At 41.5% G+C, this 60,251-nt stretch overlaps 2 protein-coding genes and 1 long non-coding RNA gene across 10 annotated transcripts; 2 read left to right on the forward strand and 1 right to left on the reverse strand.

Annotated features, from left to right (window-relative positions):
• Positions 1-3,621: 3,621 nt before the first annotated feature.
• Positions 3,622-37,952, forward strand: LOC128416145 (membrane cofactor protein-like). Of its 8 annotated transcripts, XM_053393426.1 has the most exons (13): positions 4,062-4,593; positions 5,361-5,549; positions 7,281-7,377; positions 8,859-8,944; positions 10,794-10,991; positions 13,811-13,993; positions 14,746-14,811; positions 17,295-17,462; positions 17,826-17,864; positions 19,304-19,333; positions 20,495-20,570; positions 21,489-21,546; positions 22,050-22,154. In XM_053393426.1, the coding sequence occupies exons 1-12, from the start codon at positions 4,449-4,451 to the stop codon at positions 21,532-21,534; spliced, it is 1,323 nt and encodes a 440-aa protein (XP_053249401.1). In that variant the 5' UTR covers positions 4,062-4,448; the 3' UTR covers positions 21,535-21,546; positions 22,050-22,154. The 8 variants fall into 8 exon arrangements, with proteins under 8 accessions (XP_053249399.1, XP_053249401.1, XP_053249398.1 ...); XM_053393424.1 differs by lacking the exons at positions 4,062-4,593; positions 21,489-21,546 and adding an exon at positions 3,622-4,022 and having other exon boundaries at positions 22,050-22,691; XM_053393423.1 differs by lacking the exons at positions 19,304-19,333; positions 20,495-20,570; positions 21,489-21,546; positions 22,050-22,154 and adding exons at positions 34,332-34,358; positions 35,224-35,299; positions 37,337-37,952.
• Positions 14,817-24,296, reverse strand: LOC128416150 (uncharacterized). Its single transcript, XR_008331151.1, has 2 exons — positions 23,937-24,296; positions 14,817-15,444 (listed from the first exon to the last, which is right to left on the reverse strand). It is a non-coding gene; the product is annotated as an uncharacterized LOC128416150 (long non-coding RNA).
• A 4,322-nt stretch (positions 37,953-42,274) lies between the features above and the next one.
• Positions 42,275-59,991, forward strand: LOC128416149 (membrane cofactor protein-like). Its single transcript, XM_053393441.1, has 12 exons — positions 42,275-42,567; positions 43,575-43,795; positions 44,688-44,784; positions 46,398-46,483; positions 46,958-47,155; positions 49,866-50,048; positions 53,553-53,609; positions 55,833-55,871; positions 56,150-56,191; positions 56,881-56,910; positions 57,810-57,885; positions 59,157-59,991. The coding sequence occupies exons 3-12, from the start codon at positions 44,744-44,746 to the stop codon at positions 59,263-59,265; spliced, it is 861 nt and encodes a 286-aa protein (XP_053249416.1). The 5' UTR covers positions 42,275-42,567; positions 43,575-43,795; positions 44,688-44,743; the 3' UTR covers positions 59,266-59,991.
• Positions 59,992-60,251: the final 260 nt, after the last annotated feature.

Consider the following 60,251-nt stretch of genomic DNA (forward strand, 5'->3'; position numbering starts at 1 on the left):
TTTTAAAAGCACAGCCATTAGCAGGTAATCTTTCAAGTGCAATCCTATGCTGATTTTGGTTCATTACAATGGTACCCATGCTCCGTGCCTCAATAATAAAACAAATCGTTATGACATCTGATAATCATTCAGTAGATACATACTGCAGACCCTCCAAGTGTCCGTATTTTCCAGGGACAGTTCCAGATTTACAGAGGCCGTCCCAGTTTCTGATTTGATCCTGGAATGTCCCGCTTTTCCTTAGAACATCTCTATTTTCATCAGAGAAATGTTGGAGGGTATGGAGTTATATGACCCCCCCCCCAAGACATGCAGATAAGTAACTATGCAAGCTTTAGAAGACATCTGAAGGCAGCCTTGTATAGGGAGGTTTGTTACTATTTTATTATGTTTTGATATATGTTGGAAGCCACCCAGCATGGCTGGGGCAACCCGGTCAGATGAGGGGGGTTTAAACAATAAAATTATTATTATCATGGAATAGGGTGTCCCTATTTTCATCGGAGAAATATTGGAGGGTATGATACTGTCACCCCATTGCATGACTTACCAAAGCTGTTGTTGTCTTTGTGCCCTTAACTGTACAACTAGGCTGTAGTCTAGTACACATGCTCACGAAAACATCCCATTTTATCTTAGTTAAACAGTAGCTTCTAAGATAGGTTGGATAATGAGCATAGCTCAATCAGAGAACTTGGCACCACCCCAGGCTTCTTGATTGATTCACTTTTTCAGATAGAGAAGGTTCTTTTCTGTCAGAAAAGACCAGTTGATTGAGCACATGGAAAACTTAACTCTTCCAGTGCAGGAATAGATCCTTCCTTTCAGGTAGGAGCCCAGTTATCATCTAGTAGAGTCTCTGGTTATCTAGCACCTCCGGCCAGCTTTAAAGTGGGCCTACTACTACTATAATACTACTACTATTTATAATAATAATAAATTTATTATTTATACCCCATCTATCTGGCTGGGTTTCCCCGGCCACTTGGGCCTTTCTCCCAACAGAATATTAAAAAACCGATAAAGCATCAAACATTAAAAACTTCCCTAAACAGGACTGCCTTCAGATGTCTTCTAAATGTCAGATAGTTGTTTATTTCCTTGACATCTGATGGGAGGGCTTTCCACAGGGCAGGCGCCAGTACCAAGAAGGCCCGCTGCCTGGTTCCCTGTAACCTCACTTTTTGCAGTAAGGGAACCGCCAGAAGGCCCTTGGTGCTCAACCTCAGTGTCCAGGCTGAACGATGGGGGTAGAGACGCTCCTTCAGGTATACTGGGCCGAGGCCGCTTAGGACTTTAAAGATCAGCACCACGACTTTGAACTGTGCTTGGAAACATACTGGGAGCCAATGTCAGAGCAGTGTGCCCTGACCTAGCAGGGGTTTTGTTTCACAGCAGCCTGTAGCAGATGTAACAACATAGCTTTCTATGTGAGAATTCAATGCATTGGGGCTTACTGCCTTCAGCTTGGACTGTTTTAATGCCACTGTGTAGGCAATGCAATCCAAATTCAGGTTTGTAACTGAAATGTTCAGTTTCATCTTCAGACAGATCACCATTGACTACAACAGAATATAAAGCATTCGATCACACAAATACGCACTGGAATGAATGTAACAGTTTGAGTGTTAGGAGTTTGCCACACAGCATTCCATAGATTGCACACCAAATATTATACAATATACTAGTTCCAAACAGACATGAAAGCACAGATGTTGGAGCTGTAGTATATGGGAATGATAAAGTATAGAAAGTAATTGTCAATGGCCCAAAGAGAGTGAGGAGTTGGTTATACATACCGCAGTTTTGTCCATATTAGATTCGTGACTAAATGTGACTTATCTTCTCTTTTTATTACCCAAAGCTCTGCACATAGCAATAATTTTAAAAATGAAATATGATTGAACTATATGCTTTATGAAAGAATAATTATTGCACTGTTATGCACTTTAGTAAGTAAATGGAAGCATGCCTTGTCTTTGCATGTTCCTATTAGTAGAACATAGATATGTTTTGTTTTTTAAATACATCTTCAGTTAAGCAGGTCAGGATTAGTTCAGACCCTGAAAAAGGACATGCATGAGTGTGTGAAATAGGCTAATCTGGTAGGTTTAAGTGAAGAACTGGCAAACAACACATTTGCCTTCAAATTCTATATTTGAGGGGGAAATGCCTAGAATTTCTTTCATGTTGCTGTCCAGGTTAAATAGTACAATGCTGGAATCTTGTGTTCCAAGGTATTTGCACAATGTTTTTTGATTTGTGAAATATAATAAAAGCATTCCACTAATGTAACCTTGTTTCTCCCCGTTACTTTCCTTCAATTGTTTATCAAACTGATCTGTTAGAAGGATTCAAGAGCTGCTGCTTTGTTTGCCTTCCATGCCACACCTCCCCAAACTTGCTCAAATGGAAACACAGGTAGTGGCAGCAGCTGTGAAACACTGCTTAAATGCCTACAGCAGCTCCATGAAAAGCAGGATGCTGAAGGGAAAGTAGCAGGGAACTAATAAGTGAAAGGGAACAGAGGATGAAGGAATCAAAAGAAGAAAAATTTAACAGGAGGAGGAAAAATGAAAGTGAAGGTAGGAGAAAAACCGGATTAGCTGCAAGCAGAACTAGAGGGAAGAGCAATTCTGGATTGTTAAACCCTGTGGGTGAGCCAGAAAGAGGCATTATAGGATAGCGTAGGTGGGTGAAAGGAACTACACTATCGGAAAGGCATTATGACGGGTCTAAGTAGTATGTAACTACACTGCAGAATATAAGACAGAAAAGGGGTCCTGTGATGAAAAAAATAAATGTCCAAGCCCCAAGGCCGGATTTAGGTTTGATGAGGCCCTAAGCTACAGAAGGTAATGGGGCCCTTTATATGTCCAGCTGTCTTTTGTCAACAACAAATTGTCACTTTTGTGTGTGTGTTGAATACTGTATATGCTATATGGTAATTTATGGACGTAATAGGTATCTAAAACCATTTTTTATTTGTGCATAACAAATAGGAGCCTACACAACACAAGACACTGTTGCTGTATGTAGGTTTTATTTCATTGTTTTTGTCTCATATTTTGGAAATGTACATCCAGGTTTTTCCCCTTAAAAAAATTTTGGGGGCCCCCAAAAGAGTGGGGCCCTAAGCTATAGCTTGCTTAGCTTATACGTAAATCCGGAACTGCCAAGCCCTAGTATTGTGTATGGAACTAAGCGTAGGTCCTGGGTGCCTGAGCATCCACAAAATTCCCCATGAAGGGGCCGGGCACCCACGAATTTTGGCTCCAGGGCCATTCACGCTGCATGGCACCCACGGCCCCTGGCACCCACGGTTGCCGGGCCAAGCTGGCACTCCTGCAACTAAGGCTGCCATTCCATGTTCGCCTACGGTGGGGCGAATTCAGCGTACGATCCATCGCATTCCCTGAGCACATCCAGGACACCAGAGCGCAAGGCAAGTTGGTTGTTGCAACTGCTAGGAGAGCTCCTGTGAGCAACTTGCTCTGATGCGGGCTAGAAGTTTAAGCGGAAAACCGTCGGTCAGCGCTGCTCCTCCCCACACCACCCGCGGATGACCGCGTCCCAGCGGGGGCTCGCGATCTCCTCCCACGCGCGATACCGAGCGCACTACGCGGCTCTTCTACCTACGTTTCCCACCCGCCAATCCCGAACGCGCGCCTTTGCCGCCGCCTCCAACCGGCATGCGCGCGGTTCTGGGGCGGTAAGGCCGGGAACCGATAACGGCGGAGACGGCTCCCTCTCTTCGCCCTCCTCCTGGAGTACCTTACCTGAAACCACGCTAGTGCTCACGCCCCTTGGCTGAAAAAAGCGCCGCCGCTCCCTTCCCCTCGAGTTCCTTCCGGGGCCCGCCACGTCGCCTTGCTTTTCCGTTGTGGTGCTTTCTGTTTTTCTGACTCTGGGTTCTCCTTGTTGTGCTGCTGCGATGGCGCCTCTTACAAGTTACTCCAGCGGGCCTTTGTTGTTGGCGTCGCCGCCGCTGCTGCTGTTTCTCTCGTTTTCCAGAGTTCGAGGTGGGGTGGGGTGTGAGGTAGGGTGAGGGGGTTCAATGCATTTCGGTAGCCTTGTTCAGACTGTTGGCATATCTGCCAGATGAGCTGCCGGCCTCTTGTGTTGTTTTGGAAAGCTAAGCGCAAGAAGGCCACTTTCTGTGTATGGACTGAGAGGCCAGTTACTTCAAAACCTGTAAATTTAGGGCATTAAATTTCGCTAAAAGTTAAGGGTGTCCTTTTCTTGTTGCCTTCAAAACTTCCTAAAACAGCAAACTGTCAAACGCTGAGGGTAAATGTGGTTGTTGCATATAACCTATCTTCAGATAAGAGGATTATACTTTAATTCTTGAAAAACTGAAGGTCATGGTATGGCAATAATAAATAGTTGTTGGGACCAACCAAAAGGTTACCGGCAAGGTTTCAAATGAGCTAGGATATTTGTTGGGGATGTGCCATGAATGCAACCCAGATTGGAGGAAGACAACATGGACTTTGTATGAATCTGCAAAATTATTTATTAGTTTCATCTACTCAAGATCCCTCAAGAATACAACACATTCACACAGTCTCTGCAGGGATATAATAATAAAAGGTAGTTGCTCTAACTAGGTGGCCAGTCTGCTCACACAAAGGAATGGATAGAGCTGGCCAATGATGGAAGATTCACATTGCTCCTTGGCCTTCTGAACTTTTTGCCCCCAAATGGCCCTACGATTTTTATACTTTAAGAATATTGCCTCTTGGTAACATGCCATATTGGTTCATCTTCCAGCCTTACTTTAAGTAAATAGACATAACTGTCCTAAAATATGGTATTATTCCAAGGAAAGTTCAGCAGTGTCATCTTTCTGGGAATGCTCCTTAATCTGCTATTTTAAGTCCTGTTTATTTAAAATAGCCACCATTAATTGGACCTGTTCCCTCTTTGCATCCTTTGCACAGAGCTCCCTCTGTCTCCTGTTAGTCATTAGATGGTGGTAGCAGGTGTGCCACCCATATGGTTCTCACAAGTCTGTTTAGATGAAAAGGCAACCACTTGCGGTATTTTCCATGTGAGTAGCAGGTGGTAAATAAGACTTCCATCTGAACCTCACTTACCTACAAGCAAGCCCCTTAAAATTCGAGAGAGCTTACATCTGAAGAGACATAGTTATGATTACTCTATAAGTCTTAATGGTGCCAGTCTTCTTCCAGCTGTCCTCTGCACATGAACTCCCAGAATCAATTGGAACATGGTCCTATAGATCCCAGTAGAGGAAAATGTCATAAAGATTTATGAATTATCCAGAGTTCTGCACTACAATGAACCTTGTTTTCTCTCCCATAGCTTCAGAACTTCCTCTGAATTTTTATTTCCAGGTGATTGCTCCTATCTGCATGTAACCAATGCTAGCCTAAGGACTGGGAGTCCAAGAGACAGCTATCCTACTGGGACTGTTTTGCAGTACCGTTGTATCCCAGGTTATGAGCCTATTCCTGGAGAGACTCTTTCTATTACATGTCTTGCCAATTCAAAATGGTCAGTAGAAAATCCTAGGTTTTGTCAAGGTAAGTTTCACTTAATTTTCTGAATATCTAAAACTGTTGAACAGCCACCTTAGATCAGACCAGTTATGTCAGTAACTTGCTTATGAACTGGAGGAGGTCCAAACATTGCAGAAAGTTAGGAAATAATAAAGGAGGCTTTTCTTTTGTAGAACATTGGAGACTTAAATCAGGGAAATGGAATATTCTGAGCATCACTCCTCCTAATGATGAACTCAAGTGGTGAATGCCCTTGGGTCTGTAGATACAAGGTGCTTCTAAGAAACGAGAAAGAGCAATAGCATGTTTGAATGAACCCCAAAATTTGCAGAAGTACCAGATATTTAAAAGGGAACTAAGGGGGCAAAAACAGCCCAGTGAAGCTTCGCTGCCTTAAACCTTAGGCAGGAGCTCCAGCTGGTCTTGCTGCACCCCCACACACAGGCATGACGTGGCAGCTCCCATAACCTCTTGGGCAAGAGTGGCGTCCAGCACACTTCCCTGTGCCTCTGAGCCTTCAGACTTCTTCCTGGCTCCAAGCAGAGTATCGCAGCAGTGGTGTGTGCCTTGTGTAGGTGCAATAAATCACTGTACATACGCAAGCTTTTTTCTAATCTTAAGAGGCTTTAATGAACAGCATAGCTGGGAGATTGAGCAGCCATCCTCCTGGTTCATCAGCCAAGCCACACCTTAGTAGGCTAGACAATACACAGAACTGTTTAACCCTGTAAGTTCTGATTCTCCTCACAGAACATAGCTGGTGCTGTCCTTCCTGGGAGGTTTTTAAGCAGAGGTTGGATGGCCATCTGTCATGTATGATATAGTTGAGATTCCTGCATTTTAGGGTGTTGGACTTGATGACCCTTAAGTCACACTATACACTATAATATTGTGAAGGTGAGAGGCACCAACACTGTCAGCTCTTCTCCAAAAGTAGGTGAGGAGGATGTATTGGAGGTTCTCACCTTAAATAATGACTAGAAGCTGCCCCGGCCTGATTTTTCTCCACCATGGCAGATGAATAGTATGCTTACAAAACTACTGTACTTAAAAGTATAACTGTCTTAAAATTATTTGAACAAATATACCTTTGTTTTACCTATTGTCATAAATACAGGTGTGTGGGAGTACTATTACAACTTTATAGTAAACAAAATAGAGTTTTTAATGATCTCAGATGTCAACTTTTTGATACTGGATAGTGTCAGCAGCAACAGTCCAAAAACTTTGAACATCTATATGCCAGAGGTAACAAAGAAATAAGTGTACATAAAGCAAGAAATGGTCTCTCAACTGCTTTCAACTCGTGAAGGAAAAAAGAAAGAACACTTAATGTCTGCATCCATCCCTAAAGATCACATTATTGTGAACCACCAGTAAAACTGGATATTGAATTATCCTTTAATGAATATATTATTTCCAAGGACACTTTCAGACTGTCTCTATATTGTAGGAGGGATTCAATTAAATACCAACAAATTCAGGTAGCACAGTTGACATGTATTTGGTTCTCTTGTGCACCAAATTTGATTTTTTTAAAAAAATAAAAAATTGGACATTTTGCAGTAAAGAATGTGACAGGAAATTGCACTGGAGATACTGAGATAATTTTTTTGGACACAATGCCGTATAACCTCTCCCCAAACAAACAGATCATCTGGAAGTGGCCTTGGTGTCTGTAGTGTACCCTTTTTATTTTATTTTTAAAGAAATCAAGGCTGCATGTGCTAATGCTTGTTTTGATTTTCCTGTTAGGAAGGCGATGTCCTACTATAAATTTAGAGAATGGCAGAATAGTAAAATCAAAAGACTTGCGGCTAGGTGATGAAATAACTCTAGGCTGTAATGAGGGGTGAGTTGTAGGTTGCCTTGTACCTACTTTGCTTTGTTTAGAACTCCTGGGAAGGGCTCGTGACAGACATATATTAATTGTTAAAATATTAGGCTAGATTTTTGACATTAATTCTTATCTAGTTTTGTTGTTATTATACTCTAAATAAATTAATAAACACAAATAAGCAGCACCTAAGAACAGGTCTACCATTTCTGGTTGATTTGGTAACTGAGCAACGGCAAGCTCTGGCTTCTGAGAAATGTGTATTCAGGTCTTTCATTTGGTTATTTCTCAGTGTGTAGAACTGTCTTTCAATGCTGGCATCTGGATGTGTTTCCACTCACTGATGAAACCCCCAGTTCTTTCCCTGGCTCCTTTTACTCCTTGCAGCCCTTAATTAAGTGCACTGCTGCTTCAAGCAAGTCCACGGTTCTCTGTTCATTTCTCTAAAAATAAAATAAAATAAATATGCTAGAATAACTATATTAGAGGGTTTTCATATGCCCCTCTAACTTCCCGTTCTCTCCAGCAAAATAGACATAATAATATTTTGCAGAGTTCATGTGATCCACACTTTCTCAACCACAGCTCTGCCCCCTATGATATGGTGTGATATGGATTTTATCTACAATTGTGTTCTACAATCCCTTCTCTCCAGCAAAGTAGACACAATAATATTTTGTGTAATCCACACTCTCTCAGCCAGACACCCTGCGATATGGTGTAATAATAGTGGATTTTGTTTATAATCGCTTTGGGAAAGTAATTTTCTTAATGGCAATAAACTCAAGTGGGGTGGGATGGCATTTTTAATGACATAAGGTCTGTTGGGAAGATCATGAATTCCTACCTTTACTGTTCCCCTTTGTTTTTGAGGTCACACACTACTCCCCATCATAGCTGAATGTCAATCCTGGATTAGATACTTGAATTGTGTTTCAAGTACTTCACCTTGAATTGAGGAAGTCCACTATGATGAAATTTGAAAGCCTAGGTTGCTGCTTACAAAGGCACTATGTCCAAGCTACTGGCGTTTTTATGTTGGTATCACTTTTTCTGGGCACTCTTTAACAAAGAGATAATTCCTGTATCTGGAATTAAATTAAATTGCTAGCTTGTCTCAACCTCGACTGAGAGCACCCAGAGAAAGGGCTTTTTCAGTTGCCCCGCCTTTAGAATCCTCTCCTCAGGAAGTTTCCCCTGGTCTCATTTTCACATTGTTTTAGCAGCAAGTGAGACCTTTACCAGGTCTCATTCAGTGTTGTTTGAACTGGCTTCAATCCTACTGTTATTATATTCTTGCTGCTGTGTTGTTTGTAACTGCTTTTGAACTGGTGGTGGTTGATTTTATTTTTTTCTGTTTATGTCAACTAGCACAGTGGTGACTCTGTAGAATGGGATATAGTCTAAATAAAGCAAGTGTACTAGATAAGAAATATGCTCTATCTGCACACTTTATGTCCTGTGCATTAAAATACAAGATTTGTCTTTCTCTTTAGGTACAGAATAGTAGGCGTAAATACTCTTCAATGTAGGCTTATAAACAACAACGTTAATTGGAATAGAGACCTTCCACTTTGCCAACGTAAGATGAGCTAGTTTGAATTTATTAAGTGTGAGCTCAATGTGTTACTGTGTTACTTTGTTTATTGCAAAAGTGTAATCAATATACAGAGTTCAAGATATTTTCTGATCATGTACCATATACACACCGTCATGGTTGTTGCCAACTAGCTGACTTCACCTACAGCTTTCCCCAGAGCAGGAAATTGGTGTTCTGAAATAACCCATTTGTTTGCAAAATCACACATAAATGGGAACTGGTGGAATTGGTATTAGATCAAGGAGAAGTCGTGTGCATAAGGAATTGCTGAAGTCATTCAAACCATTGCCATTCCCTACAAATGGATATATTGTTAATCAGGAACCCTAAAGAGCCTGTCCACTAAGCCACTTTTCAATGTTTCTTGGAACAGAAACGATTTCTTCCGTTTAATTTAGCATTTAAGTTTTAGTGGAAGCATCTTTGCTTCATTGTTCTTATTCAGACAAGAGAATCTAAGGGAGTAAAGCAGTGCAAATAGAACATGTGCATTGCACTAATCCCACATTGTGCTCACTGAGCCACTGGTGAAAGGGGTTAGTCTGGGGAGCACCAGAAGGTCCTCATCTCTGTGGTTTTTCATATGGGAGCAGGGGAGAGAATCATGTATACCACCTTGAACTCATTGGAGGAAAGGTGAGACAAAAATATAATATGAAATGAAATGAATTAAAAAAGTAAAAATTAATTTGGCTACAGCAGATTCCATAATGCTTCAACATTTTTTACCTATTTTTTTGGGCTCACCTTTTGGCCTGAGTGCTTAACACCTAACAATGGCCTCTGAGGAGCCTGAATTTGAATCATCCATTGGTTGCCCTATATAACTTGTGGGGACTTACATACTCTTGGAATTAGAGTTTCACCTGTGGGTGGATTGGGGAGCAATTGGGTCAGATCCCCCTGAATTACTGGAAACCTCCTGGAACATTATTTGCCTTTTCATCTAAAGCAGTCTCTTCTGGGCCTCTTTACATACCTTTCAAGTGGTTTTCTGCATGCGGAGGTTCTCTCCCCGCTCCCAGTGGTTTTCAGGGGTTCATCCTTTATTACATCATTTAAAAATACTTTTTATTAATTAAAAAAACTATGGAATTCAGCAAATTTATTTGACCTACAAGCAAATATGGTTGATAAAGTGACTTAGGGCATTCACATACTCTCATTGCTTTCCCTTGGTATAATAGGGTCCTTGTTTTTGTAACCTTTCCTTGTCTGACCATTCTGTCTATGGTATATACAGTTTTAGTCACTTCCTTTCATGCATTCACATACCTGTGGTTTATCTATTTTGGTTTTATGTCATGTATGAATTTGTTCGACAGCGATATGAAATTGTATATGGACTATGTATATTGTCATTAAATCCCATTTGATACCCTGCATTTTGGGGTCAGCCTTTATTATTTTTCTGTGCACAGCTGTGAAGGCAGCCCTGTCTCCATAGGCATGCATGAAGGGAAATAAAGGCTAATAGTAAGGAAGCTGAGGCCACAGCCCCCGCCCCCGAGCATTCCTTGCTCTGGCACTGGGTGGCACTGGGGCTTTGACAGCTCCCTCTGTGAAGCTTCAAGGCTAGCTTGCTTCACAGAAGATCTAGTTTGCTTTTGAGGAGGTTGCAATACCTACACACCTAATACCTAAAGTCCACTTTAGTTCAGTGTTTGGGTGACAGCTAAAATGGATGCTCAGGCCTTGAATTATGAGAAGATTACTTCATAAAGTGGAAGATCTTTTCCATGAAAATAACTTTAGTCCAAATACAATGCTAACAGAGATGCTTTTACAGTTGTCGTCCTACTGAACGGTTAATGTTGCTTTTGATCCCCAGGAATCCCCTGTTTCCCCCCTCCTAAGATTGCCAATGGTCAACACAGTGAGTCAATCGATGGACATTATGACTATGGCACAACAGTGACGTACACTTGTAATGCTTATTACTCACTTATTGGAAGCCCTACTATTACATGTTTAGTGGCTGCAGATGGTGTAAACGGAGAGTGGCGTCCAGCAGCACCTGAATGTAAAGGTGATGGAAACTAATGTTTGGTACCTTTCCTGTACTATGTTAATGTCCTTTGTGAACAGTGGCAGGAAAAAGTAAATCCTTCTTGGAATTTGCTAACTTTGCAGTCTGCTAAGCACTGTGCTGCTGCTGTTCACTGTGTGAGGTTTTCAGTGGGATTGCAAGTGATTCAGTGTGGGAGATGCCAATAATAATAATAATAATAATAATAATAATAATAATAATAATAATAATTTATTATTTGTACCCCGCCCATCTGGCTGGGTTTCCCCAGCCACTCTGGGCGGCTTCCAACAAAGATGAAAGATACACTAAAATGTCACATATTGAAAACTTCCCTGAACACTCCACTGCCCCCTCAATGAGTTGCTTGTTTTAACCTGAGTCATTTTCAGAGGAGCTTATGGTCTGGTCCAATTAAAATAATCACTATTATGTCCCACTGAGAACAAAGGAACCTAGATTTGGTTGTGAGCTATGTATTTGATTAATTTCATTTGGACTTAATCATTGCCTTTAGGTTGTTTTGCTCAGGTTGCTAGGAAGAATAAAAACAATATAAATATAATGTTTCCTGCAATAAATGGAGGAGTATTAAATAGTAATTGTTATGCCTTATAGATTTAGATTTGTTTGGCTTTCTACATTCTAAGAGCTATCTGCGCAGGAACTTTGATAATGCCTGTCTCTGAAGTAGTTTATAGACCTGTAGAAATTTAGTTGGATTGAAATTATATATTTTAATCGGCTTAATTAGTTATTTGAAGTCACCAGAAGTTTGTCCACCTATCCATAAAATAAAATAAAATAAAATAAATCCCAAACAGGTGTGCTAAGAATTTACTTCCAAACCACCCCTTAATGGTTCATGCCTAGGTGAAGAAATAACACCTTAAAGCAAAATGCAATACAAGCTCAGCATCTGGTAGGGACCCAGTTTATTAGAGGACCCATTGCAGTAGGGAAGCCTCTCTAAACCAGAACCACCAGTTAGGAGAACTGCTTCAAAGGCACATTCTGCCAAAGCTTTTACAAGATTTTCCAAATACAATACATTATTAGCCAATAACACTCATACGTAAAGAGAGGTCACAGGTGTTGCTCCTCTATATTATCTTCTTTCATTATCTTGAGTACCCCCATACTCTGGAGCTTCAGGAATCATATTTCATCCACTTATCGTCCATCTTCCATGACAACCAGACCATTAAAATGTCCTTAACATACCATTCATGTAGCTTTCCATGTTTTGGAAGACTCAAGGTAAGAGCAGTCTATATTCTAAACATCCTAAACATTTGTGCTGATAAACTATGCAAACAATTTTTGAGAAAGAAATATATAGGAAATTTGTAGTTCAGAGGTTCACATAAGGTATCAAGAATACAGGAATTGAACCATTCATTGATACATAGCTTTTACATAGAGAATAAATGCAAAATAAACATACAGTGGTACCTTGGTTCTCAAACTTAATCCGTTCTGGAAGTCTGTTCCAAAACCAAGGCACGCTTTCCCATAGAAAGTAATGCAAAATGGATTAATCCGTTCCAGACTTTTAAAAACAACCCCTAAAACAGCAATTTAACATGAATTTTACTATCTAACGAAACCATTGATCCATAAAATGAAAGCAATAATCAACGTACTGTACTATAAAATAAATAAGGCAGTACAGTGGTACCTCGGGTTACATACGCTTCAGGTTATATACGCTTCAGGTTACAGACTCCCCTAACCCAGAAATAGTGCTTCAGGTTAAGACCTTTGCTTAAGGATGAGAACAGAAATCGTGCTCCGGCGGAAGCGGGAGGCCCCATTAGCTAAAGTGGTGCTTCAGGTTAAGAACAGTTTCAAGTTAAGTACGGACCTCCGGAACGAATTAAGTACTTAACCTGAGGTACCACTGTATTGTAGATGATAAAAAAAATGTTTTTTAAAAAAATTCTGACCTGCACTGATGATAGCCATTGTTTGGATGGGGGGGTGTTATCCATTTCCACAGTCACACAATCAATCAGTAGCTAAACTGGGTTCCACACAATCACAAAAACAAATTAACCGAAAAAGCCACAACAACAACAACAACAAAATAGCAAAAACAAAAGTGCCTAATTTAATCCGTTTTGGAAGTCCATTTGACTTCCAAAATGGTCCATTTGAATTCCAAAATTTCCATTTGACTTCCAAAATGTTCGAAAACCAAAGCGCAGCTTCTGATTAGTACAGGGGCCCTGGAAACAATAGCTGACAGCCACATCGGACGTTTGGCTTCCGAAAAACGTTCGACAACCAGAACACTTCTGGGTTTTCGGTGTTTGAGAACCAAGGCGTTTGAGAACCAAGGTGTTTGAGAACCAAGGTACCACTGCAATTATAACAAGTGGCTAAAGAAAAAAAATCTATCACCGGCATGACTAATTATATTCCCTTTTTGCCAGAGTTGGGAGGTTTACAAGTTTAAAGTCCCTGCTGCTTCTTTGGTGGAACATTGGTCTGGTTTGCATAGAACACTAGCCCATGATACAACAAACCACAAGTAAAATTCGAATTTTTCCACAGACAAATAAGCAAACCTTTGTTTTGTTTTCCGGGCGCTCTTCCTTCCTATCTTTGCAGTTTGGCGACTGTCTGAGGTGGGATGGCTAAACAAGCCACAGTTAAGAAAAGGGTGCTGGGTGCACCTGTAATGCAAATCCACAATTTAAATTTTATATGCTAACATCAGACTGTAGTTTATTGGCAATAGTTAAGTCCTTGTGCAAGCTTTAGCAAGCCATAGTTTAAATAACAAGTATATTTCTAAATGCTGTTCTTTTCAGCGGTCGTATGCCGTAGACCTGACATAAAAAATGGAAGAATAACAACTGCGTATAAGCCTGCGTACACCTATGGAGATCGTATAATATCTGCATGTAATCGTGGATACACTCTGGTGGGGAATGACAGTAGTATATGTGGGGCTAACAATGCCTGGCAACCTCCTATTCCAACATGTGTTAGGCGTAAGTATCTTCCTACACTTAAATGGGTTCCTTGGGAGGAATCACAGGGTATAAATTCAATAAATAAATGTCCATAGAAAACGGGAGATACGTAGCCGCTCCAGCAACATATCTCTATTTCCTCACATCCAGAAACGCAAGAAGGGCTTTTACTCTTGCTAGAAGCTCGGTCTTGCCCTCACCAGTTCTGGAAGGCTTCTATAGAAGAATCCTGTACGCACAGAGACTTTGCGCCTGCCCATTAGGGGAAATAGGAAGCCCTGAACATATATTTTTTTAGATGTCCTTTTTATGTTGAGATCTGTAGAGACACCATTGATCCATTGCTGAAGAGGCTCGCCGATCTTTCAAACAAGTCTAAACTTAATTCTCTCCTCTTAGGCAAAGATCACAAGACAACCTGGCTCGTAGCCAGATTCTGTGCCCAGATTTGTAGGCACAGATCATCCTCTAGAATAAAATAGCTCACTAGGGAAATGCTGAAGTTGCCCTTTGGGTCAATTTTTTTATGGTAGACCAAATCTCAGTTGTATGGGTGTATGTATATATCTCAATTTTAACTCATGAGTTATTGCTGCAATCTGCTCCGATTGTATATTTTATCTTTATGAACACTGTTTTTATTGTGTTATGTTACGGGAGCTGGTCTTTGACTGTAATAAAATCTAATCCAATAAATAAATGTCAGAGCTGTTGTGTTGCACTTTAAAGCAGATCAGCCTTATTTCTTTGCCCCCTCTCTTTTCTGCTAGAATCCACCACCACTGTTGCCACCATCCGTCCAAGTGGAAGTACCAAAAAAACAACTTCTAGCAGACGTGAGTTAGAAAAATGTGACTTAAATATGAGATATTAAAGTCAGGATTATCTTACTCCATGTATGCTAATAGGATATATAAGATTTCATAATTAAACCTCTTGGTGGCAGCATGGATGGGGCACTGTTGTTTTCCTGACTTTTTGGGTCACAGCCACTTTCCAAGATGGGGGAGGAGTGAGGAGAGGGGATTACTGCATCTGGTGGACCTCACACCTCCTCATCCAGTAACAATCCATGATATTGGTTAGTGATTTCGCCCTTTCACCACCTGCTCCACCTGCCTGGGCCAGTGACTCACTCGTTGTTCCTGCTGGGGCCGCCTGCCACCAGGGGGCAGGAAGACCAAGGGGCAGAAGGAGTTTTCTCCTTCATCCCCACCCCCTGCCATATTGACCCACAAAAGAAAGCCTGCAGTTTTGAAGTGCAGTCTTCCTTCTTTTGGTGGTGGCAGCAATGTGGGCATGGCAGTGACTTCTTCCTGGGCCACTTGCTTGCTTAGCTCACTTCACCAGCCTACTCAGACATTTCTCTCTTTTGTTCTGTCCTGTCTTCCGCATCAGTGGTAGCATCAGTAATGGTAATCCTTGACTGCCCACGTGCACTCTGTTACCTGCCCAATGATGGACAAGTACTAGAGGAAAAATGCAGATAAAATGAGATGTTGAAGAAAAGTTGGCCTATAAAAAATTCAAATTTGCAGCCAAGAAGGTCAACTCTCTAATTTCATTAGAACAACAAAGGGAGTTAAACAAGGATGCATTTTGGCCCCCTTTTTGTTCAACATCTATATAAACTCCCTAATAGACCACCTACAAGGAGCGGATACACACGCCCCAAAATTAGCAGACAAAAAACTGCCTATCCTACTCTATGCAGACGATGCGGTTATATTGTCCCAGACTCAGATGGGCCTCAAAAGAGCTCTTAACAGCTTATCCCAATATTGTAGAGAAGAGAAACTAGTAGTGAACTACCAAAAAACAAAAATCATGGTTTTCTCTAACAAAAGGAAAATATACAGATGGAATTTAGACAATCAGGAGATTGAACAAGTGACATGCTTTAAATATCTAGGAGTTATATTCCAAGCATCAAGGAAGAAGACTGCCCACATAAATTACAGCTCCTCCACAGCACAAAAAAGTACAACAGCAATCCTAAGATTCCATCGTACAACGGGAGGAAATTTCATTCCTGCTACAATTAAACTATTCGTTGCAAAACCAACAGCACAAATACTATACGGCGCACCACTCGTCTCCCTCTCTAATCTAGACCCATATGAAAAGATACAATCAGGTTTCCTTAGATCACTCCTGCAAACACCTAAATGCGTCCCAAACGCCACCCTACGACTGGAAGCGGGCTTATACAGCATTAAAGCCAAAGTATGGATAAGAACCTTATGCACTTGGCTAAGACTTAACAACTCGCCGGTTGGACTACTTTCCCTGATGCTTCTTGACAAATTCCAATCTAGTTGGTTGAAGGGCACTCTCAGAAAACTGGCCACATATGGTCTCTCCCCAAAGTATTTATTAAGTTTAGAAAGGGGAAGGGCCAAGAACATAATCAAAGAAAGACTCAGGGACATTGAAGCCCAAAATGACTTTAATCAACTTCCGATAACTTATAAACTTCTATACAACCCCCAAAGGCCCCATCTAGCAAACTATCTCAAAGTTCTAGACAACACTAAACACCGATGGGCATTTTCCAGGGCCCGCTTTAATGCTCTCCCTTCAGCTCTTCTAGAGGGAAGATACAATAAAATACCGATCGAACAAAGATTATGTCCCTGTAACAGCAATGAAATCGAAACCATTGGGCATGTCATCTTATACTGCCCATTATATCGAGACTCAAGAAAAGAGCTGATCGAACCGATTCTGAGGAAAATACCTCGTAGTACAGATGACACCTATATCAGACACCTCTTAGCTGACAAAGAGCCCGAAATTAACAGGTCCATGGCAAAGTACTGTTACATTGCAATAAGAATAAGACGAGCAATGATGTCAACAACGGAGTTCAAATTGTAAACATCGAAGGAACGATAATAAACAGTAGCGACACCTGAATTGAATTTTAAAACCTTAAAAGTCGAAACCTGGTCATAAATATAAGCACCAATTCTGTGAATTGGCCATATTTCTACTGTTATTTGTAGCACAATACTACTTTTAATGTCATATTTTTATAAATTGCTTCCTGGTCACTGACCGTATTAAAGATATTTGATTTGATTTGAATTCAAAATATAAGTAACATCAGATGATGATGATGATGATGATGATGATGATGATTATAAAAAACTATTTTAACTTTCTAAAGCTGATTCCAGAGACTGAGACCATAGAGGACCTGGCGTCCTGAGACCATATGGCACCCTATACGGACCTTTCTGACTCCTAATTTTGAAAGAACACATAAATGCAGAGCAGTCAGCACTTTAAAGTTGATATAAATCTCTTTACACAGCTCGTCCAACCACTGGAGGTGGTGGTGGTGGAGGAGGAGGAGGAGGAGGAGATGGAGGAGGAGATGGAGGAGGAGGAGTAGATGATGGAGGAGGAGGAGTAGATGATGGAGGAGGAGGAGTAGATGATGAAGGAGGAGGAGGAGACGATGGCCTAAACCCAGAAAACGGTAAACAATTGCTTTTCACTGTTATGAGTTGATGTATTTCAATAAGTGGAGAGTGACCAAGGAGTAAGCTTATGGATAGAACCAGAGTGGAGGAAATGGACCCTTGTCAAGAACTGGGGGGGGCGGGGGCTGGTGCTGTGGTGTTTGTTATTGTAATTATCTGTATTTTTAATAGCTCTCTCTCTCTCTCTCTCTCTCTCTCTCACACACACACACACACACACACACACACAGAATTTAATTGTTTTTACATGACTTTTTAAAGCTGTTACCATTTTATCTATAAGCTGCCTTGACTCCCTGTCTGGGAAAAAGGCATGACATAAATAAATATAAAAATAACAACCCCCTCTTTTTTTATAGGACCAGGTCCACAGACAACGCTTCCTCCAGACGATATAGGTACAGCGGAAAGGTGGTAGTGACAGCAGATTTATAAGTTTGTTTTTAGATTCGGTATAACACTTCTAATGAGTGTGGTAGCTTTTTAAAAACAGGAAATGGTTTTGAGCTGAGAATGGGAAGTTGCCTTCCACCCAAACAGTTGGTAGCTTGCTAAGTATTGTCAACTCAGACTGGTAGCAAGTCTCCAGGTTTTCAGACAGCGGACATCCTGGGCGCTACCTGGAGATGCTGGGCAGTGAACCTGGGACCTTCCATATATAAATATTCATTCTTATGTATTTATCTGTCTTGTGACTACCCTTCCTCTGCATTGGGGAGGACTCATTAATCTGATCCGCCCCCCTGAGACTTAATGGAATTTGATGGGTTCTTCTGGGGCATTTTGTAGTAGGCAGCCAACAGTCCTCCTGAGACCTTAGTCTCACATTGGAATAGGGAGATACAGCGGGCTTTCAACATAATTGCCCCTGTATGCCTTCTCTGGCACTGTTGAGCCCACTTTGCTGCCTGGCTTTCTGCGGTACTTGCAGCAGTGAAGCAGGCTGGATGACAACTAGAGTGCAGAAGATGTAAGGCTCCATATGAAGTTAACCATTCACATGTTAGAGTGTATGGCAGTGAAAGCTACAAAGGCTTATTTTCCTGTCTTGTTATTGGCATGTACAGCCCTGAACAACTTGGAAACAGGGAACACCTTACCTTGTATACTGCTGCCTGGACACTTTGACCCTCAGGAGATACACTCTCAGTAGTGCCATGTTCTGCTGAGGTTCATCTTATGTCTAATAAGACCAGGGCCCTTTGGATTCAAGTGAACATCAGGCAGCCGTCTTGTCATTTAGGCAGCTGCTTAAAGCTTGCCTATTCACTCAGCCTTTCCTTGGAAGGTGATTCAGCTGTGTTGCTATATTAACTTTGTCTACAGATTTGTGATACATTTTGTATTTGTTTTATGGGTGTAAGACACTTAAAAATACATTTGTATGCTCAGACGTTTCTGACTAAATATTATTCTACTTAAATTCTATATATATCTCTGACATTGTTTATTGTTTGCTGCTGATTTTATTTTAGTTTGTTTATATTTTAATACCTACTAAAATGTTTAACATGTTTAACATTTTAGTATTGAATTTTATTCTATAAACTGCTTTGGGATGTTTGGAAGGGAAGAGGCTTAAATAAGTAATCAGAATGTGTGTGAATTATTTAAACGTGGGAAACCCATTTCTTGGTTCCAGCGAAATACCTCTAAATTCAGTCTTCCATTGTGTACTGGAGTAGATTATTTCCAGTTATTAGTTGTACTATGTTTTATTCAGTGTGTGACACACACAAATGCATACATGCATAGAAAGAGAGAGAGCACACTACGATCTGCCACAATTACATTGCTTCAAATTTTAGCTCACACTTTTTATTTACTTCTTTTCTAGAATCTGACAACACTGCAACAATTATTATCGGTAAGCAATTACAGAGCAAGTTACTTCGCTGCTATTGTACTTTCATGCCTTGTAGTAATGTGTGTTTCCTTTACCTTTTACTCCAGTTTTGGTTTAAATGTTGAAGACTCCTACTTGGAGAAGATGTTGATTCTTTTTCAAATATGCTTAGGGTGCAAACTTTTCTCCAAGATCTGCTGTTCATTTATTTATTTGGTGAGGCCAGCTTTGCTTCCTCCACTATCTTTGCTCCTGTAATGTACATAGCTGTCTCCAAATTCAGCACAGACTTCCCCTATGCTGTGACTTCTAATGTTCTTGCACCTGGGTGTTACTGGTGCTTTTAAAAAATCCTCAGGAGTAAGGGTGTCTTGAGCTCAAGCATGCCAACTCCAGGGGGCCTGGTGTTGAGGTGGCTGTGTGTGTGAGACACATCGCAGGGCTAATGGCCAGCTCCTTCAGAGTGCTTGGTCTCCTCCGCTGCACGTGCATGACACGCGATACGTGTGACATCACACACATGCTGGGCCCCCTCAATCTTGGGGGCAACCTGGTGACTCTGCTTCAGCTTCACATACTGCTTGGGTTGGAGAGTTGCTCTTTGATTGTCATTAGGGCCACTAAGTCTGCAGACATCTGTTAGGGGCAGGAAGAACTCGTTGCTGCAATCAATCTGAGGACAACTGCACATCTGCCCCAAAAGGGGGTAACTGCAGATGTACAGTGGACTCGCTGCTCAAGGTATATATGTGCCAAGTAACTCATCCACTCGAGTGGCTTTAATGTCCATTGAGCATTACAAGGTAAGAAGAAGAAGAAGAAGAGTTTGGATTTGATATCCCGCCTTTCACTCCCTTTAAGGAGTCTCAAAGCGGCTAATATTCTCCTTTCCCTTCCTCCCCCACAACAAACACTCTGTGAGGTGAGTGGGGCTGAGAGACTTCAAGAAGTGTGACTAGCCCAAGGTCACCCAGCAGCTACATGTGGAGGAGTGGAGACGCGAACCCGGTTCCCCAGATTACGTGTCTATCGCTCTTAACCACTACACCACACTGGCTCTCAACAACTTGTCTTGTGACTTCTATTGATACTATTGCTTTTCCTCAACACAAAAATAATTACTTTGTCTTATTAATTGGTACTACAGCATATTACTGGATTTATTTCTTTTTTCCCTTCAAGGATTCGTCCTGGCTATTTTAGTTGTGCCTTGTCTAATTGTTGCATTTTGGAAATACAGATCGTCCATGAAAACTAGGTGAGCCAGCCCCAGAGCAGCTGTCCCTGATTCTCTGTTGCCTTCTTGGTTGCTGAGTGAGCTACCATATGCTTCTTGACTTCACTTTGCCTTCTACTTTGCTCACACTTTCCGCATACATGTGCTTAGTGTTCAGAAAGGGCTTGCACATTTTTTGTTGAACAGTTGCACTAATCTGCTACCACAGAATAAAAGCACAGTAATTTTTCTAGAATGGGTAGTCGGTATTTTATCCCATTTGGTGTTCTGATGTGACAGAAATGGTCTGTCTCAATTTACATCAGCTGTCCATCCTAATGCTGACTTCACAATGACTATTCTGGCCTGAAAATCTTGAAATCTGCTATTAAATAAAGTTATAAAACATTCTGTATTATACTGGGGCCACCAAGGGTACTTGCAGTTTGTGGTTATTACTTTCAGAAATAGTAAGCAGAGGCGGAGCTAGCTGCTTCAGGACCCGGAGTGGCCCGCAGGGGTGGGGCTAGCCGCCCTCGGAGGTGCACCTGCAGCAGGGAGCATCCCAGTGGGGTACACTGGCAGCAGTGCACGTCCCATGTGGGCGCCACCCATGGCGATGTCACCCCCCACAGGGATGACACCAGGGGTGGGCTGTACCCACCTTTCTCCGCTACTGATAGTAAAAAAATGGATTTGTTGAATAGTTCTGTCTAAAGGCAGTAATGTTTTGTTTTGATTTCCCCCCTAGAAGAATCTAGGCCAGTGCTATAATCATTCTAAACCAACAATTTGCAGCAATAACTTATTCTGCACATTTCTCTCACATGGCTTTTCTTTCTTTATTTGTATCCAGGGCTTTCCATTTTTGTTGTAGCATTGTATGCATGATTTTACTGTTTAGATATGATGCATATATCTTCCCATCGCTTTGTGAGTGCTAATTAAGCTGTTTCCATAATTAATACAGAAATTATTTACTCATTATGAATATCCAGTGCAATAATTTCTGTCCCAGGTAGGTTACATGTCTTTTAAGTCTTCTGTGGGATTCAGATTTGATACCAAAGCATGCTGATTATTTTGTCAAAGGCAAGAGTTCTGTTTTATGCAGAGGCAATAACAACCCCAGTAGAGAAAAGGGCAGGCTCATCTAAGAGGAATCTGTTGGTAGTTACTATTTTCTATAGTTAGTGTGTTAGTCTCCCACTCTTATATCTGTTTTGCTTATATAATCCTAATTCACGTCATCTGCTTTACTTCTAATATCCTGCAGTTGCCAACAATCAGTGCATTACTTCTGAAACTTCTGAAATTTATTTTCCTGCCCAAGAAGCAACAGCATGGCTACTGTTTCAGTGTGAAAGTTACTTACAATACTTTTAAATTTTGAATAACATGAAGTGGAATGCTGATGTATTTGTGTGTTGCTTTTTTCCTTCCTGACAGGAAAACAAAACAAAATGATATAATGTTTGGAACATATGTATTACTTTTAAATATTTTATTTTATTTTTACAGAGTACCCGAAGCTCCTTCTAGTCCTGCTCAATTTGACAAGTCGGTATCAAAATCTGGATTGGAAGCCAAAGGTTCTCAATTGAACAAGGTTTCTTCAGTAAACCTGTAATCCAGCACCCTTCCAGTTGATCCTAACAGTTCTAATTTTTATAACAGGAAATGAGAATTAAGGGAAGGACTATGTGAAAAGTCAAAGCCTTTTTCATTAAGAACTGGCCATCCAGCTACTTGAAGCATGAAGCAGTACTGGGCCCCAACACAACTCTCATCATTTGCTCTTACTTTTGCATAGAACTGGGTTCCAGCTTCCCTTGAAGAATGTCTCTTTAAGTGCCTTAATCAAATACAGAGCCAAGCAGAACTGATTGTGTATCTACCCTGGCAAGGTGCATTATTATTTCTTCAAACATTGTAAAGATGTCATGGGTTCTGTGTAGGAAATGTGAAATGTTACCATTTGTTTCCTAGAATCTTGTTCATCTCATGAAACGGAGGGGGCAAGTGTAGTTGTTAAAATTTACCAAACTTTTGACTTCCTCAAGACTTTCTCATGCATAATTCTAAAAGCTGCCTTGATTTCCTTACAGGATTTTCAAAAGTGTAAACAACAGTAATATGTGCCTAATATGATATATATATAATATATATGGTCATAGGCAAACAAAAGCTCTGCATCCTTAACCGAAAAATCCAGGAACACTTTTACAACACTTTTACAACACCTTAATTTCAGTGGGAACAAGTTAAGTAAAATAACTCTCCCATTAAAATCAATTAGAGTGAAAAGTGCAGTGCTTCAGATAGCTGAATTAAAGCTTGCTATATTCATGAAGGTATTTTGTTTGTTATACACTGTTTTTTAAAATCTAATTGTGCATCTTTATTTTTTAAAATTGATTAAATATGTATAGAGAAGAAAAGTTGTTTATCTTAGAATGCGTGCAAGTAAATTGAAATGTTGAATAAAAGACATTAAGTATTATCACTAGCTTTTCTACTCCCAATGTGATTATGCAGTACAGCTTGGGTTGATATAGCTAATGCTACATAGCTGTTTCAAATCGCTTTCTGGCTATGCATAGATACACAATGCAGTGAAGATACAGTGGTACCTCAGGTTACAGACACTTCAGGTTACAGACTCCGCTAACCCATAATTCGTACCTCAGGTTAAGAACTTTGCTTCAGGATGAGAACAGAAATTATGCGGCGGCGGCAGGAGGCGCCATTAGCTAAAATGGTAACTCAGGTTAAGAACAGTTTCAGGTTAAAAATGGACCTCCAGAACGAATTAAGTTCTTAACCCGAGGTACCACTGTAGATGTTTGTGGGCGGGTATTTAACTTCTCCTTTACAGCACCTAGCCAAGCATTTTGTGCACTCTTTTTTCTTATGCAAAGCCTCACGAGATGGTGCCTTGAACAGCAGTGAGTGTTCTCAGTATCCCAGGTGGGCCCTAGTATCTCAAGTGTTGCTGCTGATCAATGCTAGGTCGGTGAATGGCAAAACAGCCATCGAGGAGTTGATCTGGGATAAGCATACTGGCCTGCCTTGTGTCACAGAGACCTGGTTGGATGAACTGGCAGGTAAGTAACCTCTCAGCTTTGGCCACTAGAATTATCTGTACAGCAGGAGGCAAAATCAGTGTGGTGGGGAAGCAGAGCTGCAGTGGTCTGTCATGATTGCATCTCCCCTGACCAGGTGCCCTTTCTCCTAGTTTGTTGGGTTTAATTGTATGCATCTGAAGATGGATGGCTGGGACAAAATAGGGATTCTGCTGCTGTACCCTGGGGCTCACAGTCTCCCTCAGCTAGCCAAGGAGGTCTTGGGGCTGGTGCTGGAGTCCCCCAAGGTTGTGCTAGGGAACTTTCATTCATGCGTAGATACTTCTGTCAGAAGCCCGACTCTGTCCCAAGTAATTTCTGGCCCTACTCATGCATCTGGGTGCACTCTGGACTTGGTATTCTGTGCAGAATTGGATGATGGTGGTCTTAGAGTGCAGGAACATTCTATAGCTCCATTGTCATGGTTGGATCACTACTTTACGGAGTTCAGACTCGCTGAAACTGGATACATTTCAATTTGTACAGCCTAGAGACGTACACAGGATCCTTGGAAATGTGAGAGCTACCACGTGTACCTGTGGTGGGGGACATGTTGTGCACCTTCTGGGATATTTGTCTACCTTTGGTTCCCACTCTGCACTCAGCTTTCATCTGTGGTTCCTAGAAGCTATCAGCATATGTCATCTACACACCAGGAAATGGCTTCAGCTAGCTGGCGAAACCAGGTGGTTAGGGACTTGCCCTGCATCCGAAGACAGGCTCTGGCAGATTGAGTGGACAAGACTAATAGTGGTCCAGTGATCAATAAAGCAGTTTCTCCACGTGTTGTAGAAGGAACCTGGGTAGGTAGCCCATCTAGGATGATTAATTCTCTGATTCTAACTCTCCCGCTGCCATGTAAGATCTCTTTGGGAGAACAAAAGGCCTTTTGTAACCCTACACAAATTCAGAATAGAGTCCCAAAGATGGTTGGATGGCTCCTTTCGGCAGCTGCTGCAGCTCAGCTGGAGCCAAACGGATTGCTCTACTTCCCACATCAAAGCGGCCGAAAGGGGTCTTGCCACGCGCAGATCCCGCGATCTCTTCCCCCCCTGGCGGTGCAGAGAGCAGACCAGGCACCACGCGGCTCTTCTCCCCACGTTTCCCACCCGCCAATCCTGAGCGCGCGCCCTTGCCGCCACCTCCAACCGGCATGCGCGCGGCTCTGGGACGTTAAGGCCGGGAACCGATAACGGCGGAGACGGCTCTCTCTCTCTTCACCCTCCTCCTGGAGCTCCTGAGCTGAAACCACTAGTGCTCACGCCCCTTGTCTGAAAAAAGCGCCGCCGCTCCCTTCCCCTCGAGTTGCTTCCCGGGCCCGCCACGTCGCGTTGCCTTCCCGTTGTGGTGCTTTCTGTTTTTTCAGACTTGCCCCAAAGGGTTCTCCTTTTTGTGCTGCTGCGATGGCCCCTCTCACCTGCTCCTTTGGCGGGCCTTCTTTGTCGCCGTCGCCGCTGCTGCTCCTGCTGCTGTTTCTCTCGTTGTCCAGAGTTAGAGGTGAGGCGGGGTGTGAGGTTGGAATTCCTTTCCGTCATGCCTTGCCTTGCCTAAAAGACGGAAAATCTGGCACCTTAAATGTTGTCTGAGGGCTAAGCAAGGCTTTCTCAGGGATGGGGAGAAGTCCAACTCCTCCCACCACTCAGTGTAGGGCAGTGATGGCCAAACTTGGGCCTCCAACTCTTTTTGGGACTACAACTCCCATCAATCCTAGCTAACTGGACCAGGGGTCAGGGATGATGGGAATTGTAGTCCCAAAACAGCTGGCGGGTCAAATTTGGCGGCTGCTAGCATTATCTATCAGATGAGCTGCCGGCCTCTTGTGTTCTTTTAGAGAGCATAAGTGCAAGAAAGCCACTTTCTGTGTATGGACTGAGAGGCCAGTTACTTCAAAACATGTAAATTTAGGGCATCAAAATTCACTAAAAGTTAAGGGTGTCCTTTTCTTGTTGCCTTCAAAACTTCCTAAAAGAGTAAAGTGTGCAGCACTGAGGGTAAATGTGGTTGTTGTATATACCACCTATCTTCAGATATGAGGATTATACTTTAATTCTTGAAAAGCTGAAGGCCGTAATATGGCAAAATATACATTTGTTAGGGCCAACCAAAAGGTCACCAGCAAGGTTTCAAATGAGCTAGGATATTTGTTGGGGATTTGTCATGAATGCAACCCAGGATTGGAGGAAGAAAACATGGACTTCATATGAATCTGCAAAATTATACATTAGTTTCATCTACTCAAGATCCCTCAAGAATACAACACATTCAAAACAGGCTCTGCGGGGATATAGTTATAAAAAGTAGTTGCTCTAACGAGATGGCCAGTCTGCTTACACAGAGGAATGGATAGAACTGACCGGTGCTCCTTCGTTTTCCAAGGTTTTTGCCCCAAAATTGCCTGTTCCTATGATTTTTGTACTTTGGGTCTGCCTCTTGATAACATGGGATGTTGGATCACCTTCCAGCCTTACTCTGGTGCATTTAAGCAAATGGGTACAACTGTCCTTAAAAATTGTATTCTTCCAAGGAAAGCTGTTCTGCAATGTCATCTTTCTGGGAATGCTCTCTAACTTACTCTGCTATTTTAAGTCCCGTTTATTTAAGATAGCCACCATTAATTGGACCTGTTCCCTCCTCACATCCTTTGCACAGAGCTCACATTTATTCAAAATTTATACAGTTATTCAGACAGTTTTGAACTGGTTATATCACAAATAATAATATTGTGTGATAGTTCCATCCATATGTTCCTTCCTTCCATTTTTGGGCATAGATATTTTGGGCAGCTGTGGTAGCATACATAAATAGTTTTTTTTTCTGTTCAGTAGGTACTTCTCCACCAATTATACCTTAAAGAAAAGCTGCTGTTTTGTTTTTGTTTTTTGCAAAGTGTGATTAAAAAAATGATAATCAAGGATAGAGATGCAGTTTTGTTCTTCATCACTTCTGGGTTTCTAACACAGCTCAAAGAAGAGTAATGTAACCATCATGGATGTCCTATGAAGCATACTATTCTCAAACAAAATGTCATTATTATTATTTTTTATCTTTTCCGCGCTAATGGTGGAAGGCTAGATCTCCCTTTGTCTTGGATGTGACACACTGAGATTTGCCTTTGTGTGCAGAAATTGAAAGTTGCTTCGTTGAGGATTTTGGATTACAACAGGAAAATAAAGAGAAGAAACTTAAAAATATTTCACACAGAAGCACAATGGACTAACCCACTTGCTAAACTAATTCAGATACTGGGGGTGATGAGCCTCCATTACCTTTTTTTTATATACTTTACATTTGCTGTTTATTCTGCAAATCTCCCCTGAAAGACTGATGTTTGAAATGCAAACGGGATTGAAAGAATATCTTGTTATTGCCATTGTTACGGTTTAACTACAAAATTGACGGTGTGAAATTTTGACTTTGATTCTGACAACAATCCTCAATGGAATGATAAAAAGAATTCTTGATGGGAGTTATGGGGTTTCTCTGATGCATCAGCTTGTTAGCAGCTGGAACGAGATCACAGAAGGGAATTTCGGATATCTGACCGGTGTTGTCTTGGATGTGATGCGCTGAGATTTGCTGTTGTGTGAAGAAACCGAAAGTGAGTAGCTGAGGACTTTGGATTACAACAGGAAAATAAAGAATTCACACAGAACTACAATAGACTAATCCACTTGTTAAACTAATTCGGAGGCTGTTAAAAAAAAAAAGAAGGATCAACATTGGAAATGTTTTATTTGGACTATTTGGACTAATTAAGAAATGCAGTATGAGATTAGATCATCACCCCCTGAACTTCAGAGCATGGGAAGCCACCCAAAAGATATAATTTGGCATTGAATATTTGGGGTTTTTTATTGTATTATAATTTGGAATGTTTTCATGTGGTTTTTATTGGATTGTTAAAATGGAAAATTTAATAATTATTATTTTTTTAAAATAGAATTACATGTAATGGTAGGCAGCTGTTTCCTATGCACTCTTTTATCTTATAGTTTCCCCCCTTATGTTTTGTACTGCCTTGGCTAAATCTCTCCAAAGTAAATCTTTTTATATATGTATGTAAATTTTATATATTTTACACCAAATATGATTAAAACAAAACAACCTGGACATTTTGCAGTAAAGAATGTGATAGGAAATTATCTTTGATACCGTGTTGTATAGCCTCTCCCCAAACAAATCAGGATGAATGCTCAAACAAGGCCGGAAATGGCTTTGGTGTCCGATTCTTTTCCTTGTAAAGTATGAAGGCTGCATGTGCTAATGCTTGTTCTGATTTTCCTGTTAGGAAGGCGATGTCCTACAATAAGTTTAGAGAATGGCAGAATCGTAAAATCAAAAGACTTGCAGCTAGGTGATGAAATAATTCTAGGCTGTAAGAATGGGTGAGTTGTAGGTCACCTTTTGTACCTACTTGTCTTTGTTTATAAAGGTAAAGGACCCCTGACAGTTAAGTCCAGTTGCAGATGACTCTGGGGTTGCGGCGCTCATCTTGCTTTACAGGCTGAGCGAGCTGGTGTTTGTCCACAGACAGTTTTTCTGGGTCATGTGGCTAGCATGACTAAGCCGCTTCTGGTGCAACGGAACACCGAAACCAGAGCAGCGCATGGAAACACCATTTACCTTCCTGCTAGAGTGGTACCTATTTATCTACTTGCACCTTTTGGCGTGCTTTCAAACTGTTAGGTTGGCAGGAGCTAGGACCGAGCAACGGTAGCTCACCCCATTGCGGGGATTCGAACCGCCAAACTTCTGATCAGCAAGCCCAAGAGGCTCAGTGGTTTAGACCAAAGCGCCACCCTTGGCTTTGTTTAGAACTGAAATAAAAAATGGAAGAGTGACTGTGGTCCAGCCCGTGAACACATACAGTATAACAGTTGTGTAAAGTTTGTATGTGATCCTGCATACACTCTGGTGGGGAGTAGCAGTAGTAAATGTGGGGCTGACAATGCCTGGCAACCTCCTGCTCCAGAATGTGTTAAGGGTAAGTATCTTACTACACTTAAATGGATTCCTTGGGAGGAAGCACAAGGTATAAATTCATAAATAAATGTCAGAACTATTGTGTTGCAGAATCCTTATTTCTTTGCTCTCTTTTCTGCCAGCTACCACACCAACTGCCCCCACCATCAAACCCGGAAACACAACTCTTACCACAGGTGAGTTAGAAAATGTGACTTTAATATCTCAGATTTAAGTCCGGATTATCTTACTCCATGTATGCTAATAGGATATATAAGATTTCATAATTAAACCTCTAGGTGGCAGCATGGATGGGGTTCTGTTGTTTTCCTGACTTCTTGGGTCACAGCCACTTACCAAGAAGGGGGAGGAGTGAGGAGAGGGGATTACTGCATCTGGTGGACCTCACTCCTCCTCCTCCAGTAGCAACCCATGATATTGGTTAGTGATTTCGCCCTTTCACCACCTGCTCCACCTGCCCAGGCCAGTGACTCACTCATTGTTCCTGGTGGGGCCGTCTGCCATATTGTTTTTCTCCTTCATCCCCACCCCCTGCCATATTGACCCACAAAAGAAAGCCTGCAGTTTTGAAGTGCAGTCTTCCTTCTTTTGGTGGTGGCAGCAATGTGGGCATGGCAGTGATTTCTTCTTTGGGCCACTTGCTGGCTTTGCTCACTCCACCAGCCTACTCAGAGTTTTCTCTCCTTCATTCTGTCCCGTCTCCTGCATCCACACTGCTAGTGGCGGCAGCAGTAATGGTCATCCTTGACTGCCCACGTGCACTCAGTCACCAGCTGGATGATGGACAAATCCAATATAGTATTAGAGAGAAAATACAGATAAAATCAGATGTTGAAATAAAGTTGGACTATCAAAAAATTCAAAATATAAATAACAACAGCAATTTATTTTTCATTTAAAAAACTATTTTAACTTCCTAAAGCTGAGTCCAAAGACAGTGTCCTGAGACCATGTGGCACCTTATATGGACTTTCCTGGTTCTTAATTTTGAGAGAAGGAGTGAGGGCAGTTGTAGTCAGCACTTCAAAATCTCTTTACACAGGTGGTCCAAAACCACCAACTACTGAAGACGGAGGAGAGGGCGCCGTAGACCCCGGACCAGGTAAACAATTGCTTTTCACTGTTATTGGTGGATGCATTTCAAGAAGTGGGGGGGGGGGGAGCAAGAAGAATATCATGAGGATACTTGGGTACATGGTAGTGCTGTAGTAGTTTTGAAACACTGGAATTATACACCATAAGAGCAACATGTAACAGAATGTTGTGGTGTGTGGCCTTCCTTCTGAACTGTGCCTATTCAGAATTTAGCAAGCTATTTCCCCCAGTCAGTGCATTCCATTTCCTTTGCCCGATCCCACATTCTGTTTTTGTTTTCAAACTGTCACGCTGTTCAGCTATTCAGCAAGGCCAAAATTGTCTATTTATTGAAATTTCAAACACTCATAACTCAAAAATAAGATGAGATTTTAAAAAAGATTTAAACTTAGTTTTGATCATTCAATAAGTATACAAAATATGAAGCAAATTGGATGACATGAGGTAAAAAAGTTGGATCACTTGATATGAAATGACCCTTAAAATATAATTGTGATAGAGGGTCTGGTCTTTATTCTCTTTTCTTTTTCTTCTTCTTCTTCTTCTTAATTTTCTTCATTTGCTTATTCTTACTACTTTCCTATTTGTGGGGCTTTTTGCTGTTTTAGATGCTAGAGAGTCCTTTAGCTCTGCCTGGCTTTCTGTGAATTGTGTAACTTATGGAATGCTACTCTTTGTACTAAGACATGTCTTTTACTGTATAAGAAATTCAAGCAAGCTTTCCAGTTTTCTTTGCTTTCTTTTAAAATTTTCTAAACTGCTTTTCATAAATTCCAGTGCAATGTTTTATGAACTGGTGGGGCTGGTGCTGTGATTTTTTTATTATTATCTCTATTTCAATAGCTCTCTCGCTCTCGCTCTCTCTCTCTCTCAGAGACAGTTATATTAGTGTTAATTGTTTTTACATGACTTTTTTTAGCTGCTACTATTTTATCTGTAAGCTGCCTAGACTCCCTGTCTGGGGGGAAACGCATGACATAAATAAATATAAAAATAACAACCCCCTCTTTTTTTATAGGACCAGGTTCACAGACAACGCTTCCTCCAGACGATATAGGTACAGTTGAAAAGTGGTAGTGACAGCAAATTTATAAGCTTGTTTTTAGATTTGGTATTGCACTTCTAATGAATATGGCAGCTTTTAAAAAACAGGAAATGGTTTTGAGCTGAGAATGGGAAGTTGCCTTCCACCCAAACAGTTGGTAGCTTGCTAAGTATTGTCAACTCAGACTGGTAGCAAGTCTCCAGGTTTTCAGACAGCGGACATCCTGGGCGCTACCTGGAGATGCTGGGCAGTGAACCTGGGACCTTCCATATATAAATATTCATTCTTATGTATTTATCTGTCTTGTGAGTACCCTTCCTCTGCATTGGGGAGGACTCATTAATCTGATCTGCCCCCCTGAGACTTAATGGAATTTGATGGATTCCTCTGGGGCATTTTGTAGTAGGCAGCCAACAGTCCTCCTAAGACCTTAATCTCACATTGGAATAGGAAGATGCAGTGGGTTTTTGACATGAGTGCCCCTGTGTGCCTTCTCTGGCACTGTTGAGCCCACTTTGCTCCCTGGTTTTCTGCAGTACTTGCAGCACTGAAGCAGGCTGGAGTGCAAGAGATGTAAGGCTCCATATGAAGTTAACCAGACACATGTTGGAGTGTATGGCAGTGAAAGCTACAAAGGCTTTTTTTGCTGTTTCCATGGCATCCTTTAATAATTGTTCAGAGCTTTTCGGAGTGTTGTAGGAATAACTGTCATATATTGCCGTTGGAGAACGGCTGAGACAAATTTGCAAAGCATTTTGAGAAGAAAGCCATCTGTATTTTTGCTGCCTTGAATGCTACTATTACTGAAGTACCAAATGAGGTGATCAGTGCCCAGTCTTAACCCAGTTTTATGGGACCAGTTTTATTTTTGTGGCCTTAGGACATGGAGCAGATACTTGTAGCTGTCCAACTCACAACCTGATTTATCAACCCTTGCTCATTATGGTTTATTTGAGCTAACTGAGGGGTACAATAGAGTATGTTCAGGGCCTGGTGAATCCATCTCTGCATAAGCTGGTAATGCAACCCCATTAAGAAAATCCTGGACCTGGTATCACATCTCAGTCATTCCTGGATTCAGCTTCAGGTAGTTTGCCCTCATCCAACCCATCACCGCCTCCAGACAATGAGTACTCCTTTTGGCATTATCATTATCATTAGAAGAAAAACCCTTTGGTTGCTAGCAAGCACCTTTCACTAGTTTTGGCTAGTGCCCCAACTATGCTCTTACATGGACAGGATCTTACCTCTGTGGATCGCACATTGGCAACCTCACATCTGGAGTGCTGTCATATGCTTCATGTGGGCTTGCCCTTGGGATTGCTCTGGAAGTGGTAACTAGTGCGGAACACAACAGCAAGAGCACTGAGTGAAGTAGCCTGTTGTGCAAACGTTATACCTGTGTGAGCAGCTCCTTGGATGGCAAGTGGCAAGGGTTTGTAGACACAATCTCTTCGGAGTGTTCCAAACAATGCTATGGAGCTCCCTGGTACTGTGGGGACTTGTGGACTAGGAAACAGGACCGCAAATAACTAGAGATAAACTTCACTCCAAGTCCTCCTGAACACAGGTAACCACACATAATTGTGCCTACTTTCTGCAAGTACTGCAAACTCAAGCCACCAACCAACAGAACTCTTCAGGTAGAGGATACTTTGTGACCAACAGTTGACAACATAAAAGATAGGAGAGTGTGGATAATGAGGTAAAGGAATTTATGTATATGCAGTTAAGCAAGAAGTAAAAAGAACTGTCTTGGAGTGCTGGTAACAGGACTACTGTATAAAAATAGAAAATGATGTAATTGAAATGATGTAACTGAAAACTTAAAAAAAGGAAAGAAATATGATTGTGTTTGATATCATCAAACTTGATATCCTCCTGGATTGGTTCCATAGGATGGGTATGGGGCACAGTTTTACAGTGGCTCCAATCCTATCTCTCAGGCCTGTTTCAAAGAGTAGCACTGGGGAAGTACCCTTCAGCCCCCTGGCACCTGTGGAGTTTTATGGGGCATGATTTTATCCCCAGTGCCTGGCACAGTGGTAGACTCGATGATGGCTAATAAACTGAGCATGAAACCTGGTAAGATGGCAAGTCTGCAGGTGAACAGATCCTGAGACTGGGAAACAGTTCAGTTGCTTGTTCTGAATGGGGTTGGACTCCCTCTAAAGAAGCAGGTATAGAGCTTGGGGTGCTATTTGTGTAACCAGGGGGCCAAATGGGTTCAGTGGCTAGGAGTGCCCTTCTCTTGACTTCAGCTGGTGTGATAGATACAGTTCTTGGGTAATTTAGTATGGTACATCAGGCAACATGCTCTGTATGGTGTTTCCTTTTTTAATATTTTTAATAAAGTTTTATTGGTTTACAAAGGTATGCGCAATGTCTCTTTAATATTGGGTTTAGAAGCTGTAGCTAGTAAAGAATGCTGCTATAAAGCTGCTGAAGGAGGTGCCCATGGACAGTACCTAACATCTGTGCTGAAAGCTGTACTGACTGCCAATATGCTGCTGAGCCAGGTTTAAAGTCTTGTTATTGGCGTGTACAGCCCTGAACAATGTGGAACCAGGAAACCCCTTACCTTGTATACTACTGCCTGGACATTTTGACCCTCAGGAGATGCACTCTCAGTACGTCCAATAAGACCAGGGACTTTAGTGTGGCAGCGCCTGCCCTTTGGATTCTGCTTCAAGTGAACATCAGGCAGGCTCCAGCTTTCTTGTCATTTAGGCACTTGCTTAAAGCTTGCCTATTCACTTGACCCTTGCTTGGGAGGTGATTCAGCTGTGTTGCTATATTAACTTAATCTACTGATTTTGAATATATTTTACAATTGTTTTATGGCTGTAAGACACTTAAAGATACATTTGTATGTGTAGACTTTCCTGACTAGATATTACTCTATTTAAGATTCTGTGTATATCTCTGACATTGTTTATTGTTTGCTGTTGATTTTATAAATGTATATTTTAATACTTACATTACTTGATATGTTTCTAACATTTCCATAAACTGCTTTGGGATGATTTGAATCACTAAAGTAAGTGATTTAGAGGAACAAATTTGGAATGTACAGTTGTACCTTATTTTATGACCGGGATCTGTTCCGGAGTCCTGGATGCTAGACAAAAAGTACGCACGACAAAGCACCACTCTGCACACACACACGGAGCATTTGCACTTCTGTGCATGCACAATTTAGTACTTCTGTGCATGCGCGAGTGGCAAACCCGGAAGTAACCCGTTCCGGTACTTCCGGGTTTGCCGCGGATGTTTGATGAAACGGACGCTCGACGAGGCAGATTACAAACGAGGTACCACTATATGTGAAATTTTTAAAAGTGGGAAACCCATTTCTTGGTTCCAGTGAAATTCAGTCTTCCGTTGTGTACTGGAGTAGATTAACTCCAGTTATTAGTTGTACTATATTTTATTCAGTGTGTGACACACACAAATGCATACATGCATAGAAAGAGAGAGAGCACGCTACGATCTGTAACAATTACGGTACATCGCTTCAAATTTTAGCTCACTTTTTATTTACTTCTTTTCTAGAATCTGACAACACCGCAATTATTGTTGGTAAGTAATTACAGAGCAAGTTACTTCAGTGTACAATCGCTGCTATTGTACTTTTCATGCCTTGTGATGTTGATTCTTTTTCAAATAAGCTTAGGATGCAAACTTTTCTCCAAGATCTGCTGTTCATTTATTTATTTGGTGAGGCCAGCTCTGCTTCCTCCACTATCTTTGCTCCTGTAATGTACATAGCTGTCTCCAAATTCAGCACAGACTTCCCCCATGCTGTGACTTTTAATGTTATTGCACCTGGGTGTTACTGGTGCTTTTAAAAAATCCTCAGGAGTAAGGGTGTCCTGAGCTCAAGCATGCCAACTCCAGGGGGCCTGGTGTTGAGGTGGCTGTGTGTGTGAGACACATCGCAGGGCTAATGGCCAGCTCCTTCAGAGTGCTTGGTCTCCTCCGCTGCACGTGCATGACACGCAATACGTGTGACATCACATGCATGCTGGGCCCCCTCAGTCTTGGGGGCAACCTGGTGACTCTGCTTCAGCTACACACACTGCTTGGGTTGGAGAGTTGCTCTTTGACTGTCATTAGGGCCACTCAGTCTGCAGAGTTGACATCTGTTAGGGGCAAGAAGAACTCTTTGCTGCAATCAGTCTCTGAGGACAACGGCACATCTGCCCCAAAAGGGGGTGACTACAGATGTACAGTGGATTGGCTGCTTGAGGTACGTATGTGTCTAGAGACTTACAGTACCCAGTAGCACATGAACTTATCCACCTGAGTGACTTTAATGTCAATAGAGCATTGCAAGGTTGTCTTGTGACTTCTATTGATACTATTGCTTTTCCTCAACAGAAAAATAATTACTTTGTCTTATTAATTAGTACTACGGTATATCATTCTCTTTTTTCCCTTCAAGGATGTATCCTGGCTGTTTTAGTTGTGCTTGCTCTAGTTGCTGTATTTTGGAAATACCGATCTTCTGTGAAAACTGGGTGAGTCAGCCCAAGAGAAGCTGTCCCTGATTCTCTGTAGCCTTCTTGGTTGCTGAGTGAGCTTCCATACGCTTCTTGACTTCTACTTTGCTCACACTTTCCGCATACATGTGCTTAGTGTTCAGAAAGGGCTTGCACATTTTTTGTTGAACAGTTGCACTAATCTGCTAGAACAGAATAAAAGCTAACTAAAGCAAAGTAATTATTCTAGAACAGCTAGTCAGTATTTTATCCCATTTCCAGCATTGGTGTTCAGATGTGACAGAAATGGTATTTCTCAGTTTACATCAGCTGTCTATGCCAATGCTGACTTCACAATGACTATTCTTTCCCTGAAAATCTTGAAATCTACTATTAAATAAAGTTATAAAACATTATTCTCTCTTTTACAAATGTGTACTTGTGGTCTTTGATTTTTGCTTTCAGGCACAGTAAGAAAATTGATTTGTTGAACAGTTCTGTCTAAAGGCAGTAATGTTTTGTTTTGGTTTTTTCCCTAGAAGAATCTAGGCCAGTGCTGTAATCTAAACCAACAATTTGCAACAATAACTTATTCTGCACATTTCTCTTGCATGGCTTTTCTTTCTATTTTTTTATCCAGAGCTGTCCATTTTTGTTGTAGCTTTGTATGCATGATTTTACTGTTTTGATATGACGCATATATTTTCCCATAGTTTGTGAACACTAATTAAGCTGTTTCCATGAATTAATTCAGTAATTATTTACTCGTTATCAATATTCAGTGCAATGATTTCTGTCACAGTTTGGTTACATGTCTTTTAACACTTTTGTGGGATTCAGATTGGATACCCAAATCATACTTATTGTTTTGTCAGAGGCAAGAGTTTTGTTTGATTCAGAGGCAATAACAACCCCAGTGGAGAGAAGGGCAGGCTCTCTAAGAGGAATCAGTTAGGAGTCACTATTTTTCTATAGTTAGGCTTTGTGTCTCCCATAGGCCTGGGTGATATATTGATCTCAGGAGTGAACCATAATGTCACCTTCACTCAGCAGTATATCGCTTGTGAGACTGCCACCGCTCTTGAGTCACTCTGCTAGCAGCGCTCGCTGAGTGAAACCACCATCCCACTCTGCCCTCATATGGTACAAAGGGAGAAACAAGCTGCATAGTTCCTCCCTCTGCATCTTTAAACTGCTCGGCTGAGGAGTGTGTGGCTGCCCTTGCCTCAGTTGAGCAGTTTGATGGAGCATCTGATCCCACCATTGGCTCACATTATCCAGTGGGGGTGAGGGCTCCGTGAAACTGCTTGGCTGCGGAGCGCAGTTGACGCTCCCCTCAGCTGAGCAGTTAAAGGATCCCCCAGCCCAGCATTGGCTCTTGCAAGCTAGCGACGTGGTGGGGGATCCTTTAACTGCTCAGCTGTGGGACACATGGTTGCCTCCCCTTGGTTGAGGGGAGGTGGAAGAGAGGCTTCTTCCATCCCGCAACTGAGCAAAGCCTGATGCTGCTGAGGAATCGGTGGTTGGGGGGTGGGAGCCCTTCTGCCCCCAACTAAAGGGAGCGGAGGCCAGCTGCATTGACCCCAGCCTGTAAGGCGCTAGGGTGAAAGGGCCTCAGCTCCTGCAGTGAGAACTGCCTCAGTTTCACCATACGTCTCGCTGGCTGGGGCAGTGCAGCTTGTTTCAGCATTGCATGTGTATAACCAAACTGATGTTTGGCTGGTGATATAGTGAGAAGCTGAAAACCTAACATCAGCCAGCCCTAGTCTCCCACTCTTATATCTGTTGTGTTTATATAATCTGTTTCACTTCTAATATCCTTCAGTTGCTAACAATCAGTGCATTACATCTTTTTCTGTAGCTTCTGGAATTGATTTTCCTGCACAAGAAGCAACAGCATTCCTACAGCTTCAGTGTGACAGTTACTTGCATTACTTTTAAAAAATGAATAACATGAAGTGGAATGCAGATGTATTTGTGTGTTGCTTTTCTCCTTCCTGACAGGAAAAATAAACAAAATGATGTAATGGCCAAAATATAGGTGTTAATTTTAAATATTTTATTTTATTTTTACAGAGAACCTGAAGCTCCTGCTGGCCCTGCTGAATTTGACGCATCAGAATTGGAACCCAAAGGTTCCCAGTTGGAGTAGCCTTCTGCAGTAAAGCTGTGCTCCAGCACCCTTCCAGCTGATTGTTATTTCCTAACAGTTCTCATTTGGAACTGTTACTCTACAACTGGAAATGAGAATTGAAGGAAGAACTATGTGGAAAGCCAAAGCAATTTGCATTAAAAACTGGCCATCCAGGCTATCCAGCTACTTGAAGCATGAAGCAGTACTGGGCCCCAACAAAACTCTCTCCATTTGCTCTTTCTTTTGCATAGAACTGGGTTCCAACTTCCCTTGAAGAATGTCTCTTAAGTGACGCAATCAAATACAGAGCCAAGCAGAACTGATTGTATATTTACCCTGGCAAGGTGCATTATTCTTCCTTCAAACCATGGAAAGATGTAATGGGTTCTGTGTAGGAAATGTGAAATATTACAATTTGTTTCCTAGAATCTTGTCCATCTCACGAAACGGAGGGAGCACGTGTAGCTGTTAAAATTTACCAACCTTTTGACTTTCTCCTGCCTTTCTAATGCAGAATTCTAAAAGCTGCCTTGATTTACTTACAGGATTTTCAAAAGTGTAAACAACAGTAATATATGCCTAATTATATGTGATTGATATATATATATGAGTCAAAGGCAAACAAAAGTTCTGCATCCTTAACCAAAAAAATCAAGAACACTTTTTCAACACCTTAATTTCAGTGGGAACAAGTTAAGTAAAATAACTCTCCCATTAAAATCAGTTAGAGTGAAAAGTGCAGTGCTTCATATGGTTTGAATTAAAGCTTGCTATATCCATGAAGGTATTTTGTTTGTTATACACTGTTTTTAGAATCTAAATTGTTCATATTTATTTATTTAAATTGATTAAATATTATAGAGAAGAAATGTTGTTTATCTTAGAATGTGTGCAAATAAATTGAAATGTTGAATAAAAGCCACTAAGTATTATCACTAGTTTTTCTACTCCCATGTGATCAAAGCAGCTGATTATACACTGCAGTTTGGGTTGATACAGCTAATGCCACATAGCTGTTTCCAATCGCTTTCTGGCTATGCATGATGCATAGAAGCATGATGCAGTGAAGATAGATGTTTGTAGGCAGGTACTTAACTTCTCCATTAGAGCACCTAGCCAGGCATTCTGTGTACTCTTTTATCTTATGCAAAGCCTCACGAGATGGTGCATTGAACAGAAGTGTGTGTTCTCAGTATCTCAAATGGGCCCAATAGCTCAAGTATTGCTGATCAATGCCAGGTGCATGAATGGCAAAACAACAGCCATCCCAGACTTGATCTGGGATGAGCATACTGACCTGGGTTGTATTACAGAGACCTGGTTGGATGAACTGGCGGGTGAGTAACCTCTCAGCTTTGGCCACTAGAATTATCTGTACAGCAGGAGGCAAGATCAGTGCGGTGAGGAGGCAGAGCTGCAGTGGTCCATCATGATTGCATCTCCCCTGACCAGGTGCCCTTTCTCCCAGTTTGTTGGGTTTGAATTTCTGTATCTGAAGATGGGTGACTGGGACAAAATAGGGATTCTGTTGCTAAAGCCCCAAGGAGGTCTTGGGGTTTGTGCTGGTCTCCTCCAAGCTTGTACTGGTGGACTTTTAACATTCATGCTGAGGCCCCCCTGTCAGATACATGAGTCTGTCCCAAATAATTTCTGGCCCTACTCATGCATCTGGGCGCACTCTGGATTTGGTTTTCTGTGAAGGATTGGATGATGGTGATCTTAGAGTGGAGGAATTTTCTATAGCTACATTGTCATGGTCAGATCACTACTTGGTGGAGTTCAGACTTGCTGAAACTGGATACATTTCAATTTGTACAGCCCAAAGATGTGGACAGAATCCTTGGAAATGTGAGAGCCACCACGTGTGTACTAGATCCTTGCTCTTTCTGGCTCATCAAAAAGTCCAATGGGCGAACTTGCTGGGTGGGTGAAGGGAATGGTCAGTGCCGCCTTACAACAAAGTTCTAACATGCCTAAGGGAGACAGTTAAAAGACCTCTATTGAAAAGGCCGTCCTTGTATTGGATAATTATTGGCCAGTTTCTAATATCACAGGTGTGGTGGCATCTTGTCTCCAGGAATTTCTGGAAGAGTTACCCAGATCTATTTCAATCAGGTTACAAGCCTGGTCATAGGAGAGAGACGGCTTTGATCGCCTTGGTGTGGATTACTTACACCAGGAAGTGGACCGTGGAGCGTGACCCTCTTCAAGATTAATATTGGGAGGGAGAGGCTGTACTGTAATTACTCTAGGGGCCAAGGCAGGGCGGTAGAGGATTGGGGTAATTTGTACATGCTTGAACTTTTGTGGGGTGTATGGGGTGTTATGGGAGTGTTGATACCTGTGGTGGGGGACATGTTGTGCACCTTCTGAGGTATTTGTCCACCTTTGGTCCCCACTCTTCATTTAGCTCTCACCTGTGGCTCCTGGAAGGTATCAGCATGTGACAACATCCACAATCTAGGAAATGGATTTAGCTGGATGGCTATACCAGGTGAGGGTAGCTGATGAGTCTCAAACCCTCAGTGTGTTAGGGATTTGTCTTGCATGCAAAGACAGGTTCTGGCAGATTGACTGGACAAGATCAGTAGTGGATCCAGTGATCAATAAGGCAGTTTCTGCACCTGCTGTAGAAGGGAAGGTAGCCCATCTGGGAGAAGGAAGTCTCTGATGCTAAACCTCCCCTGCATTGTAGAATGTCTTTAGGAAGAAAAGGCCATTTGTAACTACACATCTGGAGTGTAGTCCCTAAGATAGTTGGATGGCTCCTTTCAGCAGCTGCTGCAGCCCAATTGGTGCCCTGCCTTCCTTTGGGCCACATCAGTGAGGCTGAGAAAGGGGTCTTGCTGTCTAGGCCGTAGAAGCTTGCACCCCAGGGAGGTCACCGGTGCTGCTAACACCGCTGTTTGACTTCATCCCTGGAGGCACATGCCATTGTCTCTCAAGACAGATGGGTGCAGACAACAGCAGAACTTGTGTGTATGTGTTTGCAGAGATAGTGCTGGTGGATGGATGGTGGCAGTCAGCACTGCCCAATCCTCTTCCAAGCTAAACTAATGAAGAGTACAGGAGAACTGCAAAACCTTGGCATACCTGCTGCATTGAAACGGCAGTAATTCTTGGCCTATTTGGTATTGATACTAGATGCCCAATGTTGTGTTGTTCACTTAATTCCTATCTGTACTGTACACTTAAAGCAGTATCCTATCACCTTCATCTGCCCCAGCTACAACAAAACATGTCTCTACTGCATCATACTCTACAGTCTAGGCAGGCGCTGCAACCTTCCAACAGTTTGACTTCACCACTAAGGCAGATGGATGCCAACAAATAATACATCAAACAGTCATGGGATATGTAGTTGGTAAGGGTGTTGAGACTTCGGGGGCTCTTATTTCTCTCCCAGTGCTAATTTGCATTGAGAGTGTCTAAACTACTTTTGTTGTCCACTGACATTATCTTACCATTCTTAATTTGGGAACAGTAGTTGCTTTGGAAAACGATAATAATAATACTAATAATTTTTTATTTATACCCCGCCCTCCCCAGCCAAGGCCGGGCTCAGAGCGGCTTACAAGCAATAATAAAAACAAGATGAATGATTACAACTTAAAAACAAAAATAAAATACAACATTAAAATAATGGAACATTAAAATATTAAAATGTAGCCTCATCGCAGGAGGAGAAGGAAAAGAAAAAAGAAAGAGAGGGAGGGAATCAAATTGGCTCCAAGCCAAAGGCCAGGCGGAACAACCCTGTCTTACAGGCCCTGCGGAAAGAAATCAGATCCTGCAGGGCCCTGGTCTCATGAGGCAGGGCGTTCCACCAGGCCGGAGCCAGAGTTGAAAAGGTTGATAAGCATCTCTGAACGACATGACCAGTCCAACGAAGCTGATGTTGAAGAATCATTACTTTGACACTGGTGATCTTTGCTTCTTCCTGTATACTGACATTTGTTCGCCTGTCTTCCCAAGTGATACGTAAAATTTTCTGGAAACACCGTGGATGGAATCTTTCAAGGAGGTGGAGATGTCATTTATAAGTGGTCCATGTTTCACAAGCATGCAGTAAAGTTGGTAGTACAATAGCTTTGTAAACAAGCATTTTGCTTGCTGTGAATGTCTGAGTCCTTAATCGAGAGAAAGCTGCACTCACAGACCTCAGGCAATGCTGGGTTTCGGTATCACTGTTGGCCGTTGTTGAAAGATAACTGCCTCGGTAGGAAAAATTATTGATATTTGCCAACATCATTAATTTGGATTTGTGGCGCTGTGGGCGGGGGGGGGGGGAGTTGTTTTGTGCTTGCTTGTTGGCACAGCACTTTGTTTTTTTGGATGTTGAGCAATAGGCCAGGTTTTCCATAAGCTTCTGTTAAGATATTTAGGATGGTTTGGAGGTCATCTCTACATGCTTTGAGCCTACTTTGCTTTGAGCTTTCCATCTGTTTGATATATGATTTCTACACCGGTGGGGAGTTTCTCTTTTACAGTGTGTAGGGTCACGGTGAGGAAAATAATAGGGTTTATTTATTATCTTAGGAAGTGGGATGGGTTGTTAAACCGTTCTGAGAGCAGAATAAAGGGTCTTTTTCTGTGGGAATGAAGTCGGCACCCTCGAGGTCCCCCAGTCCCAACACCAGGAGGAGCTGGACACACCCCAGCTTGGGCTGTCATGCGCGGAGCCCGTTATCTCTTCTCCTCAGGGGTCCAGAAGGCAAACCCACACCGCGGCTTTTAACCTAAACGACAGGGCGCCTTTCCCCCTGTTATGGTTTCGCCCACATTTTTCACCCGCCAATCCCGAGCGCGCTCTTGCCCGCAACCTCCAACCAGCACGCGCGCGGCAGCCTTGGGGCGTTAGCTAATATCGGCAACCGATAACGGCGGAGGTGGTTCCTCTTGTGGCCCCCCCCCCCGCCTTCCTCTCGGCCGAGCTGACGCCGCTGCTCACGCCCCTTGGCCGGAAAAGCGCGCCGCCGCCTCTCCCTTCCCGTCGAGTCGTTTCCTGGGCCCGCTCCGTCGCTTTGCTTTTCAGCTGCGGAGGGAGCTGCGGCGGCGCTTTCTCTTTCTCTGACTCCGGGCTCTCTCTTTCGTGCGATGGCGCCTCTTCCTGGCGGGGGGCGGTTTCCGTTAGCGCTGCTGCCGCTGTTTTCCTCGCTGTCCAGAGTTCAAGGTGAGGGGGGGGGGCTTCGGGATGCCCGTCGGTTCTTCTCTCAAATGGGAGGCGCCCCGCCTCCCTCCAGTGACGGATCATGTCTGAGGGCGAAGCAAGGCTTCCTCGGGGATGGCGAAGGCAGTTCCCGCGTCCAGGGCAGGAGGGAACTAGGAGCCTGTCTATGTTTACCTGAAGTTTGCTCTCTTACCCACGTGTTTGTTCTTATTCTGCTCCGCCCTCGGCTGTGACAGCACTTCAGATATTTGGAAACAGCCTTAACGTCTCCTCTTCAATCTTCCATCTTCCAAGGCTAAGCATCCTCTTTCTATTGCGCTTCATAAGACCTTTAACCATAGTTTCTCCCACACAGATTCTTTCTCAAAGTACAGAAAGGTAGCCGTGTTGGTCTGCCATAGTCAAAACAAAAATTTTTTTTCCTTCCAGTAGCACCTTAAAGACCAACTAAGTTAGTTCTTGGTATGAGCTTTCGTGTGTATCTGAAGAAGTGTGCATGCACACGAAAACTCATACCAAGAACTAACTTAGTTGGTCTTTAAGGTGCTACTGGAAGGGGAAAAAAATTTTGTTTTCTCAAAGTAATGGCTCCATCATGGGGAAGGAGACAATCCTTCAGTTGCTGGTGTTGTTTGTATCTTTCTCCCTCTGTCTCCTGTTAGTCATTAGATGGGGGTAGCAGGTGTGCCACCCATGTGGTTCTCACAAGTTTGTTTAGGTGAAAAGGCAACCACTTATTTTCCATGTGTGTAGCAGGTGGTAGATAAGGCTCCCATCTGAGCCTCAATTATCTGTGAACAAGCCCCTTAAAATTCAGCTTACATCTGAAGAGACACAGTTATGATTACTCTATAAGTCTTACTGCTGCCCATCTTGTTCCAGCTGTGCTCTGCAAATGAACTCCCAGAGTCTATTGGAACATGGTCCTATAGATCCCAGTAGAGGAAAATGTCATAGAGATTTACGAATTATCTACTACACTCCAATGAACCTTGCCTTCTCTCCTATAGCTTCAGAACTTCCTCTGAATTTTTATTTCCAAGTGATTGCACCCATCCACATGTAGCCAATGCTACCCTAAGGAGCGGGGATCCGAAAGACAGTTATCCTGCTGGGACTGTTTTGCCCTACTGTTGCATTGCAGGTTATGAGTCTATTCCTGGAGACACACTTTTTCTTACATGTCTTGACACTTCAAAATGGTCAATAGAAAATCCTAGGTTTTGTCAAGGTAAGTTTCACTTAATTAGCTGAATATCTAAAACTGTTGAACTTCTATCTTAGATCAAATATCTTGTTTGAGGACTGGAAGAGACCCAGAGACTAATAATAATAAAGGAGGCTTTTCTTTTATAGAACATTGGAGACTTAAATTGAGGAGATGTAATATTCTGAACATCACTCCTCCTAATGATGGACTTAAGTGGTGAATTCTCTTGGGTCTGTAGACATACGGTGCTTTTAAGAAACAAGAAGAGTGCAATAGCATGTTTGGAGGAAATATTACAACATTGTAGTAAACAAAATAGAGTTTTTCATTATCTCAGCTATCGTCTTTTTGATACTGGATAGTGTCAGCAGTAGCAGTCCAAAAACTTTGGACATCTAAATGCCAGAGGTAACAAAGAGATAAGTGTACATGAAGCAAGAAATGGTCTCTCAACTGCTTTCAACTCATGAAGGAGAAAAGAAAGAACACTAACTTCTGCTTCCATCCCTAAAAATGACATTATTGTGAACCACCAGTAAAACTGGATATTGAATTATCCTTTAGTGAATATAGTATTTTCAAGAACACTTTCAGACTGTGTCTATATTGCAGGAGGGAGTCAATTAAATACCAACAAATTCAGGTAGCACAGTTGACATGTATTTGGTTCTCTTGTGCATCAAATCTGATTTTTTTAAAATAAAAAAATCTGGACATTTTGCAGTAAAGAATGTGATGGGGAATTGCGCTGGAGATACTAAGATAATTTTTTTGGACACAATGCCGTATAACCTCTCGCCAAACAAACAGGTCACCTGGAAGTGGCCTTGGTGTCTGTAGTGTACCCTTTTTATTTTCTTTTTAAAGAAATCAAGGCTACATGTGCTAATGCTTGTTTTGATTTTCCTGTTAGGAAGTCGATGTCCTACTATAAATTTAGAGAATGGCAGAATAGTAAAATCAAGCGATATGCGGCTAGGTGATGAAATAACTCTAGGCTGTAATGAGGGGTGAGTTGTAGGTTGCCTTTTGTACCTACTTGGCTTTGTTTAGAACTTCTGGGAGAGGCTCATGACAGATACATATTAATTGTTAAAATATTAGGCTAGATTTTTGACATTCTTGTTTAGTCTGTGTTATAATTATAATTATGGGTGTCCAGGGAAAGGGTGAGGTGGGGAGTAAATACTCCAAATAAATTAATAAACAACTTAGCAGCACCAGAGAACAGGTCTACCATTTCTGGTTGGTTTAGTAACTGAACAGTGGCAAGCTCTGGCTTCTGAGAAATGTGTATTCAGGTCTTTCATTTGGTTATTTCTCAGTGTGTAGAACTGTCTTTCAATGCTGGCATCTGGATGTGTTTCCACTCACTGATGAAACCCCCAGTTCTTTCCCTGACTCCTTTTACTCCTTGCAGCCCTTAATTAAGTGCACTGCTGCTTCAAGCAAGTCCACGGTTCTCTGTGCATTTCTCTAAAATTAAAATAAATATGACAGAATAATGATATTAGACCACACTTGAAGGTTTTCAGATGCCCCCCTAACTTCCCCTTCTCTCCAGCAAAATAAACATAATAATATTTTGCAGAGTTCATGTGTTCCATACTTTCTCAACCATAGCTCTGCCCCCTATGATATGGTGTGATAATCATGCATTTTATCTACAATCGCTTTGGCAAAACAATTTTCTAAATCATTATAAACTCGAGTGGGGTGTTATGACATTTTAAATGAAATAAGATCTGTTGGGAAGATCATGAATTCCTGCCTTTACTGCTCCCCTTTGTTTTTGAGGTCACACACCCCATCATAGCTGAATGTCAGTCCTGGATTAGATACCTGAATTGTATTTCAAGTACTTCACCTTGAATTGAGGAAGTCCACTATGATGAAATTTGAAAGCCTAGGTTGCTGCTTACAAAGGCACTATGTCCAAGCAACTGGCGTTTTTATGTTGGTGTGACTTTTTATGGGCACTCTTTAACAAAGAGATAATTCCTGTACAGTGGTACCTCGGGTTACAAACTCTTCGGGTTACAAAATCCACTAACCCAGAAGTAGTACCTCGGGTTATAAACTTTGCCTCAGGATGAGAACAAAAATTGTGCACCGGCAGCAGCGGGAGGCCCCATTAGCAAAAGTGTGCCTCAGGTTAAGAACGGTTTCAGGTTCAGAACGGACCTCCGGAATGAATTAAGTTTGTAACCTGAGGTACCACTGTATCTGGAATTAAATTAAATAGGTAGCTTGTCTCAACCTAGACTGACAGCACCCAGAGAAAGGGCTTTTTCAGTTGCACTGCCCCACCTATAGAATCCTCTCCCCAGGAAGTTTCCCCTGGTCTCATTTTCACATTGTTTTAGCAGCAAGTGAAGACCGCTTTACCAGGTGTCATTCAGTGTTGTTTGAACTGGCTTCAATCCTACTTTTATTATATTCTTGCTGCTGTGTTGTTTCTAACTGCTTTTGAACTGGTGGTGGTTGGTTTTATTTTTTTCCGTTTCTGTCAGCTAGCAGAGTGGTGACTCTGTAGGATGGGATATAAATAATCTAAATAAACCAAGTATACTGTATTTAAATGCCCAATTCACTAAAATAAAAGACTTCTCTTTCCCTTTAGGTACAGATTGATAGGCGAAAAGACTCTTCGATGTGTGCTTGTAGGCGACAAATTGGAGTGGCATACAGGACCTCCATTTTGCCATCGTAAGATGAATTGTTAATTTGAATTTAATTTAATATAAACTCAATGTGCTATTGTGTGACTCTGTTTATTGCAGAAGTGTAAGTGTCCTCAACCAATATTCAGAGTTCAGGATGCTTTCTGATCATGCTGAATATACTCACACACACACACACACACACACACACACACACCCCACTGAGCATTCCTTGCTCTGGGGCTTTGACAGCTCCCTCTGTGAAGTTTCAAGTCCAGCTTGCTTCACAGAAGATCCAGTTTGCTTTTGAGGAGGTTGCAATACCTTCACAGCAGTCCACTTTGGTTCAGTGTTTGGGTGACAGTTAAAATGGATGATCAGGCCTTGAATTATCAAAAGATTACTTCATAAAGTGGAGCATCATTTAAGTGAAAATAACTTTAGTCCAAATACACTCCTAACAGAGATGCTTTTGCAATTGTAGTCCTCCTGAACTGTTAATGTTTCTTTTGATTCCCAGTAATCCGATGTTACCCCCCTGAAAACATTCCCTTTGGCTCACACAGTGGTCGACCTTTTGAAGAGTTTCATTATGGCTCATCAGTGACATACACTTGTAGACAAGGTTTCTCCCTTATTGGAAGCCCGATTAGTACATGTTCAGCTTCTGCAGATGGTACTCGTGGAGAGTGGAGCCCATCTCCGCCTAAATGTAAAGGTGATGGAGATTATGTTTAGTATTTTTGATGTACTATGTTCATGTAATTTGTGTGCAATGGCTGGTGAATGGAATTCTTGTTAGAAGGAGCTAACTTTGCAGTCTGCTAAGCACTGTATTGCTGCTGTTCAACCTGTGAGATATTCAGTGGGACTGCAAATTATTCATTGTAGGAGATGCAATAGTATTGCCCCCTCGATGAGTTGCTTGTTGTAATCTGAGTCAGTTTGAAAGTTTATCCAGGCATATCCAACTCCCAAGAGACTGTGATCTACTCCCAGTATAAAAAAACTGGCAGTTGGAGGGAGGAGGAGGGAGGGAGGAGCGTGCATGGGGTGGGTGGGTTGCCCAGAATTGTTGAGCATTTTTTTGGAGGGAAGTGCCCAGAGTTGCTGAGCTTTTTGGGGGAGGATTGCACATAGTTTTTTGTAGCTTTCCCCCCCATAACTTTTTGTACATAAGGATCTTGTGATCTACCAGGATCAGCTGGGGATCTATTGGTTGGACATCCCTGGCCTCTAATCCAATCAAAATAACCACTATTGTGTCCCATTGAGAACAAAGGAAATTAGATTTAGTTGTGAGCAATTTATTTGATTAATTTCATTTGGACTTGGTTTGGCTTTCTACATGCCAAGGGCTCTCTGTGCAGTATCTATACTAAACAAATCTTGCATTCAGATGAAGTAATCAGTGTATAATGACCTAACTTTACCAATAGTATACTGGCATAATACTATATGCCATATATCAGCCTCATTAGGAATAGCCTGCATAGATGTGGTAGTTGTTTAAGAAAAATATTCAGTGGGTCACGAATACCTTAGTGAAATAACTTCAGCAGACTGTCTGAGGGCAGATGATGCAGTCATCTTTCTGTAACTAAGCAGATCTAGGAAGGCAGGTTCTGAATGTACTAAGTACCGTATTTTTCGCCCTGTAGGACGCACCTAGATTTTGGGGGGTGAAATAAAGGAAAACAAATTATTTCCCCCCCAGGCGCGGGGCTGGGGCGGGGGAAGCTCAGGCTTCCCCCGACGCCAGCCCCCAGAACAGGACCCAGAGCGATGCCGAAGCTGCATGCAGCTTTGGCATCGCTCTGGGAGCTTGTGGGGCTGGGGGCGGGGAAAGCGGAGCTTTCCCCTCCCCCAGCCCCCAGAACGGGACCCAGAGCGATGCCGAAGCTGCGTGCAGCTTAGGCATCGCTCTGGGAGCTTGCGGGGTTGGAGGAGGGGCTTCCCCAGCCTCCAGAACGGGACCCAGAGCCATGCCGAAGCTGCGTGTAGCTTTGGCATCGCTCTGGGAGCTTGCGGGGCTGGAGGAGGGGAAAGCCCTCCGCCAGCCTTCTATCCAAGTCGGGGGACAGCAGGAAAGGCGCGCTGCGCCTCCCGCTGTCCCCCGAGTTTGCGGGGCTGGCGATGGGGAGGAGCAGGCTTCTCCCCCCCCGCCAGCCTTCTAACCAAGTTGGGGGACAGCAGGAAAGGTGCACTGCACCTCCCGCTGTCCCCCGAGTTTGCGGGGTTGGCGATGGGGAGGAGCAGGCTTCTCCCCCCCCCCAGCCTTCTAACCAAGTCGGGGGACAGCAGGAAAGGCGCGCTGCGCCTCCCACTGTCCCCCGAGCTTGTGGGGCTGGCGGTGGGGCTCTCCTGAAGCCTGGAGAGCGAGAGGGGTCGGTGCGCACCCCTCTCGCTCTCCAGGCTTCAGCGAAAGCCTGCATTCGCCCCATAGGATGCACACACATTTCCCCTTCATTTTTGGAGGGGAAAAAGTGCGCCCTATAGGGCGAAAAATACGGTAGATCCACACCATTTAACATCAAAATCTGAGGCATTGGGAAACCTGATCCAAAAATTGTATAGGGTTTTAAATAGTTCTTAGCAATTTCCAGAAAGCTTCTCCTGAAGTCCAGCTCAGCCTATTTTAATTTTATACTTGCTGGAATGATGTTATTGTTTCTAGAGGTTAGTCTTTTGTATCTTATCTGATTTTATCTCCTTGTACATAACTTTGATAGTTCCTATCTCTGAAGTGGTTTACAGACTTGTAGAATAAATAATTCAATTTAATTGAGCTTGTATGCTTAAATGGTTCGGTTAATTAATTTAAGCCAGCAGGAATTGAATCAGTTTTTGTGTGCCCACCTCCAATTTCTCCTAAGCAGCTTATTCCCCCAAACCCCCAAAACGGTGTGGTAAGAATTTACTTCCAAACCACCTCTTAATGGTTCATGCCCACATGTGGGAATAACACCTTAAAGAAAATGCAACCAAGAGACCTATACAAGCACAGCATCTGGTAGAGACCCAGTTTGTTAGAGGAGCTACTGCAGTAAGGCAGCCTCTCCAAACCAGTGGCAGCTTCTCCTAACAAACCACAAGTAAAGTTTAAATTCTCCCACAGACAAATAAGCAATCCTTTGCTTGTTTTTCTGAAGTTTGCTTAGTTTTCCCGCTGCTCTTCTTTCTTGCCTTTGCAACTTGGTGAGTGTCTGAGGTGGGATGGACAAACAAGCCACAGTTAAATAAAAAGGTGCTGGCCGCACACCTCTAATGCCAATCTACAATTGCAACAAACTGAAGTTTATATGCTAATAACATCAGACTGTAGTTTATTTGCAGTAGATAAACCATAGTTAAGTCCTTGTGCAGAGTTTAATCAGCCATGGTTTAATTAACAGGTAGATTTCTAAATATTGCTCTTCTCTTATCAGTGGTCCGTTGCCGTGAACCTGAAATAGAAAATGGAAGAGTGACAACAAAGCCTCAGCGTTTTTACACATATGGAGATCGTGCAGATTTTGAATGTAATCCAGGATACGTTATGGTGGGGAGTAGCACCTGTACATGCGGGCCTGACCATGCATGGATTCCTCTTTTTCCAAAATGCTTTAAGGGTAAGTATCTTACTACACCTAATTGGGTTCCTTGGGAGGAAGCATAGAGTATAAATTCAATAAATAAATGTCAGAGCTATTGTGTTGCACTTTACTGCAGAACATACTTATTTCTTTGCCCCCTCTGTTTTCTGCCACCAATGTTGCCACCATCCATCCAGATGGAGGTCCCCAAAAAACAACTTCTAGCACAGATGAGTTAATAAAAAGCAGGGTGGATTTGATTTAAATCACCAGTCAGTAAGACTTGATTTAAATCTTCTTCTTCTTTTTTTACAGAAAGACTCATTCTTGCTGGTATAATCTTAATATTTACAACCAGATGAAGGTTTCATTTTTGGAATAATAAATTTTCAGAGTAGTTTTTACCATTATATCAAAAATTACTGATTTGGTTATACTATTAGAAATACATAGATAGATAATTATAAAATTATTGTGAGGTTTAATAAGTTAGCTGTTTCTATTTGGACTTTTCTGCTGTACTTCATTGGAAGGAGAAAAATAAAAAATAACATTTCCTTAATAGCAATTTAAACACTTTAACTAAAACAATAACATTATGGCGTATGTACCAATGTTTGTTAACTGATGTGGTTAGAGACTTTATCGTTTGGACAATGTCAGGCGAGCCGTGGGAAGAAGGGCTGGGAACCAGTGAACTCTTTATTAGTTGACTGGCAAGCACTTCAAGGTCTCGCCAAGGACTTACAGATCCAGTTACTATTTCCACCACCACCACCCCTTTGGATTTGCTTCTACATTCAGGTGCCTATTCTGTACAGTTAAGTGTTAGTGCAGTTGTTGGAACCCAGTGGGATTGAGAAGAGGTTGCCAGCCCTAAAGTGCCTTCAGCACTTGCCTGAAGTCTGAGTTGCACAGACATGCAACTGACTTGCACAATTATTACACCTCGGGACTTGTGGAGTATTCTGCTCACAAGGTTGCACTTTCATTTGTACTGTTTCACACTTAGCTACTTGTGCAGATCTATTCCATTCCAAACAATGTACTCATTGAACCTCTTGGAACTTAGCATTTAAAAGGTAACAGGTTGATTGCGTGTATATAAATGTGCAAAAGAACAAGGTTTTTACTCAACTCTGTATGTTCATTTTATAACATTTTTCCTATGAAGAAAAGGCATGTTATCTCTGCAGACACAAATTCACACTTTTGAGAACTGCAGAAACAAGCACCTGTGATAATATATTCTCATTAGAAAAACTGCCCCAAATAATCTTACAGAAACCTCTGGAAGAGCATGGCATTGTGAATGGATTAATGGAATTCATTTACCAAAAAATTTAAACATTACATATAAAGCCTCATGCTACATAATTAAAAACAAATCCTTATTTCCTGATGAATAGCCTTTGGACTGTAATGTTACTTAAATAGAAAACTATCTTTAGAAAGATTTATCCTCCAAAATATTTTATTTTTTAAAATCCATTTTTTAAAGAAAAATCATTGATTTTTATCCACCCTGGAAAACAAATGACTTTAATATCTCAAATCGAAGTCAGGATTATTTTACCCCATATACACTAATAGGATATATAAGATTTCATAATTAAACCTCTAGGTGGCAGCATGGATGGGGTTCTGTTGTTTTCCTGACTTCTTGGGTCACAGCCACTTACCAAGAAGGGGGAGGAGTGAGGAGAGGGGATTACTGCATCTGGTGGACCTCACTCCTCCTCCTCCAGTAACAGCTCATGGAATTGGTTAGTGATTTTGCCCTTTCACCACCTGCTCCACCTGCCTGGCCAGTGACTCACTCGTTGTTCCTGGTGGGGCCGTCTGCCACCAGGGGGCAGGAAGACCAAGGGGCAGAAGGAGTTTTCTCCTTCATCCCCACCCCCTGCCATATTGACCCACAAAAGAAAGCCTGCAGTTTTGAAGTGCAGTCTTCCTTCTTTTGGTGGTGGCAGCAATGTGGGCATGGCAGTGATTTCTTCTTTGGGCCACTTGCTGGCTTTGTTCACTCCACCAGCCTCCTCAAACATTTCTCTCTTTCATTCTGGCCCATCTCCTGCACCCTCCCTGCTAGTGGCGGAAGCAGTAATGGTCATCCTTGAAGGGAAACTCCCCAGCAAAGTAGAAATCTTATATCAAATAGATGGAAAGCTTTTTAATCTGAGTAGGCTGAAAGCAAAGAGTTAGGTTACTGTAACTTCCGTCATAGGGCTTCAGCATGCTGATGACAACGTAGTGTGTGCACACTCAGAGGATGACCTCCAAACCATCCTAAATGTCTTCACAGGAGCTTATGAAAAGCTCGGCCTGTTGCTCAACATCCAAAAAACCAAAGTGCTGCACCAACAAGCACAAAACAACCCCTCTGCAGCACCACAAATCCAACTCAATGGTGTAACGTTGGAAAGTGTCGATCACTTCTCCTACCTGGGCAGTTATCTTTCCACAAGGGCCAACATTGATGCTGAAATCTAGCATCACCTGATCTCTGCGAGTGCAGCTTTCTCCTGATTCAAGTGCTCAGTGTTTGAGGACTGGGACATTCTGAGGGAAACCAAAATTCTTGTTAAAAAAATTATTGTACTTCCAACTTTACTGCATGCTTGTGAAACATGGACCACTTATAAACACCATCTCCAACTCCTCAAAAGATTCCATCCACTGTGTTTCCGGAAAATTTTACACATCACTTGGGAAGACAGGCAAACAAATGTCAGTGTACTGGAAGAAGCAAAGATCACCAGTGTCGAAGCAATGATTCTTCAGCATCAACTTTGTTGGACTGGTCATGTTGTGTGGATGCCTGACTATCGTCTTCCAAAGCAACTATTCTATTCAGAACTTAAAAATTGAATGCGCAATGCCAGTGGTCAAGACTCTCTCAAGACAAATCTAAAAAAATGTAGTATAAACACTGACAACTGGGAAACACTGGCCTGCAAGCGCTGAAATTGGAGAACAGCCTTTACCTACGGCTGTTGGAAAAGGACTTTGAAGGCACTTGACCTCAGGACGAAAGAGAGAAATGTGCTAAGAGGAAGGCACCTTTAGCAAACCTTCACCATGATCAACTCCCATCCAGAAACCTATGTCCCCACTGTGGAAAGATGTGTGGATCCAGAATTGGCCTCCACAGTCACTTACAAACTCATTGTTAAGACTGTGTTTATGGAAGACAATCTTACTCGGCTGTGAGTGATCACCAAAGAAGAAGAAGGTCATCCTTGACTAGCTATGTGCTCTCAGTTGCCAGCCTCGTGATGGACAAGTACAATATAGTATTAGAGAAAAATGCAGATAATATCAGACACTGAAAAAGAAAGGTGGCTTATTAAGAAATGAAAATATAAGTAACATCTGATTTATTTATTTATTTAAAATTATTTTAATTTTAAAGCTGATTCCAAAGAGGACTTGGTGTCCCGAGACCATATGGCACCCTATATGGGCTAATTTTGAAAGAAGGCATTAATGCAGAGCGGTCAGCACTTGAAAGTTGATATCAGTCTCTTTATGCCACAGCAGGAACGCCTGGAGGAGGAGGAGGAGGAGGAGATGACAACCCAGGCCCTGGAAATGGTAAGCACTTGCTTTTCACTGTTACTGGTGGATGCATTTTAAGAAGTGGGGAGTGAGCAAGAATTGAGTTTATGGATAGAACCAGAGTGGAGGAAATGGACTCTTGTCAATATTTACAGAGATAAGTTAGCAGAGAGAGGATTAATTTTATTAGAAGAATATCATGAGGAGACATGGTAGTGCAGTAGTTTTGAGATACTGGAATTACACACCATAAGAAGAACCTGCAACAGAATGTTGTGGTGTGTGGCCTTCCTTCTGAACTGTGCCTATTCAGAATTTAGCAAGCTATTTACCCCAGTCAGTGCATTCCATTTCCCTTGTTCTGTTTTTCTTTTCCAGCTGTCACTCTGTTCAACCGCTGTTTGGTCTGCTCTTTCTTCATTAGTCTATGTTTTGAAGGGGTTGCCTCTTTAGGTTTTCTTTTCCCAAGCATGCAAATCTCCTCATTGTTCCACAGTTGATATTCTGGCTGCAGTTCAATAGGCACTCAACCATCTGAGTTTGCATTTAGGTTAAGGCAAACTAGGTGGTTAAAGTTCAAAGATAGCATGATCTGCTAGCTAATTAGTACCCAGAGAGCTGGCAGGTTGTTGGGGACCCAAAAAGCACTGGTTAACAGGCTAGAAAATAAATATAAATATAAATATATATATAAATATATATATATATATATATATATATATATATATATATATATATATATAAATAAATAAATAAATGCAAGCTAGCTAGCTTAAAGGAATTACTTGACTTCGAAAGAATACAACTGATAAGATAAACTCTGAACCTTCAGTTTATACCTGCCTGTAAATCTCCATCTTGCACATGTTGTGTTTGCTGCGAAAACAAAACTGAATTCTGTCTGTGTGAGAAAGGAATTGGAATCAAATGAAAGGAATTGGAAGACCATCTTTTTCTTTATTTTTCTTCTTAGCTCGCTTCTCTATTATCTTTAATTCTTGTTTTCTCTCTGCTAAGTTTATCTATCTAGCTATACGCTTTTTGAAGTTTCCTATCTTGGATTGATGAAGATACACACAGGAAGGTGATGGATGGAAGATGAAGGGGCCTGCTTAAGGGGCAGAGGAGAGGATCTCCCAGGGTGGGAGGCTGCGGGAAGAGGAAGAAAGTCCCACCCACGTGAGAGCTGGGAGGGTTCACTTCTGTGTGTGGAATAAAGGTTAAGGTATAATTGTGATAGAGGACCTGGTATTTCTTTTCTTCTGCTACTTTGCTTTATTATTCATTATCTTCTTATTTTGGTTATTCTTGCTTCTCTCCTATTTATCTTCTTTAGATTAGTTCAGCTTTTATTGTATTTTATGTGGAAAACTCTTAATAAAAAAGGATAGAAGGGGAAACAGAAATGAGAAAATGTCAGTGGGAAAGCTAATGTACAGAAATTGTGAGAACCTGTCTTGTGGTAAAATGGAAGGGAGAACATTTGTTCTGTTGTGTCAATAGATGTAAATTTTATCAATAGTACATATGCTCCTTATTTTTTTGTTTTTGTTTTGGTACAAAGTTTTATTGAGAGAAATTAATCTACAAGAAATAACATAAAAGAAACTAAAAAGGAAGAAAAGAGCAAGAGAACTACACCATCCTTTCTCACCACTGTATCTTAAATATTATCCTATTATCTAATGCTTCTTGGGTATCTCAGATACCTTCTGACTGCTTGGTCAGTTTGGTCAACTCCCAAATCCACTAGTGTCTGAAATACTTTTTTTAATGCTGGCTTTTCCCATGGAAAAATCACTCAGAAATTTTGAGGAGTAACTGCTCTGAGGGTTTTTCCCTTTCCACTTTAGTTCTTTGTGGGGCTTTTTAGATGCTAGAGAGTCCTTTAGCTCTGTCTGGGTTTCTGCAAATTGTATAACTTATGGAATGTTTTTCTTTGTACAAAGACATCTCTTTTATTGTATAGAAAATCCAGGCAAAGCTTTCCAGTTTACTTTGCTTTATTTTAAAATTTTCTAAACTGCTTTTCATTAATTCCAAAGCAGAACTGGTTGGGCTGGTGCTGTGATGTTTTTTATTGTAATTATATGTATTTTAATAAGTTGGTCTCTCTCTCTCCCCCTCCCCAGTGTTTAATTGTTTTTACATGACTTTTTTAGTCATTTTCATTTTATCTTTAAGCTGCCTTTACTCCCTGTCTGGGAAAAGGCATGATATAAATAAATATAAAAATAACAACCCCCTCTTTTTTTATAGGAGCAGATCCAGAGACAGTGCCTCCTGGAGACAATACAGGTACAGCTGAAAAGTTGTAGTGACAGCAAATTTATAAGCTTTACAGTTTTCTTTGCTTTAATTTAAAATTTCCTATACTACTTTTATGAACTGGTGAGGCTTTTTATTGTAATTATCTGTATTTTTAATAGGTCACACACACAATATTGGTGTTTAATTGTTTTTACATGATTTTTTAAAGCTGTTTCCATTTTATCTGTAAGCTGTCTTGATTCCCTGTCTGGAAAAAAGGTGGCATATAAATAAATATAATAATAACAACCCCCTCTTTTGTATAGGACCGACACACAATCCAGAGACGCCTCCTGGATATGACACAGGTAAAGCTCTATGCTGGAGATACGGCAAGGACAATGCCTACTTGAAACATAAGTTTGTACAGTGTTGTATACGCACTATGCTTTGGGAGGAAGTGCTGGACTGTATAACTATGACTATGCAGAAAAAGCGAAAGCTTTTAGCAAAGAATATTCTTTTGAACTATATACCTATTCTTTTGAACTATATACCTATATGGAAATTAACAACCAGACAATGAAAATGGATTCTATTTGCCCGAATAGTGGCCAAGAGACTGATGAATTGGAAGAATAAAGATAAGATTCCTTTCAATCAATGGATTGACAATATGACAACACTCGTGACTTATGAATGGACTGCTTATAGACATAGACTTTGTTTGGAAAAAAATGACAACATTTGAACTGAGTTTATACAGAATGTAGCATTAATATCCACATATTTATTAGGATTATAACATATCTTATTTATATAAGTATGTATGGGAGTACATTACATTGCAACTTTGTATATTGATTCTTTTGACACATATTTATTCTTTTTTTTCTTATCTCACCTTTCCTTTTTTTGTCTGTATTACTTTATTTCTTTATAACTGGAATTCCTTCAATAAAATATTAATACATAAAGCAGAGAGAGAGAGCCACAATCTGTCAGAATTAAATTGCTTCAAATTTTAGCTCACACTTTTAATTTTCTTCTATTCTAGAATCTAAAAACATCACAGCAATTGTTATTGGTAGGTAATTACAGAGCAAGTTACTTCAGTGTACAATTGCTGCTATTGTATTTTAATGCCTTGTGCATTTCACTAACTTTTTTCTCAAATTTGTGGTTTAAATGTTAAAGACTTGGAGGGGAAAAATGATTCTTTATCAAATATTCTTAGGGTACAGACGGATATACTTTGTCTGTTTGTTTATTTGGTGAGGCTAGCTCTGCTTCCTCCCCTATCTTTGCTCCTGTAATGTACATAGCTGTCTCTAAATTCAGCACAGACTTCCCCCATGCTATGACTTTTAATGTTCTTGCACCTGGGTGTGACTGGGGCTTTTAAAAAAATCCTCAGAAGTAAGGGTGTCTTGAGCTCAAGCATGCCAACTCCAGGGGGCCTAGTGTTGAGGTGGCTGTGTATGTGAGACACATCGCAGGGCTAATGGCCAGCTCCTTCAGAGTGCTTGGTCTCCTCCGCTGCACATGCATGACAGGCGATACGTGTGACATCACACACATGCTGGGCCCCCTCAATCTTGGGGGCAACCTGGTGACTCTGCTTCAGCTGCACACACTGCTTGGGTTGGAGAGTTGCTCTTTGATTGTCATTAGGGCCTCTCAGTCTGCAGAGTTGACATCTGTTAGGGGCAGAATGACTCGTAGCTGCAATCAGTCTCTGAGGACAACTGCACATCTGCCCCAAAAGGGGGTAACTTCAGATGTACAGTGGACTCACTGCTGAAGGTATTTGTCTAGAGACTTTGCCCAGTAACACCTGAGTGGCTTTAATGTCCATTGAGTATTGCAAGGTAACAACTTGTCTTGTGACTTCTATTGATACTATTGCTTTTCCTCAACAGAAAAACAACTACTTTGTCTTATTAATTGGTACTACGGTCTATCTTTCTCTTTTTTCCCTTCAAGGATGTCTCGTGGCTGTTTTAGTTGTGCTTGCTCTAGTTGCTGTATTTTGGAAATACCGATCTTCCGTGAAAACTGGGTGAGTCAGCCCAAGAGAAGCTGTCCCTGGTTCTCTGTAGCCTTCTTGGTTGCTGAGTGAGCTTCCGTATGCTTCTTGACTTCTACTTTGCTCACACTTTCCGCATACATGTGCTTAGTGTTCAGAAAGGGCTTGCACATTTTTTGTTGAACAGTTGCACTAATCTTCTAGCACAGATAAAAGCTAACTAAAGCACAGTAATTATTCTAGAACGGCTAGTCAGTATTTTATCCCATTTCCAGCATTGGTGTTCTGATGTGACAGAAATGGTATTTCTCAGTTTACATCAGCTGTCTATGCCAATGCTGACTTCACAATGACTATTCTTTCCCTGAAAATCTTGAAATCTACTATTAAATAAAGTTATAAAACATTATTCTCTCTTTTACAAATGTGTATCGCAGTCTGTGGTTTTTGCTTTCAGACACAGTAAGAAAATTGATTTGTTGAACAGTTCTTTCTAAAGGTAGTGATGTTTTGTTTTGTTTTCCCCCTAGAAGAATCTAGGCCAGTGTTGTAATCTAAACCAACAATTTGCAACAATAACTTATTCTGCACATTTCTCTTGCATGGCTTTTCTTTCTATTTTTTTATCTAGGGCTGTCCATTTTTGTTGTAGCTTTGTATGCATGATTTTACTGTTTTGATACCATGCATATATTTTCCCATAGTTTGTGAGCACTAATTAAGCTGTTTCCATGGATTAATTCAGTAATTATTTACTCATTATGAATATCCAGTGCAATAATTTCTGTCCCAGGTAGGTTACATGTCTTTTAAGTCTTTTGTGGAATTTAGATTTGATACCAAAGCATGCTGATTGTTTTGTCAAAGGCAAGAGTTTTGTTTGATTCAGAGGCAATAACAACCGCAGTGGAGAGAAGGGCAAGCTCTCTAAGAGGAATCTATTAGGAATCACTATTTTTTCTATACTTAGGCTATGTGTCTCCTACCCTTATATCTGTTGTGCTTATGTAATCCTAATTCACTTTATCTGCTTTACTTCTAATATCCTGCAGTTGCTAACAATCTGTGCAGTACTTCTGCTTCTGCAACTTCTGAAATTGATTTTCCTGCCCAAGAAGCAACAGCATGGCTACTGCTTCAGTGTGAAAGTTACTTACATTACTTTTAAAATTTGAATAACATGAAGTGGAATGTAGATGTATTTGTGTGTTGCTTTTTTCCTTCCTGACAGGAAAACAAAACAAAATGGTGTAATGTTTGGAACATAGGTATTAATTTTAAATATTTTATTTTATTTTTCACAGAGTACCCGAAGCTCCTTCTAGTTCTGCTCAATTTGACAAGTTGGTATCAAAATCTGGATTGGAAGCCAAAGGTTCTCAATTGAACAAGGTTTCTTCAGTAAACCTGTAATCCAGCACCCTTCCAGTTGATCATTAATTCCTAACAGTTCTAATTTTTATAACTGGAAATGAGAATTGAGGGAAGGACTATGTGAAAAGTCAAAGCAATTTTCATTAAGAACTGGCCATCCAGGTTATTCAGCTATTTGAAGCATGAAGCAGTACTGGGCCCCAACAAAACTCTCATCATTTGCTCTTACTTTTGCATAGAACTGGGTTCCAGCTTCCCTTGAAGAATGTCTCTTTAAGTGCCTTAATCAAATACAGAGCCAAGCAGAACTGATTGTGTATCTACCCTGGCAAGGTGCATTATTATTTCTTCAAACCTTGTAAAGATGTAATGGGTTCTGTGTAGGAAATGTGAAATGTTGCCATTTGTTTTCTAGAATCTTGTTCATCTCATGAAATGGAGGGGGCAAGTGTAGCTATTAAAAATTACCAACCTTTTGACTTCCTCAAGCCTTTCTCATGCAGAATTTTAAAAGCTGCCTTTATTTCCTTACAGGATTTTCAAAAGTGTAAACAACAGTAATATGTGCCTAATAGAAAATATTCTTTAAAAAAAATCATCATAGGCAAACAAAAGTTCTGTATGCTTAGCCGAAAAAGCAAGGAACACTTTTGAGACACCTTAATTTCCGTAGGAAAAAGTTAAATAAAATAACTCTCCCATTAAAATCAATTAGAGTGAAAACTGCAGTGCTTCAAATGTACTGAATTAAACTTGTTACATTCATGAAGGTATTTTTTTTACAGTGCTTTTAGAATCTAAATTGTGCATCTTTATTTATTCAAATTGATTAAATATTTATAGGAAAGAAAAGTTGTTTATTTTAGAATGTGTGCAAATAAATTGAAATGTTGAATAAAAGACACTAAGTATTATCACTAGCTTTTCTACTCCCAAACTGATTGTGCAGTGTAGCTTGGGTTGATACAGCTATCACCACATAGCAGTTTCAAAGTTCTCCTTTACAGCACCTGGCCAAGCATTCT

Source organism: Podarcis raffonei, chromosome 6, assembly GCF_027172205.1.
Source record: "Podarcis raffonei isolate rPodRaf1 chromosome 6, rPodRaf1.pri, whole genome shotgun sequence".
Lineage (NCBI taxonomy): Eukaryota > Metazoa > Chordata > Lepidosauria > Squamata > Lacertidae > Podarcis > Podarcis raffonei.

Excerpts from the sequence above, each read along its gene's own strand:
- LOC128416145 (XM_053393422.1), top strand. The coding sequence starts at position 4,449 with ATGTGCCATGAATGCAACCCAGATTGGAGGAAGACAACATGGACTTTG. Across the intron at positions 14,812-17,294 it reads AAAAACAACTTCTAGCAGAC|CTCGTCCAACCACTGGAGGT; the intron begins GTGAGTTAGAAA and ends CTCTTTACACAG. Across the intron at positions 19,334-20,494 it reads CACTGCAACAATTATTATCG|GATTCGTCCTGGCTATTTTA; the intron begins GTAAGCAATTAC and ends TTTCCCTTCAAG.
- LOC128416149 (XM_053393441.1), top strand. The coding sequence starts at position 44,744 with ATGCGGCTAGGTGATGAAATAACTCTAGGCTGTAATGAGGG. Across the intron at positions 44,785-46,397 it reads ACTCTAGGCTGTAATGAGGG|GTACAGATTGATAGGCGAAA; the intron begins GTGAGTTGTAGG and ends CTTTCCCTTTAG. Across the intron at positions 47,156-49,865 it reads ATCTCCGCCTAAATGTAAAG|TGGTCCGTTGCCGTGAACCT; the intron begins GTGATGGAGATT and ends TTCTCTTATCAG.